The 72,089-nt window shown below is 41.2% G+C and overlaps 2 protein-coding genes across 4 annotated transcripts; one reads left to right on the top strand and one right to left on the bottom strand.

The window, feature by feature from the left end:
- Positions 1–25,870: 25,870 nt before the first annotated feature.
- THAP12 (THAP domain containing 12) lies at positions 25,871–50,196 on the bottom strand. 3 transcript variants are annotated; one of them, XM_054576292.1, is made up of 5 exons: positions 49,845–50,196; positions 38,586–38,706; positions 34,139–34,246; positions 30,215–30,251; positions 25,871–28,680 (listed from the first exon to the last, which is right to left on the bottom strand). In XM_054576292.1, exons 1-5 carry the CDS (start codon positions 49,931–49,933, stop codon positions 26,747–26,749), a joined length of 2,289 nt encoding a protein of 762 aa, XP_054432267.1. In that variant the 5' UTR covers positions 49,934–50,196; the 3' UTR covers positions 25,871–26,746. The 3 variants fall into 3 exon arrangements, with proteins under 3 accessions (XP_054432267.1, XP_054432269.1, XP_054432270.1); XM_054576294.1 differs by lacking the exons at positions 38,586–38,706; positions 49,845–50,196 and adding an exon at positions 36,252–36,331; XM_054576295.1 differs by lacking the exon at positions 30,215–30,251 and having other exon boundaries at positions 28,612–28,680; positions 49,845–50,194.
- A 637-nt stretch (positions 50,197–50,833) lies between these two features.
- Positions 50,834–52,138, top strand: GVQW3 (GVQW motif containing 3). Its single transcript, XM_054576296.1, has one exon. The coding sequence runs from the start codon at positions 50,944–50,946 to the stop codon at positions 51,574–51,576; it is 633 nt and encodes a 210-aa protein (XP_054432271.1). The 5' UTR covers positions 50,834–50,943; the 3' UTR covers positions 51,577–52,138.
- The last annotated feature ends 19,951 nt before the right edge of the window (positions 52,139–72,089 follow it).

Consider the following 72,089-nt stretch of genomic DNA (forward strand, 5'->3'; position numbering starts at 1 on the left):
TAGGAGAGGAAGGGACAGGAGGACCCCCTCCATCTGGCACACGGGAACTCTCCCTGAATTACTACTGCACCAGTGACTCAGGCAAGCCCCTCCCTCTCTAGGCCTTAGTTTCCCCTGAGATGCAATGGGCCAGAAGAGCCCCGGAGGCACTCCCTGCTCACACATCCTGTGGCTCTGTCAAGTACAGCAAGTGGCCTTCCTGAGTTCTGGAGGAGGGGGAGCAAAGCCAGCCTCACCCCATTCCTTCTTGGAGCCTTATCATCAGAGATAGGGCCCCAGCACCAAGGCCAAGCAGGACAGGAGGTCTTACCCACCTAGGTGAGGGGCAGGTAGTCCCGCCCCTGAGGCTGGATGCACAGAGCTGCAGCGCCACCTACTGACCACCTGGGAAGAGGCCGCCAGTCCCAGGAGCCTGGCTCTGACCCATCAAATCCCCGTGGATTGAAGCATACAGAGCAAGGGGTTGCTACTGGACCCTCTGCCCTGGTTTCCCCCTCCTCCGTGTCTCTCCAGGTGGCCTACTGAACACAGGAATGTTTCTGTGTCCATCTCTTGCTCTTCCCAGGCTCTGAGCTGCTTGAGAAACAGACCGTGTGTGACCCATTGCTTCCCAGCATAGGATCTGATGGTGTTTAACTACCAGTTATTAAGCCTCTACTATGTGCCATTGGACTAGATGCTTTCTCATGCTTTACCTCATTGCAGTGACTCAGTTTACTTGTGATGAACATAGGAGCCTTGATGACTTTGCTCTGGCTCTTCTTGTCAGCCACGATTCCCTGCCAGTAGCCTGCTGCATGGCCATGGGTGACTCACTTGATTTTCCTCTGGGCCTAGAGGAGAGTGTGATCAGCTGAGACCTACTCCAATCCTGTGGCTCTGCTCACACATCTCATTCTACTGTCCCCAATATGCCCACCTCCTGTTCCCTGATACCTGCTGCAGCTGCTCCATGCCAGGCCCTTGCCAGTCTTTTGCCTCTTAGATCTGCTTCTCTGGGCTTGTCTTCTAGGTGCCTCTGCCTCCTAAGGAAAGCCAGGCCCAATCCCACTGGACTCCAAGCCTCCCTGGAAGACAGGCCCCAGGTCTGGCCTCTGGAGGTCTGTAGGAAGGCGATACTCTTGCCCTCCGTTAGGGTGGCCCTAGGAGGAAGCCAGACTCGCAGGCTAAGGGGAGGAGGTTGTGGAGGCCTGGACATAGGCACTACTCCCCCACAGAGCTCAGGGCTTTCTGGGAGCTGCAGCATGCCACTGGGGACTGGGTGGCTGACCGGCTGCCCGGGGAGCTTCAAGGTCCTAGGCACGCTAGGAAGGGCCATTCTGCCTGCTCCCTGTTGTCCAAGTGGACAAAGGGGTCCTGATTTGCCTGAAGTCACATAGGGAGTCCACAGCAGGCCCATGCTTTCCAATCTCTGGCTTTAAACATCTCTGTTTCCCACTTTCTACTTCTATCCAAAAGCCTCCGAGAAGCTTCAGGAGACACTCTAGCTTCAGGAGTCAGCAGGCCCTTGTTTGATTTCCAGGCTGACCAAATCTAGTGGGGGGAAAAAGCTCACTCATTGAATACACATCATATGTCGCAGGAAAGGTTATTATCCCCATTGTACAGATGACAAAAGTGAGGCTCAGAGCAACGGGTGACTTTCCCAAGCCACAGAGCAAGTCTGTGGTAGAGCTGGGATTCTATATATGATCTTAACCACCATGCTGGGACCCTTGAAGACTGATGAACACAAATGAATTCTAGAACAGTACAAGGCAGCAAATAACCAAATATAGGCTTTGACAGCTAAGATCCATAAGGGAGCCAGGAAGGCTTGCTAGAGGTGGTAGGGTAGGGCACTGAGTGAAACTTGGATCCCAGCTGGATGGATAAGGAAGAAGGAGGATTTTCCAGGAGGGACACATTGTGGGAGGAAGCACCATCTTCCTTCCCCCTTGCTTCTACTTGGGAAAGGCTGGGCCATCCACCCACTGCCGGCTTTCTGACACCCACATCTGGTCTCCCACGGAGCCCTGCCCACTTCCCTCAGAACCAGTCCAGTGCATCCACTTTCCTCCATTCCCACTGGGGCTACCTTGGCCCAGGCACCATGACCTCTTTCCACAGACTCCTCACCCATGTCCCTGAAAACCCACTATTGCAACTTCAACACCCAGCCACAGTGCTTTTTCTTAAAAGCAAATACAGTCAAACCTCGGTTCTCCATCGTCTTAGGTCTTGAACAATTTGATTCTCCACCAAGTTGTTCATGGGGGAAAAAAAAAACTGTCAGTTGTCCAACAAAACTTCAGATCTCAATTCCTGACCCAAAAACCCTTTCACGCTTATACCTATGTGATCAGTCACATGTCTCTCAGGTGACAAAGAAGATTTGGTTTCCAAACAAATTGCTTCTCAAACAGTTTTCCGTAATGAATTAAGTTGGAGGACCCAGGTTCCACTGTAATCTGGCCACAGCAGGCCTCCTGTTTCGAGCACTGCAGTGCCTGCCTGAGTGGCGTACAAAGCCCTGCTTGGATTGGCCTTTGCTGTGCTCTCCAGCCCTATCTTGTGACACTTCACCTTGAACTCAGTACTTCAGTGACTCAATACTTCAGTGACACAATACTGGTAATTTCCCCAAATGCCACTTTCTTGGCCTTTGCATATTCTGTTCTCTCAGTCCTTCATCTTTCAGAGTTTAGCTTAAATATCTCCAGGAAGCCTTGCTTGATTCTTAGGCGAATGGGGAACCTCTGCAGATCCTTCTTCCCGCCACCTCTGCGCCCCAGTCCGTTTCCTTGGGCGGCCCGCGCCCCCTGCACCCGGAGCCCCTGGCTCCCGGGTCAGCTGCCTGGTCCAGGACAGCGCGTGCACCCTTCGTGCTGCACAGGGTGGGCGGAGGTGCAGACTCGCCTCCTGGTTTCCCTGTGTGCTGTTCCGCGCAGGGGAAGGTGGGTCAAGGCCCTAGACGTGCTCGGAAGTCTGTTTCCACCGCTTTGGGCCCACAGAATATTTGTAGGCTTCCGGGGCAGAGGGCCGGGGTGGCCAGGGAGGATGGACTCGGGGGTCGGCTGCCACGCGCACTCGGGGATGGAGCACGCGGGTCGGCTTGTGCGGAAAGCGGCCCAGGTCCTCCAACATCAGGGCTCGACCGCAGCACATTGGGAGGCAACCGCAGCCCGGAAGCGGACAGGCAACCTCCAGCGGTTTCCTTCCACTCGGGCGGGGCTGGACAGATGGAAACGGGAGGGAGCCTGGTGAGCAAGCAAGTGTGGAGCTCACAGGTGCTACACCTTTGCGTTTCTGCCCTCAGAAGCTCCCTGCACTTCGCTGGCAGGAAACTGAGGCCGTCCCAAGACCGAACCTAGAAGTGCAGCGCTGACTTCAGAGTCCCCGCTCTGCCCACGGTGCCATTTGACATCACTCAGGCCGGTGTGTCCAACCTTTTGGCGTCTCTGGGCCACAATGGAGGAAGAGTTGTCTTGGGCCACACAGTAAATACACAAACACTAAGGAAAACCAAAAAACCTCATACTGTTTTAAGTAAATTTATGATTTTGTGTTGGACCTCCTTCATAGCCATCCTGGGCCAGCATGCGGCCACAGGCCCCGGGTTGCAGACCCCTGCTAGACCCAGGGCAGCTCATTATTAGGCGAGCAAAAGAATCACAGGGAACAGTTAAAATGCAGATTACAAAGCCCTGTCTCCCAGAGATCAGGCAGGTCTAGGGGGCAACCCGATAATGGGCTTTTAAAAACAAGCAGGTAGAAAGGGGGAGGAATTCAGAAGTACAAATCGGTAATTACAAAATCGTCATGGGATTGTAAAGTACAGGACAGGAAATATTGTGATAACTATGTATCATGTCACATGGGTACTAGACTTACCAGGGCAATCATTTTGTAAATTTTGTAGATGTCTAATCACTATGCTGTACACCTAAAACTAATATAATATTTTATGTCACCTGTAATTGAAAAATAAAACAATTATTTAAAAATAAAAATTAGCCCTGGCTGGTGTGGCTACGGGCCTGTGAACCAAAGGGTCACCGGTTCGATTCCCAGTCAGGGCACATGCCTGGGTTGCAGGCCAGGTCCCGCCAGGAGGGCGAGCGAGAGGCAACCACACATTGCTGTTTCTCTCCTTCTCTTTCTACCTCCCTTCCCCTCTGTCTAAAAATAAATAAATAAAATATTTTTAAAATAATAAAATAAAATTAAAAAACAAAAATTAGGTGGAAAAAACAAGCAGCCAGGCCATACCACACATTGTGAAACAGTGGTGAAGAGATACTTTGGAATAGGAGGCCCTCCTCAGCTGATGTCCAGGATAAAGCAAACGTGGACAGTGGGGAAGCAGAGAGGCTAGACTTGGAGGGGATGGATTCGAATGCTGTAACCAACATTTACTTCTGGGTAAGCAAGAACTGGTGATTATCCTCTCTGTGCCTTGATTTTCTCTTGCCTACAAATGGGATAACACTCAGCCCACAGAGTCCTGTAATAGCAAAGAGATCTGTGTAACAGTCTTTTGCAAACTAAACTACCACCATCATCATTATTCGCTGTCACCACCAACCCTCTAGGCCAAGGGAGAAGCCAGGCTGAAGTGGTGATGAGCTCAGGTGCCGCCTCCTCCGGAAAGCCTGCCCTGATTCAGTCCCTCGGGATGAAGCCCTCCTTCCTCTGGACTGCACACCACTCAACTTCTTTATCCCTATTTGGTACTCCTTTCCTGTGCCTGGATCTGACTTAGGAGTACATGCTCCATTTTTTCACCAGAATGTGAGCTCCTCCCTTGGCACTCCTCAGAGTTAGTGAGAATGTCAGAAGGGCTGTGGAGACAGACCAGAGTTCAAGTCTCAGTTCTGTCAGTCATTGCTGTGGGATCGTGGTCTGTGGATCCACCTCTCTGAGCCTCTAGAGCTGTAAAGTGTAAAGGTTTAAACAGAATCATGCCTGTAAGGATCTGCCATGTCTATCACTCGGAAGGTCCAACTCAGATAAAACAGGATGCAAGTTTGGGAGACTGAGGAAGGCATCACAGAGGTGGCTTTTGACCTGGGCGTTTAGCATCAGGAAAGGCCTTGACAGGTAAAAAACGGATGAGAACGGACCCTGTCAGCTCTCTTCCACATTTTGGTTATACTCTCTGTTTATTTCTATAAATTGGCCGCAGAGAACTCCTGCTCTGAAATGTGTTCATTTAAAAAATTGAAATAGAATAAAGAGAGCAAATTGAACACACATTGTGGTCTTTCCTGAAACCAACTAAAACAACAGTAGAGGGATTTATCAAAATATTTGAAACCAGACGCAACAAAGAATGGTAACTGACTGAATACTAAACAGACAATTGAGTTGAAGAGCAGCCCAGTTTACACTGTGAAACCCCAAATGGTTCAGGAATTGGCTGTATCAAGTACTTCTAGAAATTGGGTGAGTGGAGAGACTTAAAAACAGGAAAATTGGTTGAAATTTTATTTAAGAAGCGATCAGACACCCAGACACCCATCTACCTGGTAGAATACTAAGGGTTTATTTTCAGGAGTTAGGAGAGGATCTGTATTCTGGGGGCACTCAGACAACAGGAATCAAGTGAATGCTCAGGTATTTAATATCGAGGCCTTTAGCCTTTTCTCTCCGTTCAGCTATCCTAACTGGCTGCCAGGACAGTACCCTCCAGGCAGGAGATTGGAGGAGCTTTTCTCTCAATGAGCTCAACAGAAAAGACATGGAATGGCCCAACCAGATCCATGTACTCATAGATTATCAAGTCTGTGTGTTAGTGTCCCATTCTTAAATATGAACAGACAGCAAAGGATGAGTAAACATTTGAGGAAAACCTCTAATAAGAAAGACATAGGTTAAAACAAACATCAGGGAAGAAACGGAACTTAGAAGATAGCGACTATGCAAAAAGAAGACTTACAAGAGAAAACTATCATTAATGACCTAAGAGATAAGGCATTGCATCCATGAGCAAGAATGGGATGGTACAAAAAAGAACTCTTGGCAATTAAAAATATGATAGCAGAAAATAAAAAACTCAAAAGAATGGTTGGAATATAAATTTCAGAAATAGAGCAAAAATGCTAAGAAATAGAAAACAGAAAAGACAAGATAATTAGAGGGCTAGTCAAAGGAACTTGACATCTCAATAACAGGAATTCTGGAAAGTGGGATTAGAGAAAATGTCTTAAGGCTGACATACTTGAGTTTCACACTGAAATGACCCATTGAGGACTGCACAATGGACGAAAGTAGATTGATACCATGACATCAACACTTCAGAACCCTAAGAACAAAGCCATCACAAAAGCTCCCAGGTAGAAGGGAAAAAAAGTGGGCTTCACAAAAAGGATTAAGAATCACAATGGTTTGGGATTTCTCAATAGTAAGATGGGAATGAGGAGACAATGGCAAAGTGCCTTTAAAATTCTGAGGGATATTATTTCCATTCCAGAATTCTATACCCGGCCAAAGAATTATCAAGGGTGAAGATAGAATAAAGACATATTTAATGATGTAAGGTCTCTTCGCATTCCTCCGGAAATGGCTGGAGGATGTGCTTCAGCAGAAATAAGTGAGTAAACCAAGAAAGAGGAGGGGATGGCACCTAAGGAAGAGAAGATGCCACAAAGGAAGGGCAGAGGAATCCCTGGGCCAATGGTTGTGCCGTAAAGCAACTAACTCTGATTGGAACAGGATCGGAGACTCTGGGAGAGATTCTTTCAGGAAGAGGAAATTAATAGACAATCCAATGCATTTAAACATATTAAAGAGGAGATTACATAACTGTAATTGTTACACAGGAGAGCAAAAGTAATCATAGAATGTTACATGGCTCACTTGTGAACAGCATTTGTATGGCCTAATAATGCAAAAAGCAAATGCTCTTCCAACCAAATTTTTGATGTAATCGAACTGGGAAGAATGGTGGGGGACACAAGGTGGATATGTGGGTGTGAAAAGAACAAGGGGGGAGAGAGAGAGAGGAAGAGAGATCTCAAATTAAAAAATCAAGAAGTTATAATATAAGCAAATAATTAAGAGTTGAAAGCAATTGCCTCTGTAGAGTTGTTGCGTGTGTGTGCTTTCCATTACAAGCCTTAAAAACTTTTTAAACTATGCATGTACAACCCTAGTTGTTGTTGTTGTTGTTGTTTAAATTAAGTAACAACAAGCCACTAAGCCAAGGCCAGTAGCAGCAGGAGGGCAGTCATTTTTAGCAGAAGGCTTAGCCTAACACTGACCAAATCTAAAACATTAGCAGGAAAGGCACATTCTGGGGAACTCTGGGGAGCTCAGCTAAATAAATGGAATGCAATTCATCTTCTGAGGGCAAATTAAAATGCCATGCCTTCCAGAAGGCTTCCATGATCTCTGCAACCTCATGTGACACTTCCCTGCCCCTCCCCTTTACCCTACTCTTCATTACTGTGATCACTGGGTAGCTCCAACTGTAGATATCTAACCTCATCTCTTCTACTGGGCTGTGAACTCAGCCACATGGCACTGGGGACCTGCTCCATGAGTATTTGCTGAATATATTAATGGTTACTACCTCGTGAGGGCTGGCCACATACTTACTGGACAGAAAGGATCTTCTTCCTTACAGTCACCCTCACCTCTGTTTTTGGTACAAAACAAGTCTTTGATAACTACACTGCCTTGGTGGAGTGGGTGTGGCCTCCTGGACTCCCCCCGCACCCCCAAGCCTACTGCGTGATTTTGAACAAATTTCTTAACGCTTCAGAAAGATGCCAGGATTTTCTCCTCTATCAATAAAGAGAATGATCTCCTGCGTCCAGGAGGCATGACCTGGAAATTGAGTGAGGGGAGAGGGGGTGACGGATGGTACATGAAAGAGCCCCCAAAGATTCGTAGGTGTCCAGGAGGGTGGGTGGGTGGGTGGGTGGAGGGAAGAGTACTGGCTAAAGAAAAGCAGCTGGAGAGAAGCCTGGATGGGAGGAACGATACATCCCCAGAATGTCTCGCCCAAAGCCACTTCGCACTTTCCCTTGGCCCTGACTGCCAGTGGCCAGTGGTGCTGAGCTGAGTCGGGCATCTCATTTGGGTGAACATTTGGCCATATTCCCCCTGTCCCCTGGGATTATTCCTGGTTCCTTCTGGTCGGTGCATTACCAAAGACACCAGTGCCAAAGGCTCCACAGAACGGCAGAGTGCTCACACTTACACAGGACATCAGCTCACCTGGCCCTGAAGGTACCCACATTTTAGATGTTGCCAATGGGTGAATTTTAAATAAAGAGGGAGGCAGACAAACAAAAAGTTGCCAGTTTTTTTTTTTTTTTATCCTCACCCAAGGACATGCTCATTGATTTTAGAGATGGGGACGGGAAGGAGAGAGAGAGAGAAACATGGATGCAAGAAAGAAACATCAATCAGTTGCACATGCCCCAGCCAGGGATCAAATCCACAACCCAGGCACGTGCCCTGACCAGGAATCGAACAGGTAATCTTTTGGTTTACAAGACAGTGCTCCAAACAACTGAACCACACCAGCAAGGGCAAAAATTGCTGACTTTCTATTTTGCTGGGGAAAGAAAAATAAAAAAAGGACCATTCCTTTAGCTGGTGTGGCTCAGTGGATTGGGTGCTGGCCTGTGAACCAAGGTGTGGCCAGTTTGGTTCCTGGCCGGGGCACATGTGTGGGTTGCAGACCAGGTTCCCAGATGGGGTGGTGTGAGAGACAACTAACTGAAGCTTCTTTCCCTCTCTATCTCCCTCCCTTCCCTCTCTCTCTAAAAAAAATGAACAAAATCTTTTTTTAAAAAAATAAAGGACAACCATGATGTTTTATTTCTTGACCTGGGTGGTCAGGTGTGTTCACTAAGTGGAAATGCATCAAGCTGGACACTTGTAAGCATGGCTATTCTGTCTACATGTTACACTCTGTAAGAAATTTACTCCAGGAACTGCCATGTATACGACCATTTCATCTTTAAGAAAGCCATTTTAATGTTATAAAATGGGAAAGGAATAATTTCAATAAAGGACAATCAATAATCAATAAACACTAACAACGTGGAAGGTGTGCGCTCTGGCTGGGATAAGAGATGAGACATCGTTCAGATGCTGACCAACTAAATGGCAAAGGGCCCTTCTCAGATGCATTTGTGGAAGACTGGAACCTCTACTGACTTATTTATGATAGACTGTATCAAAATAAATGTTAAAAAGGGGGGCATGGTGATTTTACAATAGCATACTTTATGTGTGCAATAGTACAATAAATAAATAAATAAATAATTCCAGGGGAGAAATCAAAGCTTTATTTCACAATATGACTTACACGGTGGTTTTGCCGGCGTAGGGATTCAGAGGTGAAATGGAGTTCTATATCCCGCCTATTCTTAAGCTTTGTCACAGTTGTTGAGGAAAAACCTGTTTCACTTGGTTATTTTGAGGAAAATGGGAGCCACTGAACTTGTAATGTTCCTCGAGACCTAAGAGAGGCTGAGGATGAAGAAGGAAGTCACCAGTCCCTGCTCTCGAAGGGGCAGGAGGCCAGGTGGTGGGACTCAGCCAGCAGGCATTCTAGTCACCTGGCACAGAGTAGTCAGATCTTTACCTGAAAGCGATGCTTCAGACCAAGGAGCCTTTTGTCAGAGACCCTGGCCAGTCAGTCCATCCACAAGCTTTGGGGAACCACTCCTCTGTCAGACTCCTGTATGTGAGAACTGAGGACCAGACGGAGGAGGTGATTTACCCAAAGTCACACAGCAGGTTAGTGAAAACTTGGGGCTAGAACCCGGATCTCTCCCCACCCACTCTGGCTCTGGGGCTCCTGGTGGCTGCCTCTTCGGAACCTGAAAGCTGCTCATAGGTCCTGCCACGCTACCAAAAGTCTTCAGGGCTCCTGCTCCAGTGTTGAGAGCTGGGCTGGTGCTGGGCTGCAGAGGATCAAGTTACCTGCCTGGAGAGGGTCCCCCTCAGGAGCCAGCCACTCTACAGCTTGGCAGGAGGACAACTTGGCAAGGCTGGGCTCATGGAAGATGCCAGAGCGTCTACAACAAGGGCTTCAGCCAATTTCACACCTCCTTCAGGGCTGCTGTCACCAAACCCAGGCTGACACCCTGGCTCTGGGCAGAGGACGGTGGGGGCAGGCGGGCGGGGGGTGGGGGGCGGGCGGCTGTTTGGAAGGCTCTGCCAGGCAGGGGAGGAAAGGGGTGGGGATTGGCCTCTGTGAGAGGCTTCTTTCCCACCTGAGGACTGTGCTCAGGCTGCCCTCCTCCCCGCTGCTCTCTCATCAAAAACGTGCCGAGGTTCCACAAGACTTCTTTGATTAATGACTCCCATAAAGAGGCTGCTTCAGGAACCCGTGACCTGGTCTGTAATTTGGGACTTTGTCACCTCACCTGTGGAATGGCCGGTTGTACGTGAGTATCTGTAAGGTTCGTGTCAGCACAGACACTGAGCCTGTCGGGCAGCTCTGTGGTGGCCGGGCTCCAGAGGAGGCTGTGGATTCTTGGCAGCCCAGGTGAGGAGAGGCCAAGGGACCCTGAATCTCTCTACCATGTGTCAGAGGGCCACAAAGCCGGGAGAAAATCCAGCAACCGTATGTTCCAGGCACCTGGAAGGTCTCAGCAAATATTTGTTGAATGGGTGAAAGACTATTAAGGTTCAGCTTAAGATTATTTTAAAGAAAGGTGCCAGTGCTTAGAAAGAAAATCAAAGACCGAGTCCAGCTGCTCTCATCTGACAGAAGAGGAAATAGGCTCCACAAAGGCCTTTTCTTGCTGAAGGTCACATGTGGAACGCACCTGGCCAGGCAGGCCGGGGCCGAGCCTTTGAGAGCTGCTCTTCTGATGGCTAAGAGGCCACTGGGAGGTCAGGGCTGAGCCCGCCAGGACCACCCTCTTACTCAGCCCTCAAATCTGTAGCTTCCAGGGACATTCCCAATCTTTAGCCTAGCACCCTGGACTTCTTGAAATGTCCTGTCATTCCTTGGGCTAGCTCCCTCCATCACACCCCAACCTCCCCTACCCTCTGCTGTAAGCCGTGTGACCCTGGGCAAGTTGTTCAGCTTTTCTGGGCTTACATTATTAAAGTGAGAGGAACGTTATTGACCCTCAAGTGTTGCTGTGAGGGTCATAAGCTGTAGCACAGAAAGTGCATGATAAGGTTAACACTTCTGAGACCTTTCCCCTACCCCAAACTGACTCCGCCAGACACATGTGAGACACGGGGCCATTTCCTGCACAAAGCAGAGTAGAGGCTAAGTGGAAATCAGATTTGTAGGCAGGGCTGACCTGAGTTAGAATTCTGGCCCTACCACTGACTCACGACGTGACCCTGGGCAAATTGCTTAGCCTTTCTAGAACTCCCTTTCCTCACCTGTAAAATGGAGATGATAATCCCTACCTTGCTGGGAGGGTTAAATGTGAAGCCTACAGACGCCCAGGGCTCGGCATGTGGTAGATGCTCGGTGAAAAGCAGCTTCCATGCATTTCCTTCTCCTCAAGGTGCCCACTGTGGCTCCCTGCTGGTCCTCAGGTGAGCACCCCCCCTTGGTGTCTGGTAAGTCGTCAGTTCAAGACTGTGGAATCCCACTCGGGTCTAACCGGGAGCACCAAAATAACGAGCAAAGAGGAGGCCCTGGGATGGGAAGCTGGGAGTGGGGGTGCTGGGCTGGGCTGGCGGCCAGCGGGCCTGGCCCTGAGCCCCAGGCAGCCACCTTTCTAAATCAGATCCTTCCCTCCAAGCAAGCAAGCAAGCAGGCCCTGGCGGAGCCTTGGCCAAGCACAGCGGAATCTTTGTGAGCTCTTGGCTCTCGGCACCACTCCCCTCATCCCTGCCATTGCCCGTGAGGAGCCCTGGGGCAGGGCTTCGGGCTGGGAAGCAGCTCCTAGGCTCGGGGCCCCCATTGCCTCCAGCCGTCGCTGGCAGCCTCAGCCTGACATTCAAGGCCCAAGGGTGTGGTCTCAGTTCCTCCTTCCAGTCTCTTCTCCTCCCAGCCCCCTCCTCTCCTCCCAGGTTGCCACCGGTCTTTACACACGTGGGCTTCTGTCCCTTTGATTCTGTGGAGAGGTGTGAAGGGGGCCAGTGCTGGGGAAGAGCTGGAGGAGGCCTTCACTCCAGGAGGGGTCAGCGCTATCTTCCCCTCCTCTCCTGCTGTTAGAGTGACACTTCACGGCCGCTCTGGCCAGCCCTACCCACTCAGCCCTCTAAGTCTCCGCCAGCCTGCCGGCTTCAACCAGAGAGTCACGTTCTTTCTCCACTTAAAGAGATGAAATCCCTGCCTTGGGAAGGCCCTAGTACAGTAGATTTCTGTGTACTCAGGGGCTAGAGGAGACTCCTTGGACTCTGTCCTTGCCCTGCCAGCCCCAGATGCGTCTGTGCCAGGTGCCTCATGGCCACCCAGGGCAGCTTGGGCTCCAGGGGCCAGAACTCTGGAACCTCCATCCCTCTGAGGTCTCGATTTATACGAGTCACTGCTCAGAACCCTTCCCCTGCAGCCCGGACCCCTGGGTTGTCCCACCTCATTCCTCAAGTCCAGCGGAGCAGGTGGCCCTATGACATTCTCATTGAGCACTGTCCCCCTCGCCCATCGCTGCTACCCTGGCAAAGTCTCTGCCTCTCTTATTTACCGCTGGATTCCCAGTGCCTGCCCAGGGCCTGGTAAGGGCTCTGAAAACAAAAACTGGCCTGTGTCCCCCTACCCTACCCTCTTTTCGGTCAGCACCTGAACCCACCTTCACTTCACTGAGAAGTGAACATTTCCCCATGAAAATAAAAAACAATACACGAAGTCAGACAAATGACAAGTGGAGGCAACATTTATATCCAAGATAGACAAAATGCGAATTCCTTTAATATTTTATAAAGCAATAAAATACCTTTGTTCATATTCTTTATCCAATTGGAAAAAAAGTGAAATTTACAAAAAAGAGAAAAACATTTTTATACCTGTAAAAAGATACTTAACCTCACTCAAAGCAGAAGAAAGATCAACTAAAATAACAGTGAAATGTACTTTTTTGAGCGATACCCCTCAGAATGGCTTAGATCAAATGGGACAATACTGATGAGAGAGCTACTTACACATGTTTGCAATAATGGGTAAGTGTTTTCTTTGCAGCATTGTTTAGAGCTATAAGGGTCCAGCAAGTAACTATTTTCAGCTTGACGACCATATGAGCTCAGTACTACAAAAACAGGTAGTGACTGGATTTATTAGCCAGCAGGCCACAGTTTGCCAGCCTCTGATTTAGATGAACAAGACAAGAAACCATCTCAATTCCCATCACTAGAGGAACGGCTGAACACATTGGACATGTCCCCAGGATGGAATACGCATGCTCAATAGATGTGCTTATCAGTTACATCCATCTGCATTTTGAAAAGAAAGCACACACACACGTCCCGTGGAGCCCAGAATTCCCTGGGAGGATACAGGAGAGCTCAGATGACTGTGTGTGGAAGGAGGAAAGGGGTCTGAGGGAGCCGAGCGTGGGAGGACTTGACAAAGCTTACCCCCATTGCCCGGTTTGAAATGTATTCATACCGTAAGCCCATGCTAACTTAAAAAATATTAATCCCTAGTCCCCCAAATAAAGATGCTCTCTGAAACAAAAGAATTTGCGGTGAAATAAGTTTGGTCCTTGCAGGGTTAAGCAAAGTTAAAGTGCCTTTGTTGCCAGAGTTGGGAACTTTAATGTGCTGCTGTGCCTCATGAATCCCAAGGAAGACACTGCGCGTGGTGCTTCCCAAGCTTATTGAGGGACCGTGTTCCCACAGAGCCCCTCAAAGGTCTTGTATTCTGGAATTGCCACCTCTAGGAACAAGTGCAAATGCCTTCACCCTCACTATTCTCCACACATGCACAGGCGCGCACACACACACACATTGCAGCGTTTCCTGGGGTGCATTCCTCAGCTCACTGATTTTGTGAGATGTTCCATGGTCAAATATTCTTGGGAGACACCGTTCTGCCAAAGTGGATGACAAATCATTGCTCACACTTCTCCCAGATTTTACAGCTTCTCTGCCTTTGCTCACACCATTCCTTCCGTCTGGCCTGGTCTTTGTTTTAACCCATTTCTGCCTGCCCAAGTTCTAGCTCATCTGTCAAGGCTTGGACTCATGCTCTCCGCACCATGATGAAGTCTTCTTAGATCCTGGCAAAATTCCAGAGATGCCCGGCAAGAGTCCCCAGACACTTGCTGAAAGAAAGAAGAAATTCCTGAGTGCAATAGAGGAATGACTGAGGGAAGGAAGAGGAAGGACTAGAGGGATAGTGGGGTGGAGGATCAGATTAATGGGGGCGGTCATGACCGGGTTAGTGAGTGGGCGATGCGGTAGCTTGTACACCTGTGTCCACCATTCTACTCATCATGGGTGGCATTGGGAGAACTTCAACTCCACCCACAGGGTCCCAGAGCAGCTTGATGGCCCACTCTAGGGCAGTCTGAGGGACAGAGCGGTCCCTCTCTCCTAAACCTCTTCCTTGGGCTCTCATCCCTGCCCAAAGCCCCAACCCCCAACGTGACATCTTCTGAATGTGGATCTGGAGGTGTCCTGCCACATTGTCCTTTAGGCCGCTCCCACAGGCACTCCAGGGGAAATAGGCTCCCCCTGAACTGTTTTAACTGAAGAACCTGTGGGGGTCTGCAGAAACTGGGCTGTCCTCCCTCCCAAACGGGCACTGCAGCAAACTGGACACCCTAACGCGGCCCCTCTAAGGGGTCATATGAGGATGGACCTGCACAGGGATCCAAAATGAAAACAGGCCAATAGATCTGTTTACCCTTACAAGCAATTTCCTCTGGAACCTTCAGCAAATTGCCTAACCTCTTTAAATGTCATTTCCCCTAACTGTATAATGGATATGTCTATCTTTATGGTTACTTAATAGCATTAAGTTAAATAAAGTACCTGTAGATGATGTACTTAATAGCATTTTCTTAATCCTTTTCCCCAGTGCCGATTCTGAGCTGCTAGACAGGCGATCCCTTAGTTTTCTATTGTGTGGTGTCAGGACACAGGATGAAGGATAAATTGTGATGGATGGGAAAAGGCAGCTGTGGCCCAGACGATGCCAAATACAGGTATGCAAATTTCAAAAGCAGCCTCACCCCCAGGGAAGGCTTCCCTGAGTCTTCAAAGGCTTTTTTCTTTTTAACTTTATTTTTATTTTTTTAAATAGATTTTAGAAGGAGGGGAAGAGGGAGAAAGGAAGAAATTAATCACCTGCCTTCAGTCTGCACCCATCCAGGGACTGAAACTGCAACCTAGGCATGTGCCCTGACCAACTGAGCCAAACCCCCGGGGGACAAAGGTTGCTTTTATCAGTGTGTATTAACTGGCCGGTTTTCTTGTCAGTACCCCCTCTCACTCCCCTACCCCCCGCCTCCCACAGATATGGACCTGCCTCACATCAGGCGCTGGAGATGGTCTAGCTGGGTGTCCCCAACCCCACCTCAGGCCTTAGCGGAGCAGACTCACCAGATGGAATAGTCAGAAAGGCTCGTCTCTGCAGCTGTCATTGAAGGTTCCTTAAAACAGTTTCACTTGCTGCCAAGAGGGTGCTGAGCCCTTGGCAAGAGTGAGCAGGCACTGGGAGCCCAGACATGGAAAGAGGATGAAGTGGTGAGAGGCAGGGGTAGACAGAGCCGGAGGAGGGACAAGCTACTTTGTGATTTGCCCTTCGGCACTCACTCATTAAACCCAATGGACTAACTGCCTAGTGTTTGCCGAGCTCTGCACATTCTGTCTGGCAGTACTGCAATGTGCTGGTCAAGTGATGTGGATCTGGCCCTGTGCATTCTTGGGCAAGTTACTTAACATCTCTAGCCTCAGTGGTCTTATCAACAATATGGACACAATACTCAAAAGTTTCACAAGGTTCTGAGAATTACATGAGCTTATTTATGTAAATTGCTTGACACAATCCTTCTAGTTAACTGTTTCCTAACATACCTGTTAAAGATAATAATCATCCTCACTCAGTCCCGTGCAGTTAAAGCTAGGGCTCCAGCAGGCCTTGCAGTTCTGGCCAGCGATTCACTTTTTCTACCTGAGAGCAAAGCAAACTGGGGCCAGAGAAGACAGAGGTAGAGCAGGACACTCTCTTTCCTTCTAGGCTATTGTTTTTCCCTGAGGTTAGAGCCTGCAGAGCGGGCGTGTATGCTGATTCGCCAAGTGCTCCTCTGGGGGAAGTGGTATGTGGAGCTGGGGCGCATTTTGCACATAACAGTGTAATAAAGGCAACTTCCTGGCCTCACAGCTGAGGATGTACTTAAGGCGAAATCCACTGCTGGGCCTGCGACGTGCTGCTCTGAGCACCGCCTCTCTCTCTGGCTGTCCCTTCGGCTGAGTTATAGCCTGGCCCGGGAGAGTTTATTGCTTCACCCCAGAACATTCTCTTACTAGAGTCTGAGGTAATCATAATGATACAAGTGTGTGTGTAAGATTTTCTACTGTTTTCTTGATCTTATTTGATCACATGGAGATTTTTAACACATGGAGAAACTGAGGCATGAGGAGTTAAGTGATTTATCTGAGTTCCTGGTACAGGTCATCAGTTATTTTGAGGAAGTCTAGTGCTTAGTCAATTACTTAAAACCTGACACTTAACCGGATGCCTCCTGCGAGTCAGTCTCCACTGGAAATGCTCTGCCTGCATTAAGTTCTAGTAATCCTCACAGCCACCCTATGCAGCGGAAACTTTATTATTCCATCTCAGATGACAGAGGTTAAGTAATTGATCCAAGGATACACAGCTAGGGTTCGAAACCAGAGACCTGGGCTCTGCAATCAATGCTCTCAATTTCTATGTCAGAGCTTCTTACTTTCACGTTATAAACATCTGGGACCAGGAAAACCTTTGTTCCCGGGGCTGCCCCATACATTGCTGTAGCTTCCCCTCTCACCTACTCCAGCCGCAAAGTTGTAGCCAAAAAGGCCTCCAAACATTGCCAAATGTCACGTGTGGGTTAAAGTTGCCCCAGGTTGAGCCCTGGCCCCTGTCGCTCAGTTGGTTGGGCATCTTCTGGCAAACCAAAAGGTCAGGGGTTTGATTCCTGGTCAGGGCACATGCCTGGGTTATGGTTTCCACCTGGGTTGTGGCGTATATGAGAGTCAACCAATTGATGCTTCTCTCTCACATCAATGTTTCTCTCCCTTTCTCCCCACCTTCCCCTCTCTCTAAAAGCAATGAAAGAATGTCCTTGGGTGAAGATTAAAAAAAAAAAAAAAAAAAAAGTTGCCCCTGGTTGAGAACCACTGCTCTATGTTATATGATCCTAAAACGGCAATACATATAGTGTTCTAAAAACCTACAGCAACCCCTAATTTTAGACAAAATAAATTCTGTAGATCTCTTTCCAAAATGAATCAACATTCAGATTCAAACAACCTTAACTGCTCATCTTCTGTGCCTAAGCAATTCATAGACCATTTAAAAATTGAATTGATGCTTAGGGAAATCGAGTGACTTGCCCAGAATAACAAAGCTAGTATGTGGCAGAACAGGAACGGGAACATCAGTCTCAAGGTCCACATGATGAACTTCTTTTTTTTGGTAGTATTCATTCTGAAGTGACATATGTATTTTCCCGATTCTAAGATACACTTTTGCCCCACAAGTTAATGATTTTGAAACTGAGATGCAACTTAAAGCAATTATATGCTGACAGTAGAAATACTTTTTTATTCCCCTAAAAGCCGCTATTTGATTACTAATTGAGGGCCAGAACTCTGAATGTGGGAGATGCTCATGGAGCCAGATGGGCAGGGCAGAGAGCACTAGCCCTCCCCATTCTGGGAGGATGCCTGGTCCTCTGCCCCAGCCAACCACCCAAGCCACATCCTTGCCCAGTGCAGACCCCTACCCACACTTCCTGACCCAGCTCGTACCATGCTTCTCTAAGAAGCCTTTCCAGGTCCTCTGGCACGAAGCTCATCCTTTTCTAATTTCATCTGGGAGCTTTTCCCTATCAGAGCATTTCAGTGACATGATAACATAACCAACTAAACACTTTCTCCACAGTTGTGGGAGATAGTAGCATCCTTGCTTTACAGATGAGAAGACTGAGGCCCAGAGAGAGGCAATAACTTGCCTAACCTCTTTCTCAAGAAGAGAGAAGTGAGTCTCCAGGTTCTTTACCTCAGCACTTCACGCTGGCTCTGGGGTAGTTAACCACATCCATAACCTTGGAGAAAGTGGCATTCCAAGCTGTGGTGAGGTGTGCCCACGCCTGCACAAGGGGCACTGTGACATCTGAGCTCAGAGAGCTGACACGGTTCACCCAAGGCCCCCCAGCTCCCAAGTGGCAGCGCTCTGAGTGGGTCTCCTCACACCAGACCTCTGCTCTTTCCCTGCTCCCTGCTGCTGGTGTGCCCAACCCTGCACCTTCTCTCTGACGCTCCCAGGTCCTGCCAGGCCTGCCTCCACTGTCCCCAGCAGGAAAGGGACAGCAGCCTCTTCCAGACCTCCCCAAGAGAAAGAGCACCCACGACCCTGCCCTCATTGATGTCCCAGGAGTTGTGGTCTGGCCCCTCCAGGATAGCCCACCAATGTTTTAAGTCTTCTGGAGGTGGACTCAAACCCCTCACCTAGCACACGGCACACACAGGCCCCTGCCCCAAGCGCCAGACTCTGAAGCACAGAGCCACAGAGCTGCGGGAATGGGGAGTTCCAGTGGTGCTACATCTTGGCAAGTCAGTGGGGGACGACACCACCGCTCTCACAGCTTGTTACAAAGACTGCAATGACGTAACGTCTGTGAAGACCCTTGGTGCTGTGGCGAGGGTGAGGCTGGCTGTGCGGCGCAGTGCAACGACATGGGCTCTGGCAAGTAATTTCTCAGCAACTCAGTTATCTCATGGAAATAATGTATCAGCCTCCTCCAAATGAGTCTTAAATGAGATTATACTCATAATCACACCATGCCTGGCATTCAGGAGGCACTCAGTAAGTATTAAATTCCAAGTATAAGCACCACTGTATGAAGCCTAACAGAAATCAGTACCTTATTCTATTATTTAAGCACCCTGATAAATCTCACGCTACGGGGAGGGACTTCCACCTCAATGAGCACTGAGATCACTACTGATTTAAAGCACCAGCAGTCACCTTGGTGTTCAGTCATCTATCCTCCAGGAAGACCGCAAAGCTGGAAAAGGAACTGCAGTCCAGGGGAAATGCCACTGTGTAACGGAGGTGCACATAGACTATAAAGTGCGCATCCCTGTCTCCACGCGGTTTCAGGTCTGCTCCCCTTCTCTATAAAAAGGCTGGAGCTGAGACACAAGCAGTTTCTAAAGAGGGCAATGAAAATTATATGGGTTGTGGTTTGAGAAAGGAAGAGAAGAAGGAAAAAAAAACAAGACAGAAATTACTTGACTTGGAAAGGAAGAGGTAAAACGGTGATAAAAAGGAGGGTATTACATGGCAGGGGACGGTGGTGAGTCACATGCCAAGGTCGTTACTGTGGCAGGACCTGGGGGGACCAAAGAGACGTCTCAAGACTTGGAATACTTTGGAAGAAAGACTCTACAAATCACAGATGTTATTAGTTATAATTAACAGTGACCAATGTGGGTTTTGCTTTTTAGTTCAACCATGTTCTCATTTTCTAAATACACCCAGAAACTCCAGCAGGACTTTGCCATACACGTCACTTATGAAGAATTCTGCTCCTGTGGCCAGTTCACTCAGGGAAGAGGTCAAGGCTCAACGTCTCTTGGAGTGTCCCCCCAACCAGAGGTGATGGCCAACTGCTGAGCAGGAATCTCGAGGGTTTTCATGGGATGGCCCCTGAATACCTTTCCATCCTTGTCTCCAGTTGCCTTCCCCTCCTCTCAGTCCGCCACTCTCAATTTCCCATTATCCTGGAACGCATCGTATGTCCATTTGTTCAACAAAGATGGAGCACCTACGACATGCCAGGCACTGTTAAAGGCAGTGGCGCACGACCTCAGAGAATATGCCCAGGTCCCAGCCCTTGCAAGCTTGGATCCTAGTGCAGGAAGACAAGTCACTTCTAGTAAAGATAGTAAATGGCTAGTTTTGAAAGGGTGGTCAGAGAAGCTTCTCTGCGGATATAATTAAGCAAAGATCTCAGTGATACAAAAAAGTGAGCTAGAAACTACCTGGATTAACAGCTTTCAAGGCACAGCAAGCGTAAAGGTCTTGAACAATGTTCTACGGATGAGCTTGCTGAGGGGAAGAAACTAAATGACCACAGCGACTGGTCAGAGTGACGAAGACTCATTAGCAGATGCGGCAGAGATTGGCATGGACCAGATCCCAAAGGGCCTTCAGAATCATGGTTGGAACTTGGATTCTGGTCTAGTACCACTGGAGGGGTGAGAAGAGGAGGTGCGTGATTACTCTGCCTATTTGTTGGAAAATACACTTGGAGGGAAAGATAAAGTGAGAGATGGCAGCGGTTTGAACTGGGTGGTAACAGAGGCGGTGAAAAGTCACTGGGGCAAGAGACGGGGGCGCACTGGGGAAAGACAGTTGAGCTGGGCTTGAAGAATTAGCAACCTAACCACTTGCCACTAGGGTCAGTGGCTTATCTTTGGAGCCAAAACACATGGGATAATACCTGGCATGATGTGTTAAGTGGAATGGGAAAAAGTAATAAATATTCTGGAAGAAAAATGTTTTCATGCAACTAATCTTGAATTTTTATTTCAGAATGTTATTTAATCCTTTCCAAGATGGGAAGAATACATACACTATAGAAAATTTGGACAACAGAAATGCCGAAGGAAAACTGCTCATTTCTCATACTCCCACCACTTAAGAGACAAATATTTGTATTTTGGCCTACTTCCTCCCAGTTTCCTCATATACATTATTTAAAATGTGGAATTTCCACTCCAAGGAGCAGCCGGGTCTACCAGAATCAATTGGTCAGGAATTTGAATCCCACTCTACCACTGAATGGCCTTGGACAAATTACTTTTGGATCTTTAAAATGAGGATAGCCACGCCTACTGCATCAGGTAATTGTGAGCCTAAATAAAATGATTTATACAAAGTACCTAATGTGACACTCGGTACATAGTAAGCGCTCAATATACTGTAGCTGCTACTAATAAAAGGAAGTCTAAATCCCACAAGATGCAATTATATGGAAAGCTTTCAACATCTCATTTTTTAGGAAAACGGGTTTGCAAATCCACAATCTAACCACACGTACTCTTCCAAAGAAAAATAATCATACCAAGACTAGGAATTCACCAACTAAGATGCAAGCAATACCAAATATTTTTAAAACCAAAATGTTACGGTAACTCAAAACAGAAATGTGCCAAGAACTAACCCCAGACCCTGGCCTGTTTAATAAATCTCTCTCCTATAAAGCTGACATACTTATGGGATTACCGTTTACATTAATAAGTTTTAAGGGTGCACACTGCTCACTTGCCAAGAAATGATTCTTTCAGGCTTTCCATCTTCAGCTCCATCTGTGAGGTTCGACACAGCACTATCGGGACACTTCTGCTCTCCCTGGCCTCTGCCACCACTGAGTGGTGTGGTCCCAAGCAAGCTGTCCTGTCTAGCCCTTTCAAATGAGGACTTCCCAGTATGACTCTACTGCTCTAAAACTCTGATACCGTGCAGATTTTAGTTTAATATATGTAATACTGGTTTGGAAAAGAAGTACTACATTGAATGTTGTAATAACCATCTGGTGTTTTGCGGGGGGGGGGGGGAATGAATCACATTATATGCATATATTTCTAATACTAAGTCACATTTTCATTGAAAAGTGAGTTACTTTAAAACATGGCATCATGAAATCTGTACATCATTTTTAAAGGTGTCAATTTCTCAGCAGCTTCAAAACTACCCCCCTAGACTTCTCATTGGCAGTTAGTGGACTATTGTTCATTAGTTAAATGAGGTAATAAATGTGAATACAAATACTGTTTTATAGGTTTCTGCAAAGGCTCTTGCCTACCTTTTAACTTCCTATATTCAACACTGACCATTGCAGCTAGACTGGGAGACAAGTCAGAACCACACAGGTTGTCACAGGGCTTACTTTTAGTGCAAGAGCCTGGCAAACCCTGGGAGTCCAAGACCACTTGACTCAGATTTCAGGGACAGGGTAGCCCCTAGAGAATGTGGCGTGAGGTCTGAAGGTGTAAGGGAATGAAAGCCTCTCTCACTTAGCAACTCTCGGTGCAGCTAGGGCATCACCTCCTTGAGTCAGGTAGGGCCCTCTCTTCCATGCTTCCTTCACACCTTGGGCTTCCTCTAGCTATAAATCCTGGGTGGTCTGTTGCTCTGGCATAGCCAGAGAGCCTCCTTCCACTATCAAAATACTCTGATTGAGATGGTCAATCAAGTGATTACATCGTTAGCCCTGCTCCTGGCAGACCCCGCTGCATGTCTGCCTCCCCGTGACTCAGTTCCCTGAGGTATGGGCTCAGTGTTACCTTTGCATTCCCCACATGGGCTTCATCTCACTCATCTTTGTATCTGTGACACCACCTCATGCCTGAGGCTAAATTTCAGTTAAGCACCAGAGGTGTTCAATGCAGTATTTGAAAACAGAATGAAAAGCAAATATGAAACAAGGAACTAGACTTGCAAACCTTTATATGACGTTAGAATCATGGTTCCACCCTTCACTGGCTATGTGACCTAATTCTTAGGTGAGTACATGAAAAAGTGGAGATCATAGTATGTTTTTCATAGTGTGGAGAAGTTTAAATGAGAGCACACTGTTAGCAGCAGCAGCTCCGCAGTGATGACCATTCCTGCTGCTCCAACTCTGCTTTGCTGAAAGGAAATTAAACAAACACCTAACAAGTATCCAGTAGGGACTCAATAAGTGCGTACTACATGAATGCTTGGGCTCATGCCAGATGCTGGCTGCAGACCAGATTCTTGGATTACAGATGCATTAATCAAAATTACAATTTAGAAGTCAAGGTTTGACTCCTCTAAGTCCAGTTTTAGTAACTATTTTTTAAAAACCCATCTTGTATTCTTAAGTAAAAAACACAGAACACCATAGCACTATCTGGTAGCATCCTAGATGTGTTAAGTAACAGCATTTAAACCTCATTATAACTATGTCCTCTTTTAAAAGTTACTCTTCTATAAGCATGCCAACTTAGATATTTGGGTCCATCTCTTCTCTTTTTGAACTGTCAGCTTCTTAAGTTTTATATGATTAATGTATATAGAGAAAATTAGAAAGGCTTCAGATTGAGTCAACGGTAGTTTTCTTGATCCCGCAATTACAATATCCTCTTTGCAGTATATCCTTGTTGAACATTTGGAATGAATTAAGACTTTAAACTTCCAGATGTTTAAACTACTACTGTAAATTCAAACTCATTAAAGAGGGCAGATTTACTACCTCTATTTAGTTTTGAAGTCTGTTGTTCACCCTGTCTAAATAATTTATGAAACCAAATACAGTGGCAGGTATTCTATTTATATAGTATTCATGGTGAGAAATACGGGGCATTTCAAAAGGTCTAGAAATTAACTGCCATTTTAGCGAACCTGTACATCACCTTTATTGTTTCTAAGCTAGTAATTGTTTCCTGAAACTGATCTACTAGAGATTTTTATGCTAATCTGTACTAAAAATTACTTTGCTTTTTTTGGCCACAAAAAGCTGGCTACAGAGGAGCATTTGATTACAGCAAGACAGCTGTACCTACTCTCATGAAATAAATGGACCTGGATATACAGTCCTTTGTGGTGGTGTCTTGGCAGCCAAACAAAGGTGGCAGCATTTCTACACCCCGTTTGTAAAGTCTCAGAAGTTTCAGGCTTCAGTTTTATTTTTTTCAAGGAAGCCACGTGGACTATAATGAGTACATTTTAGAGATGCTGTGCTGAAAGCTGGCAATGGATAAAGCAAGAACATAAAAGGAACCTATCTCTTTTACAAACTTAAGAATGAAGTGGCTTTCACAATCAATTTTAAGATTGAAGGACTGAGGTACCTGGCTCTCATACTTATTAGCTATATAATTTGGAGCAATTCATTTACCTCTGTGAGTTTGATTTCTCAACTGAAAAATGGCAATACTTGCCCAAGTTTTTCTGGGAATTTGAATGCTATATTCAAAGCACTTTGTAAGCTCTCAAACATAACTATTAATAAACACTGCAAGTACAATTTTCCTATTTTACAAATTTCTCACTTTAAAGAGCACTTAAAAAGTGGCTGCCCCTCAGATGAAACAGAAAACAGATCCAAATTTTACTGCAGAGGAACTGCCTCAAGAAGGAGTCTCTTCTCAATCTACTACTTACCTTACATGGTTATTGTTCAAAAAAATTACATAAAATTATTAATAAAGCATTTGTTTTCATTGATTTTACAAGTAACAAATTGTTAGGCTTTAACTGTGTAACTTTGTTTTCCCCAAAATGAGTGGATTTGTCAAAATCAAACTCTTTCAATTAGATACACTAAATCTTGAATATGCTTCCTAGTATACTTTGCTATTTAGATGATACGGAATTTTTTAAAAACTGCAGGTGGCTTTTATGGACACTTATATGTAAAAGGTATTTTTCTTTTCCTTTCTTTTTGCGAAAATGACAGTCTCCATTTCATCTGTGGGGAGACTATCATTGGCTCAATCTACCTTCAAAGATCAGAATTTGTGAATATGCCTCTTAACAAATTAGGGTTTTTAAGCTTTTAATTTAAAAAACATACAGGGATTATAAAAACAAATGATGAGCACCTTAAAATGTGCTTGTTAACCAATGCTTGTGTGAATGTTTTGGATACATTATTATGGTAGACTGAAAATGGGGCCAAATTTTGCAGCTCATCCCATCAAGATGAGGAAGTCTATTTCTTCACACTTTAAATCTGGACCAGCCTTGTGACTTGCTTTGACCAAAAGAATGTGGTGAAAACAATGTTCTGTCAGTTCTTGAGCAGAGGCTTTGACACTTCTGCCTTTGCCTTCTTGGTACAGAGACCGCCGTGCCATAGGCCCAAGATAAAGGACCACGTGGAGAGGGCCAGATGTTCCCACTAGCCCCCAGCCAATCTGCTGGCTGAACGGAGAGCCTGGATGAACCACTGAACCAAACCACTGAACTGTGAGAAATGATAAACTGTTTCTTAACACCATTAAGTTTTGGAATGCTGTTAAGCAGTGACAGGTAACTAATGATAAATTATCTGATCCTCATAGCACAACCCCAAGTGTGGTTTTATAGTTTAGGAAACATACCCAGGTTAAATAATCTGCCAAAGTCATACCATTCTTTTAAGTGTCATAAGAACTGATGGCAGGTATTAAAAGGCCAGCTGTGTCTCCTCCACTGTCATCCTGAACCTGATCAGTTTTTTCTGCCAATGACAGAGATACCTCTTAGAGCTCTGGCTCTAAGATAAACTCTGACATCTTCTTCATAACCTGCACTGGTAATGTGTCCTGATTGGACATATCTGCCAGGCTTGTCAACGACAAGTAAATGCACTGGTAACTATCATTCAGACCTAGCACTACACAAATACACCCCATTCTGTTACATGAAACTCAGTTATCCCAACATAAAATAATTCAGTGACATCTCTGCCATTATATTCACTAATTTACATTTTACCCAGCAACATTTACACAAACCCTGACAATCTGTATCGGGGGCCATACCGCATATATACAATATTTAAAAAATGAGTTAGATAAACCTTACATTTAATAATTTCTTAAAATGTCTTTATATACCCCAAGTAGTAAGCCATAAACCAAAAAACAAATTAAAAACTTATCTATTGTGAAAGTAGTAAATATTTTTGAAACAGGAATTTACCAGAAGAATCTATTTTGTCCCAACCAAAAATTAAATACAAGAACTTTAAACAAAATTCACATTTTATTTACGTTGAAATAAACTATACAAAATTGATTTTCTTCACCAAAAATAACAGCAAAATTTTCTCTATTATTCCTAGATAACCACAAAACACATTTTTGTAGGTTTTCCAGGTTTTGCTTATAAATCAAGACAAGGCAGTAGATAATAGTCATGGAAACAGAATAAAACAGACAAATCAGTTGTCAGTCTCCATGGCCTCCGATCCTGTCTTGACCATAAAACAGAAGTGTTCGACATGTATCTGCTAAAAAGCTTATGAAGACAAAGGCTCAACAAAGGAATGTAAACAGCAACAACGAGATGTGGAACAACAAGGCTCTTCCATTCAATCTTTAACTGTCACTTGTTTCTCTTAAGATCACTGAATAAAGATAAAATCTACACTGAAATCCTTGTTTGGAAAGCTCACGTTTCTTTCACTGTCTGGTAATTCCCTTAACTGTCCATTACAGATTTTTAATAGCATATTTAAAACTCTTGCTATTTAGTTAGTTGTGAGCTTCACTTTAAGATTTTTATAAAATGTACTCCTTCCTCCCACACTTCCTCAAAATTTATTTCTTCAAAGAACTGGTAACTCAATACCCAACAACTGGATCCACAGTGATAATAAATGTTATGTCTAAATGACTTAACAAAAACAATTCCAAGTGCCATTAGCATTGATCACGCAGAAGTGTCACATGGCACTTTCAATGCTATCTTCTAGAAGAACAGTTAGTTCTCCAAAGCATTAAAGTTCAAACAGGGGCCACTTAAATAGGCTAATGTACTCAAGATATTCAGTGATTAAGTAGCCTATATACACCTTATAGCTTTTCTATAAGATGTTTCAAATCTCTTACAGATTTTTTTCAATATCAAATATAAGAGAAAACCTATTTTAATAGTCTCTCAGGTATTTTTGATGGTTTCTGAATTATCTGTAGGAAGCTCTGACTTAGTTGTATAGAGTTTGATGTATGTGTCCACCATTAAATCCAAATCATGTTTTATATCAAAATTTATGTTAAGCAAAGCTAAGTTACTGGACCTTTGGTCTGTCAAAGTGTTCCTCAGGTATGCTTTGAGACGCTTTCGCCCATTTTCATAGCGTTCATTCTCAACCTTCATCACAGGAAGAATACACAGGACCTTGAGCAATGCATAAACGTTAGGAAAAAACTTGATGTCTGGCAGGTGGAGGGCTTCATAAATGGTGGATGGAAGTTCTATATCTTTTCCTCTGTGTTTCCACTTGATTCTCCAACAATGCAGCTCAGCTGAGAGTGTATCAGGATTGGGTAAGTCGCTTCTGTACATGTCAGCATGGTGCTCCTCTGACGTATTGAATTTGAGCTGTCCCATGACAGAGGGTACCAGAGATAAGCATTTAAGAGCTTTGAGATGCTGTTCTGAGAATATATCTTTCAGTTCCTGAATAATGTGTTCCACTGTTGGAACACTTAGAGCTTCTTTATAGTAACTCTCAGAGGTCAGCTGAGATTCCAGGTTCCCTTGATGAGCTCTGCGGAATTTCCCAGGGAGCCTCATCTGAATATCAAGCTTGGTTGCCAAATTGGTGGCTTCTTCAAACCAAAATTCATGATAAACTTCAATATTTTCCATCACTTCATTTAGCGAATGCAGCACTGCAGTCAAGCTACTGGCTGCAAAGAAGACATCAGAAGTTTGCCCCTGGAGATTTTTCCCAAACGCTCTTGTAAAAGATAGAACATTTTTAAGAACAACAATAGTAACGATGAAATCAAAATCTGTTACTGCACTACAGAGTACAAATGCTCGACCTGCTATACAGTTATTCCATCTAATATTTGTGTCATTATTTATGCCATCTAAACATAAAACAAGTGCTTGTAGGAGGTCTACTAAAATTTCAAAAGCATCATGCCTGCCTGTCCACTGAGAATGACAAATTTCCTTTAGTTCTTTACCCCTTTCCTCATTGTTCTGAAAGAGGACAGAAATTACATTGTCAAGCTCTAAAAGCAGTTGTGGTGATCGATGGAAAAAAGAACAAACTTCCTCAATTGTTCCTAATGCAACAGACACTCCCATAACAGGTACCGATTTTGCCAACCACATATTTAAGGCACAGGAAGAGCAGAGTGTATAGACAGCTTGGGGATACTTCTCTAAAAGTCTAGAAGCAACAACTTTCATTTTGGAAGAAAATCCACTGGACACAATGTAAGCCTGGCCACGACAATACTCCATGTTTAATCCCCACTTCTCAGTTATCGTAGTGTGAAATTTCATAGCCAAAATTTCGGCATCAGCTTCGTAAGGAAGGAAGCCCACAAATTCCTCTCTCAGGTTATGAGCTTCATCAACAAACCTCACCAATACAGGCAGGTGCTCCTCCCCGGCTATGTCCACTACGTCATCAGTGATAATTGAAAAGAAGTGAGAGTCTCTCACTTCCCTGAGGGTTTCTTCCCGAATGCAGCTCTCACAGATTTCTAACATCTGTTTCTGCTGTGTTTTTGAACAGAACAATGTGTTGACTGCTGTCGTCTCAAAGCGCTTCCTCAAAACCTCTTCACCAGAATTTATCCGGCACTCCAGCAGTGCTTGAAAATTATCCGGAGTAAAGAGACCTTCTGGGACTTCATCAGCTTCATGTCCATCCAGAGGTATGTTTTGTTTTCCCATAAGAATCAAAATTTCAAATAAAGATTTTAAATATTCTTTGTTTTCCTTCTCTTCAAGGGTTAGAGGTAAAATATCTTCATCCTGTTCTTCAGCCCCTTCTTCTACACTGGGATTCTGAGCATTGCTGTTGTTTATTTCTTTATGTTTTTGTTCCTGTTCAGAAGTTTCCTCAACTGGAAAACAAAGAATTAATTTTATAAACAGGCTTATGAGGAACTATACAGACAAAAAAAAAATTCATTCTTGATTGATTAAATATTTAAAATCTACAAACTAATTTTTTCAAATTCACAGAGCACCTCTTAGACCAGAGACTACAACAGAGATCAAAATAAGACACACTCTGGTAGGGGAGGCAAACACTGTGAACAGCAGAGATTATAATCCTACATATAAATGCTGCTGTAACAGAGGAACAATTTCCTATAAACTTAACAACAAGGCACATCACATATAGAGTAATAAGACAGTCTATGCCCTCAGAAAAAGAAAGAGGAAGGGAATCAATATTTATGAGGTACTATGGTGACATTCTCTATGTATCCCATTACTCCCTCTACAGGCAGATGGTATCAACCCTATTTCACAAATGAGAGTAAATAACTGCACAAGGTCACAGACGCAGTTGGAAAGATGGATGTGGAATTTAAATTCAAGCTTGTCTGGCTCCAAGGCCCATGCTAATGCTGTTTCTATAAAACCATTAAGCTATACTTTTATATGGGAGATGACACACCTGTAAAAAACAATATCAAGTATATTCATGCAATATAATATCAATTATATTCTTTCATTTTTGAAAAATCTTAGCCTAATCTCTTCTATTTGGATGGGAAACCTAAGGTCCTGCGGTTAAAGTGTCCTTCCCACAGTCATACACACAACCCTGCAAGTCCTGGCCCCAAGGTCCCACTCTGGGTTCATTCCTAACTATCATGGGTTACGAGAAGCTCCAACAACAAAATGAATGTAGTTCCTCAAATCTGGCACCCTGTTTCACGCCACTCTATTTTTGCACAGGACACCCTTCCGTGCTCTTTGCCTGAGTCCATGTCTCCTCATCTCTAAAGCGGGAAAATAACAGCATTTACTTCAGGGCTATTTTGAGAATTAAGTGAATTGATATAAGTAAGGGAATTAAAATAATGAGTTGGTACACAGTAAGCACCCAATAAAGTTATGTTAAAAATAATAGGAAGAGAAAGAGGTATAGGAGGAAGAGTAACAGTAATAACTGGTAAAAACAAAAACAACTTCTAGCCCTCATCCTTTAGTGACACAGCTCAGGCATCAGTACCAGCAGAAAGGTTGTTAGACTCCTACCCTCTGTAAGGCTAAGTATCCCCACAGCATTTATTCCTTAAACAATCACCAAGAACTATTACGCACTACACATTGGATGGACAGAGATTCTGTTTCTGTCCTTACTGCTGCTTTCCTTCCCTACACTGGGACACTGTGAGCCTGCCACTCCTACCACACTGAGAGCATCTACTGGGCAAAGTGTATGGCATAGTGGCACTCAATAAAGACAAACTGAACTAAGGTTTTTGTTGCATAGGTAATTCCAAACCCCAGGACAATGCCTACTATATTCTTGCATCTTTCTCACAGCAGATTTTGGACATAAAACATATTTACTTGTCTTTACCAGGTCAAGGCCTTTTTAAAAGGCATTCAGAAATTGAGTCATTAACTAGCACTTACTTTTTTTCTGTTTCAGTGTCCTGATTTCATCTTCACTCTAAATGACAAGTAAAAGGAAAAAAAAACCATCTTTAAGAAAACTAAACTCTAGTATATCATGTAGACTCACATGTAAAAAGCAAAACTGGAGTCAAATTTAATTCTTTCAAAAGCATATTTTTTATGAGAAATACATTCTTAAAACAGATAAATGATCAGAAAACCAGAACAATTTGCTCAATGACCCCAAATTTATAATAAAATAATAGAGAAAAAAAGAATACATCATTTAACTTTATACCTAAATCATCTCAAGTTTGGGTTGTAAGTGTTTACTGGCTAACAAAAGGCTTTTATGAAAGTATGCCACAGCACTTGAGATCAAATCATAGGGGACAAATCATGCACTCCCCTCCCCCTGCTGCCCCATTCTAACCCAGGGGGATGACATATAAGAGGGAATTGCTGGATTACAGAACCTAACACAAGAGCTACGAGAAATCCCTGGGAAGCAGAAAGTGACACAGTGCCAGTATGGAAAAGAAATTAATGCACACAGCATAGACGGCCAAGCACATTAGGGTTGGAGTGAGGAAAAACTTTCTAGTTATGTCCTTTTCTCTCCCTCTAACCCATTACAATGATTAGATCACAACCCACCCCATTACTATTCCAGGGTAGAAAAGCAGCACTACCAGTGATAGCTGGAAACAGTAGGGTACCTGCTGGGCACCATGGGACATGATACTGCTAGGAAGAAACATCACCAGGCTAGCCAACACAAAACTCTCTCTCCTTATCCTACGGGTGGCAGAGTTAGAAGGATGGCAGATCTGGAACAGTGTGTCCACTATAAGGTGTGCCCACTGTAAGGTATTAGATGTTCCCAGGAGGGGCAGAGGACAGAAAAACAGTAGCTACAGGAAGGGAAGCGTTGAGCTCCTCACCCTGGTTCACATTACTAAGAAGAAAACTGACTGAGAGGACTGTAGTGTAGTGTCAGCATTCATCTATGAGAGGTCCCAGAAAAACAAACAGAGGTAAAGAAATGCAGCAAGAAGTAAAAACTTGAGGACTTCTCAGAACTTAAAAATGTTTAAGTTTGAATAAGAAAAAAACCCTCACATCTAGATGTATTTTAACAAAACTTAAAATTTTAAATATTAAAAAAAGAAAATATTACAGGTTCTGAGGGAGAGAAGGCAGATCACCTAAAAATGAACAACCAGGTTGGTAACAGATTTCAATAGCAATAATAAATGCAAAAAAAACCCTAGAAAGAATCAACATCACATATACTATGTATACCCTCTATGTATCACCTAATCACATTTTAAATAAAAAATACAAAATGGTTTTTAAAAATAAACCCATGTCTGAAAACTAAAAACAAGAATTATCCTATGTTAAAGAAATACAGGAAATTACAAAATAACTCATAATTAGCAGACCAATGAAAGCACTACATGTCTAAAATTGTGAGATACAGCAAAAAGATACTTGGAGAGACATTTATAACTTTGATGTACACAAATATGACCTAAACATTCAAGAAGCTAGAAAAGAGCCAAAAAGTAAATCCCTCAATTCAAGAAGAAACTAGCCCTGGCTGGTGTGGCTCAGTGGATTGAACACCAACCTGCAAACCAAGGGGTCACTGGTTCGATTCCCAGTTAGGGCACATGCCTAGGTTGCAGGCCAGGTCCCCAGTGGGGAGGCGTGTGGGAGGCAACCACATATTGATGTTGCTCTCCCTCTACTTTCCCCTTTCTCCTCCCTGCCTAAAAATAAATAATTTTTTTTTTAAGAAAACAGAAGAAACCAATAAAATAGCTCACAAGTACTGCAATTACTTTTATAACATAACTAACCACTATTTCTTTGAAAAGACTATTACAATAATTTTACACAAGCATTCCACATCCTAAAGTTCATACACTTTTGGAAACATAAGAAACAGATAGAAGAAAGAGAAAACCGGTAAATAAATTGAAATGGCAATCAAAATATTTCCTCACCCACATAAGTCTTCTGATTATACCACATTCAATCTAACTTTCAAAAGCAGACAGTATCTACCTTACATAAGTTTTTCTAGAAAAATTAAGAGATTTTTTTAAAAAGAAAACTATTCAACTCATGAATCTAACAGAACCTTGATACCATAGCTAGATAAAAGGAGTACATAAAAGATATTATATGCCAACACTTCATGGGAATGTAAAGATGGTTCAACTTTAGAAAACCCATTGTTATTCACGACATTAAAAAATGAAAAAAAAAAGTAAACTTTTCTACTCAATCGATGCAGTGAAAGCATTTAATAAGTTCAACAAGTAATGACAAAAGCTGAACATGAAGGGAATGAAGGAATTTTCTTAGCTTGACAAAAACTATCTTAACAATACCACAGCAAACAGACTTCATGGAACAAGGCAAGTGTACCACCTGTGAAATTCCTGGGACTATTCAATACAGTAGTAGGGATCTTAACTAAACAATAAAACAGGCAATGGAAAAATTAAAAATAGTGACAACTGGAACAAGAGGCAAATTTATACTTATTTGTAGATTGCCCTTTTTGTAGATGATACAATTGAGTACATAGAAAACCTGGAGAGTATTAGGATTAATAAAAGGAGGGTCTTCAAAATTGATGGAAATAATCTCATACAGGATACATAATCTATACGAACAAAAACCATAATGTATTTAGAAAATAATCTAAGCAACAATGCATATGTTTTCTTTTAAAGTGCTGTAACAAAATCCCTGAAATTTTTTCATGTTTGTCTGCATTCCTAGAAGTATTTTAATAGTCTTTTCAAAGAACTAGTATGTATTTAGTTTTGTCAATGATTACTGTTACTTGACAGCCATTTTATTATTTTTTTAATCCTATTTATGACTGGGACTACAATTTTGAGAGAGTTAAGAAATAGCCCTATTTGCAAGTAACACAGGTGATAAAAGTTACAGCTGTAAAATCAGTGTGGTATAGCTGCTAATAAACAGATATTACAACAGGGCAAAACAGAGCTCCCAGAAACAGCCCTGCATATATGTAAACTTGTATATGACAGAGATTAAATGTTATACTAGTGGAAGAAAGGATGGATTAATAGACCATGTTGGGAAAACTGGTTCTTTCTATAAAAAGAAAATTAAAATTAGATCTCTATTAGACACTATACATAATACCCTAAATGGATTAAAGAGCTAAATATGAAAGGTAAACACAGAAGAAAATTACATAAATGTTATCTGAAAAAAAGCACACAAAAGGTAGATTGAAATGATATATATTAAAAGACACTAGCATGGATACCAACAGGGAGGGGAGCAATGTAATAGTAGAAGGAAAATTAAACAAAATAAGGGCCTTGGTGGTGGTAATGATGTTGGCCTAAGATCAACAAAAAGCAAGTAGGTTTCAATCAGAATTAAAGGATATCGAAGGAATATAAAAACATGCATAAATGATGCCACATACAGAGATTTAAAAGCTTTTTCTAAACCATGTCAGTACTTAATAGGTAAAACTATCCATGTCTTAATTCTTATACTTCTGTTTCTGTATCCATTTGTACTGAATTCTGGAAATATACCTCAGTTCCACTTTCCTTACTATAAAAGAAAAGTTACTGTTTTGGGTTGTTTTTTTTTTCTTTCCAGGAAGGGAATGAGCTAGTGAGAGGGCCATAATTAACAGCATGCTTTGGCCCAAGTCAATAAGTATCAACTGGCTCAGTTTGAGAGATTTTCCAATTTAAATACTAAAACAAGCTAATCATTTTACATTCTGGCTATTTCACCATAGCATTCATTTCCTGTCCTAGTACCTTTGAAATAGAGAGTAACCTGGTTCAGTTTTAACATGAATACACCCATATTTGATTTCATAGTATAATGGGGAGTGGGAAAGCTGAAAGCACATTGACATACCAATTCTTTTATTCGTTTTCTGTGTCTGCTATGTGGATTGTTCAAGTGACTGGTAAGATCAAATATTGTTGGTATTGCATTATCTCGAAGAACTGTCCTATAAGGACTCTGAAAAAGAAAAATGTGTTAATTCAGAGCTAGTCCTTAAGAATGCCTTACACATAAGTACAATTCTATGTTAATGATTTCCCCAGTACTCCTTCACCCACTTCTAACATGTAGAGACAGACTTGGAGAATTGAAGGTGCCAATCCAGATCAGCTTATTATTTATAACTTTTTGTATTTGCTCTTTTGGCAATCTTACTATTATAAATTAAAAAACTGAACTAATGAGAGGCATAAAAAATAAACTGTATTTTCATTCTGTATACATATTCCTAATTCAGATTCCCAGTACTTTTATCTATTCTGCCGTTCCATGAGCCCACCAAATCTACAGCAGGCACAAAAGTTTCTCAAATAATCAACCTATCCTCTTGCACGTTTTACAATAATTCTTCCCTCCTTTACCTGCTGTTCAGTCCACTTTTGCTACTATTTTTGAGAAGCATCAAGGCACAATGAAATAATATTGGACTGGGATCCATGAGACACAGAAACTAGTCCAAACTCTATCAGTGAATCACTGTAAGACCCTGGTCAAATAATTTCCCTTTTGGACCTCAGTTTCTCTTCTAAATAAAATTCAAGTATTAAACTAAATCAGCAATTTTTAGTCTTTTTCTTTCCATGATATACATACACTAATTACTAAAATTTTGCAGCACACCAAAAAATATATTACTTTTTTTTGCTGATCTGACAAAAAAAAGTAGGTATAATTTTAATTCATTCACACCAAATGGCTATTGTTGTGTTGGCTGTCATTTTTTTATTTTAGAATCTAAGGGAAAAGAGGTCAGTGCCCCTGACTAAATAGTTAGGTATTGCATGTTTTAAAATTTTTTGTGGCATACTGGTTCAACATCACTGAAGTAGACCTACATTTCCTAATGTTCATAATGCTTGCCATTTCATTATGCCATCTGTACTTTTACATGATCTACTCACTTTATTAGTTAACATTGTCTTAAGCAATAAAAACTACAAAATAATGGTTTGATGGGCTGGCTGTATTTTTAACACATATTACAAAACTTGTAAAATAAAAATTGATTCATGTGCCACCTGAAATCACTCATACCACAAGTGATATACATAACCACACTTTTGCAAACACTGAACTAGATATTCTAAATCCCCTTCTAATGCCAATGTTCTTATCATTGAAGGATGATTATATGCTCTATCCTAATTCCTATTAACCCAATCCAACCTGGCTAAAAGCTAGATGAATACTTAGATATTGACAGTTTCCACCGCCAGCCCAGAGTAAGTCAGGTTTATTAAGAGGTAGAGTAGCAAGCCCCAGCCAGGTGGCTCAGTAGTTTGGAGCATTGTCCCATACACCAAAAGGCCGCTGGTTCAATCCCTGAGTTAATAAACATATCCTCAGGTGAGGATTAAAAAAAAAAAAAAAGAATAACAGATACTACATCCCCACCTCCCAGCCCCACCCAGCTAGTCCAAATAAAGCAGTGCCATTAATCTCTTCCCAAATTTGCACGGATAAAGACAAAACACTTCATTTTTTAAAGCTTTCTTGGGAGCAGTGATTGTTTCAAAGCTGACAATTAAAGCCTGGTAAAAATATACGCCAAAAAAATAGCAACTTCTATATTTTTTCACTCAGGGAAGGAAGGTTAGGAAGATATGAAGGAAAAATACAGTTTATCCTTGAACAACACTGGACTGAACTGCGCAGTTACACTTACATGTGGATTTTTTTCAATAAATACTGTAAGTGTATTTTCTCTTCCTTATGGTTTTCTTTATAACATTTTTTCTCTAGTTTACTTTATTGTAAGAATACAGTATATAATACATATAACCCACAAATGTGTTAACTGACTGTTTATGTTATCAGGATTCTGGTCAACAGTAGGCTGCTAGTAGTTAAGTTTTTGGAGAGTCAAAGTTATTCACAGATTTTCAACTGCATGGGGTGTCAGCACCTTTAACCTCTGTGTTGTTCAAGGGTCAACTCTATATAACTAAAGGAAACACACTACCTTAGGTTTTATCCAAAGAGCTGTTAAACACATCTGGGAAGAATTTCTATTCAGATTCAGTATTTTCTAGTTCAATCCAATGCCTCATAGAAAACACAAAAGAAGAAAATCTATTTCTTAATGACACCCAGCTTCTAATGCGGGGCCAATTACCCTGACCCTAGCAGGGAGTTTGAATCAGGGATTGATTCAGGACACAATCATTGAAAGGAGCAAAAACTATACAATACCCACAAAGTGTCCCAACTTTCCCATTTAGCAATCATCTCAGAAAAGCAAACATACACACATACACAGTCAATTCTTGGTATCCTACCAGTTATTAAATAATGAGGGGAAGGATAAAACATTCTAATAAGTTTTTAAAATTCAAATCAATTTTCTATCAAAAATATTACAGACCAGAAAACAATATACGAATGAAAAACATGCAACTTTCATTAATATTTATTTATAAGTATGCATGCCAAAAAGGGCTACATTCAATTCATTTGCATGATAATTTTAACTCAGTATCCAGATTTAATCTTTAACTGCTGAATTAAGGTTTGAGCATAAAGCAGTGACCTTACATACTCCAGCATTAAGGATAAGCTGTGGCTTTGAACTAGCCATCAATGTTTACTGATGAGATTAAATTTAAATGCCAAATTAATGGAGTCAATACTCTTAAACATTTGGATACAGATATCAGGTAAACCAGCTTTTAACAGCATTATCTTCTACATGAGTAGAAAAAAAATTTCCTCACATTTGCATTAATTTATTCAAGATTGAAGAATCATGTGGAAATTTAAAATGCAAAAATAGCTCCTCATTCTAGTCTATGCTCTGAGGAAACAAGAATATGAGAGTGAACTATATTTTAAATTTCTCATATTAATCTTGTTGGAATTACATAATTAAGAAACCATATTTATTACTAAAATAAAAATATAAAAATGTATATGGCTTGTGTATTTAAAATAATAATTTTGGATATTTTTACGTATTGTCAAAACAAAGAAGAAGTTTGCCTTTTAATATACAAAACCTCTTATTCTGGTTGGTCATTATTACCCTCTTAACAAAGTAAGGCAAAAGTATCCCTCAAATATTTGTGATTAAACTGTTGAACCGGAATTGGCTCACCTCCCAATGACTTCACAAGTATCTGCTTCAATTAATATTGAGAAATAAAATAACCCAATCATTCTTTAGTTTTCTGATGCCTCTGCAAAATGTATCTGAAAAAAATATCAAAATAAATTGCTGCATAACAATATACAGTGTACCTTCAAATCAAGTTTATGTCTATCCTAATATCTTGGGTGATATCGCAGTTATACCTAAACAATCCTGTTTGACAAAACTGTCTTCCTAAATAGTTTTTAGTGTTTTAAATCTGCTCCAGTTCAAATCTGCCCTATGTGTGCCTTTTATGAATCCTGCAATAACAAAAATAAAGATGGTTAAAAACTGAGACGTTAGGAATTACAGTATTTAATTTCATTGGAAACTGGGGCCCAAGAGGGGAAGAGACTTGGCCAAATTCACACAGTTAACAGTAGAGAGATTGTTAGTAGTAAGAGACATCCAGTTCTTGATATGAAATTTCAAATTATTGATGGAAATTTTTTTTACATTACTTATATGATCAGCAAATCCTGTTGCATCTAGCACATGAAAATTAAGGGCTGGTTCTAACCATTACATACAAAAACAAAAACATGAAAACAAAGAGCTCCATTCCTCAATGAAGACTTCACTCATAAAAAAGCTCTAGAGAAGCTGCTCCCAAATAAAAATACCAACTTTACCTTAAATAAATATACTTTTATAATAGTGTAAAATTTTCTGAAGGCTACACAGGTTTAAAAGTGGCCATCCCTGTCCTGGCTGGTGTGGCTCAGTGGCTTAAGTGCCAGCCTGTGAACTGAAGGGTCACTGGTTCAATTCCTGGTCAGGGCACATGCCTGGGTTTCAGGCCAGGTCCCCTGCTGGGGGCATGCAGGAGGCAAGTGATTGTTGTTTCTTTCCCTCTCCTTCTCCCTCCCTCCCCTTCTCTCTGAAAATAAATAAATGAAATCTTAAAAAAAAAAAAAAAAAAGTTGCTATCTCTGGTGAGTAGGAATGGGGTATCAGAACCAGGGGTATAAAAAAACAACAACCAAAAAACAAAAATCCCATCAGGTTTTAAAGAACAAAATAGATACTATTCAGCTCCAATTTTGCCTTCAATTAAAAAAAAGGGCCAGGGTATAAGGATACCCTCTGACATTATTCACAGAGAAAGATTTCCACTTCCAGATAGTGAGTGAGAAAACAAAAAACCCAAGCCCTCCTATTACTTACAGTTCTACAGATCATAGAGGTCTCAAAGTGCTTGGCACATAATCGATAATGTTTATTTAGTTGATCAGGTGTTTTATCTTCTAAGTCTGCTCTCCTACAATTTTCCACCCACTTCTGGCATCTATAAATAAAACCAAAATACAATTATGGAATATGAGCTCAACATTTAAACTTCAGCATTTGGTTTCAAAGCAAATACATACTATGGACCATGGATTCCTGCTCCCCTCAACCCACAGAACACAATTTATTATGTTGATTATTAACAAAATGAGAGCTAGAAGAAACTTTAGATATCATTTAGTACATTTAATTACAGGTAAAATTAAGAAGTAACTTGCTCAGTCATGTACAAAATCAGCAGCAAAATTAGAACTTAAATCTGAGTCTTTCAACTCCCAAGACTCCAAGCATCAGAGAAGACTCAATCACCAGCAATACAAGTAAAAAGTTGTACAACCATGAGGCCAATGACCTAACATTCCCCTCAGGATTTCTTAACTTAAAGAAGCATATAAAGCAACACTGTCATTGTAGGAAATTAGTAAGTAGATGTTCTATAAATAACTAGAGTTCCTCATGGAAGCAAGTCAGTCTTATGATTTATTAGACACACATGATTTATTATTTACAATGATATGTACAGACTAGTTTTCAAGCTTCATGAATGCAGATTGGTGTCTACACAATCTAGTTATGTCCTCTTGGTGTTTAAATATCTGCAGAAAAACAAATAATGAGCATTATTATGAGCCAGACACTGTTCTAAGTCCTTTCCAAAGGAGTACTAGTATTATCCCCTTTGTGCAGATGAAGAAATGAAAGCACAAAATTCTTAAGTTATTTGCTAAAGGCTTTAACTAGATCTTTCTCTCATTCCTCAAGTTTCTAATAATAAAATTCTGTCATGAATAAGTGCCACAAATTTGAAAACATTTATCTTGTAATTATTTATGTTTTGTCTCAACATTGCACTTCACCCCTCCATAGTCTCTCTAACACTAATTCCCCCCATTCCCAATACGTAACATAAAACCATGTTGAAATGCTGGTTATCTAACCCAAACTAAAATCATAACTACATTGTAGAGCATTTCATTCAGCCAAGAAGCATTACTGCATACAGTAATGATGCCTAAGATGTCTGCATTTTAATCATATAGTTACACAGTTGTGCAATATGACATAAGTATTTCCTACTTCAACACCCAAATACTTGGTATAAAAACTGTCTCACACTAAGGTAACTTCCATACTCATACAGTTAAGTTTGTTTTTTCTTAAATCTCTGAAGATCTTCCACACAGGACTCTATTGTATATATTATCTCTGAACTAAGTTGAAACAGTTTTCTGATACCAGGAGCTATCAAATTCTCTACATTTATGTTTTCCATATCAAATACCTAGAAATAAATCTAGTGCAAGACCTCTAACATAAAACAAAAATTTAAATAACTTAAATAAATAGAGAGATATACAAGTTCACAGGGTGGTACACTGAATTCTAAAGATATCAATTCTCCCCAAACTAATTTACTATTCAATACAATCACAATCCCAACAAGTTCTTTTGTGTGTGCATATGTGTGTGAGAGAAAGAGAGAGATGACTAGATGACTCTAAAATTTTTTATATAGAAATTCCAGGGAAGGATTGAGGGTGGGAGATGGGGGTGGGTGGGGCAGGGAAAAGTGGTGGCAGGAAAATGGAGACAAATGTATTTGAACAATAAAAAAAAAATTTTTTTTAAAGAAATTCAAAGAACCAAAACAATCTCGTAAGAAAAAAAAAGTTGAAAGACTTCTACTACCAGATATTAAGATGTATTATAAAGCTTATTAATAAGACAGTGTGGTATTGGCATAGGATAAAACAATGGAACAAACTGCAGAGCTATGGACACTTAAGGTAAAGGTATCATTGCATAGCAATAAAGACAATTTTTTAATAGTGCTCAGTCAACTGGATATCAATATGAAAAAAAGAATCTTGACTCCTATTTATTTATTTTTTAATTCTCATCCAAGGACATTTTTCATTGCTTTTAGAGAGGGAGTAAGGGAAGTGAGAAACATCAATGTGAGAGAGAAACACTGACTGGCTGCCTCACCTCCTTACGTACTTGTACCAGGGATCGAACCTGCAACCTTTCGGTTACAGGACGATGTCCCAACCGATGGATCTATGCTGGCCAGGGCTCTTGACCCATATTTTTACACCATATATACAAAAATAAATTCCAAATGAACTGTAGATACAAACATGAAAAGTAAAACAACAAAGCTTCTAAAAGACAACTTTGGAATAGACAAAGATCTCTTAAAGGTGACAGAAAGCACACAAGCTCAAGAAGAAAAGATGAATTAATTAGGCTACTTTAAAATTAGTAACTTTTATTTATTAAAAGAAGACATTTAAGAATGAAATGGTAACCCATAAAATGGAAGAAGGCGCCTGAAATACACATATCCAACAATGAATTCATATCCAAAATATATATGAACTACAAAAAAACCAGACATCCAAATGTAAAAATGAGCAGGCAATTTGCTGTTATTCAGATGGTCAATACACATTAAAATATGCTCATAAAAAAATTAAAGGAAAAAAAACTCAATCTCATTAGTCATTAGGGAAATATTAATGAAAACCATAACAAAATATTACTACATACTTCGAAGAATGACTGCAATGTAAAAGAGATAATACCAAATGTTGATCAGAGGTAGGATAACACAGTAGAAGGAATCAACTGTGGTTGACTATATGGAATAATATTTGGCAATGGGAATGAGTGAACTTAGCTGATCTCACAAACACAATGATGAGCAAAACAAGCCAGGCATGCACACTATGTGATTCTTTTTATATTAAATTCAAGAATAGGCAAAACTCATCTATGGTGATTGTGCAGAAAGAGCGTTAACAGAGCAGGCCTGAGACTGCTATCCTTAGAAAGGCTTGTTTGGCTGGTGTCTGGGAACTTGTCTAGTAAATAGTTTCCTATACTGACATAAAACTTGCCCTAGCTGCTAAGGTGGCTCATTGTGCCTAAACTGTGCAAACAATACAATTTATACAGAACATCTGCCTTCCTTCTAGGAGTCTGGAATTTTAGTATCTGCTAGGCAGAGAGTGTCTATGTGATAATTCCAATAAAACGTTCAGGTACTAGGTCTCTTAACGGACTTCTCCAGGCAAAAACACGGCACACTTGTTGCTGCATTTTCATTGCTGAGGAAAGTGGGCTCTGTGTGACACCCCCGTCCACAGGAAGGAGAGAACATTAAGCAGCCTACATATGGATGCCTCCGTACTCCACCTATGTTCTTTCTCCCCTTATGATTTGATGTATGATCTTATTACATTGCTGTAATAAATCTTAGCTGTAAGTCTGTCCAGTCAATCTTTGAATATGGGGGTGGCCTTGGAGATTCCCAACACAGTGATAAAATAGTGGGTACATTGGGAAGGGGTAACAAGTAGGAGTGGACACAGAGAAGACTTCTGAGGTGCTGGTAATATTCCATACCTCAATCATTACCTGGATATGTTCATTCTGTACAAATTCATCAAGTTCTAGACTACCATTTTTGCACAGTGTATGTAACAATAAAAGAGCTTCCCCTCACTCTTTCTTCTCCTCAATAACCAACTAATCTAATGTGTGTGAAGTCTGACAACGAAGCCAGACCACTGGGGAGGTAAGAGTTTGGGATTTAATAATATTCTTTATTTTTTTAATCCAGGAAATAGTTTCATGGGCATGTTACTCTGAAAATCGAACAAGTCATACACTTGCAATTTGTGACCTTCTGTTTATATGTTTTATATTAATAAAGTCATAAAAATTATATATGACCAGTGTCTTTTTTACATACAAGGTCTCTCCAGGAAAAGTCCAGCTGTTGTTAATATAATGAGAATGGTTTGCATGACACCAATGTCACCTAGCAGCCAAGGAGAGTGGACTGGAATGCACATCTGTAAACAATAACAAGTTCACTGTACTAGTCAGTGGAGGCAGTAGATGCCATTGAGTGTGCATGTGTACTGTGTGGCTGTCGCATTCATAATGACTGAGTTGAGCAACCAATCTACATCAAATTTTGCATTAAGCTTGAGCATTCCTCCGTGGAAACTATACAAATAATTCGGAAGGCCACAGCTATCAGCAAATGGTGATCAGCAGCTTCATCATGACAATGTGCCCACTGATGCATCATGTTATATTCAAGTTTTTTGGCGAAACATCAAATTACTCAGGTGACTCGGCCCTCCTACAGCCCAGATTTGGCCCCGTCACTTTTGGCTTTTCCGAAAACTAAAATCACCTTTGAAAGGGAAGAGACTTCAGACCCTCAGTGAGATACAGGAAAATACGATGGGGCAGCTGATGGCAACTGGGAGAACTGTGTGCGATCCCAAGGTGCCTATTTTGAAGGGGACTGAGGATTCATTGTCCTATGTATAATGTTCCTTGTATCTTCTTCAATGAAGATCTCTGTTTTTCATAATTCATGGGTGGATACTTTCTGGACAGACCTCATATATATTTATGTACATGTATACATACTTACATGCTTACATAAATATATACATACTTATATATTTATCTCTCAATTGTTCTTGTTACCAATGTTACCTTTTTCCTAGCTCTTCCTTTCACTGTTCTGTGCCCTGTACTCCAGATTCTGCAGCCTTTCCCTTTGGCAGAATAGAATGACTTCCCAAATACCTTTTGTCCTCCTCTAACCCCTTCGCCTTGCTGCAGAGTAAATGTATTAAAAACCTAATTTGAGAGTATACTTCCCTGCTTATGATCCTTTGTGGCTTCTCATTACTCCTCGGATAAAAAACCAACTCCTCCTAAGTCTTAGAAGACCCTGCACAATCTGGACTTCTTAACCACCATTCTACCTTCGTATCACACACCATCTTTCCCCTCTCTCTGCCCTCCTCACAGGCCTTACTTCATTCTCATGAATGCACTGTGATCATTTCCACTCTAAGGCTGTTCCCCACGCTCTTTATTTAGCCTAGTATCTTCTTCTTGTTGCTTTTTCACTTCTTTTGCACAAGAAAGCCTATGCAAAGATCAGTCTTCAGATCTTAGCTCAAATGTCATTTCTTGAAGGAAACTTCTGATTCAGGTGGGGGGGGGGTGTGTGTGTGTGTGTACACGCATGCGGGTAAGTAAGCCTCCCCCCCTCTGTATGTGGTCTCTCAACATCCTATATTCATCCTACCAGTTTATTACCATCAGTATAAACATGTCCTAGTACCTCCCTTCTTAAAAACTTCCTGAACTCATCCTCTACATAGCAAAACTAGTTAGAGTGCATTTTCACTGTATCTGCTGTCTTACCTCACAGTCTTGACTCAAGGAGGCTTCAGTTTTATCCCTTTTCCACTGAAACTGCTCATTAATGACTTCCATCCTGCCACATCCAATGGTCACTTTCTTTCCTCCTCTTAATCAAACTTCAGTACTATTCAACCAACATTGACCAGTCCTTTTTAAGTTTTGTTGTTAATTTTTTCTTTCAATGGTCTCATACTCACATGCAACACTTCTAAAAACATATTCCAAGGACCATTAAAAAAAAAAAAGGTTTAATGGTCAAAAAAGTTTGGGTAATATTACATAATTATCCTACTCTTGTAGTTTTAGGAAATCTTGTGGGACTTTTGAACAAATTAGCTAACCATTCTGGTCCTGCTTTGGTTACTGAAAAGCAAGGATTACCTCAAAATTTATTGCAAGTGTTGTATGTTTAGAGGATTAAAAGAGATGATATAAAAGTACTGTAAAATCCTATTTTATACAAGTAAATCTCAAACTTCATTGTCTTAGGACCCTTTTACATTCTTAAATTACTGAGGACCTGAAGAGCATTTTTGTTTATGTGGGTTTTATCTATCAATGCTTATAATTACAGAAATTAAAACTAAGAAAAACTTTTAACATTTACCTTTTTTTTTATTTTTTAAATTAACTTATTTTTAGACAGAGGGGAAGGAAGGGAGAAAGAGAGGGAGAGAAACATCAATGTGTTGTTGCCTCTCGTGTGCCCCTCCTGGGGACCTGACCTGCAACCAAGGCATGTGCCCTGACTGGGAATCAAACCAGCGAACCTTTGGTTCACAGGCTGGCGCTCAGTCCACTGAGCCACACCAGCCAGGGGGTTTTTGCTGTTTGTTTTTTTTTAATATTTACTAATTCTAAAAATAGTAATACCATTACATGTCAACACAGATAACATTCTAATAAAAAATAACTACATTCTCCAAAACAAACAAAAAACACTTAATGAAAATGTTTAGTTAGTTTAGTGAAAAGAATGGCAGTTTTCCATCTTTCCAAAACTCTTTTAATGTCTAGTTCAAAAGAAGATTACTAGATTCTCACATCTGCTTTTAAATCTGTTGCCATATGTTGTTTTGTTAAAATATCGTAAGATAATCGCAACTTAAAAGGTTATTAACATTTTCTTCCTTTTCTACAAAATTGTGGATGTTCTTTGATACTATACCAAAACTCCACCAAAAATCTTTCTTAGAGATTAGTTGCAAGTGAAAACAGACCAATGAGCTTTTTCACACTCTAGTGCTTACATTGAAGTCCACTGGTCTACCTTGCACTTTGAATAGAGCTTTTATCCACTTATGTCTTTGTAAAATCATTGATTGGTCAATTTGAAAAATATTAGTTCAGTGAGTTATGCAGATCATCTAAATGGTAACACATTTCATTAGTCAGTATATTTAAAAAGTCACAGCTATCAATATCACCACTAATATAATTTTTTTTAAAAAGTCTGTATTAGCTGTCAAATTCAAAGTGGTGCACTATGTTAATTTTTTGCTAATTTTTGCTTGAATGCTCATTGTCAGTTGTTTTCCTTGAGCGGCATGCTTAATTTCTGAGAAAATATCAGCCAAATACTTGAATCTGAATAGTAATACTTAGAAAATTTTAGAGAACAATATACAACTTATAAGAGCAATAATGTTGTTATACGGTATATAGCCCTGAAATACTTCACTGTATACTTTTGAGAGAATGAGCATGAAAAAGTCAAATAATGTCAGGATGTTATTATAAAAATAGGTTTTACCTTGTAGGTTCTTTGAAAGGGTCTTGGGAACCCTCACGAGTGCAGGGAAAACCACTGTTTTACATTTAACAAGGTAGAGTACGTCAACTCTGAATTATCTTTAATTAAATTGGTAAAAGAATCTTGGAAGACATCACTACTGGGGTGAATTAGTACTAACTGCCTGAGGAGGCAGAAGAGGGGCTTCAACTGCCCAACTCGCTCTAACAGGAACATTTCATTAGGTCTACTTGAACCGTCTCACCTGGTCTGGGGATGTGCCACTGTGAACAGTCCCCAGGTCCCTGCCAACGCCTGACATTAGTCAAGCCATTTTGGAGCAATCAAAATTTGGAGTCTTTCTTTCTTTTTTTTCCTTTAGTTTTAGGTAATCTATGACCTCCCTGCCACTGCCCTAAGTTAGTTGATTCTATTATTTTATATTAAAAGAAAAGCACATTAATGCCACTTTTTTTAAACCAATAAAAGCTATTATGATATGGTATAGTAGTGTGTCCTTTACTGATTATACTCCTGAATTTTAAATCACTTCTAAACTGCTGTTCCTAAAAGTATACTTGGAATTTATAAGTATGATGAATAGGAAATGCACTATTTAAAAGATTAAATATATTTATCTTTATTGTTAAAAAAGTTAACTTTTGAAGGATAGGTTAGCATCTCATTTTACCCCTACAACTCACTTACAGAAAAAAATTAGTTATAACTAATAATTCTAAAATACTGTTATTAATTTAGTAAACATCTCTGGACACTACTTCTTTATTATAATTAACTCTAGGCATGGGAAAAAGAAATTCTGTCAAATACAGTAGAATTTGAAGTCCTACAGCATGAGGAGATTTGGTTTGGATAAAAAGTTAAGACTTTGAAGACATTACGTTAAGTAAAATAAGCAAGACATAAGAGAATAATTATTATATCATTCCACTTATATGAAATACATAGAACAAATTCATGAAGACTGAAAGTAGATCAGAAGGATGGGGGGAGTTACTGTTTACTGGTTATAGAACTTTTGCTTGGCGTAATAAAAAAGCTTTGGAAATATAGAGAGGCAATGGTTGAATAGCAATGTGAATGTAATCAATGCTCCTGACTCACATACTTAAAATAGTTAAAATGGCAAATTTTATGTCATATGTTTTACCAAAAATTTTTAAAAATTAATAATGCAATATACTGAAAACCACTGATTTGTTCCTTTTTAATGGGTGAACTGTTTGGTATGTGAATTATATCTCAATAGAAGTGGGTTTTTTTTTTAAGGTTTTAAAAGTTTGTAATTTGGTCTTGAAATACTCAAAAGACTTGTTACATGAAAAGGGCATAAACTTGCTTAGGGTGACTCTGGGGACAAAACTAAGACTTCCAAAACATAAATTATAGGGAGGAATATATTTCCACTCAAAACAAGGAAGAAACAGCAGCTAAAGCTGTCCATAATCCTCAAATGTCCCCTCACAAAGCAGAAAACCATCGCCGGTGGATTTTTTTTTTTTTTTTTTTTTAAGCAAAGGCCCACCTGTCAGGGATGCACAGGGTCCCTAAAGGGTTCATAAGTAATATGACCATGGAATGCAAAAGTGCGTGTCTATGTTTTTTCTCAAGAGTCCTTATGTTGATTTTCAAAGTGGACAATGACCCAAAAAAAGGTTAACAAGCAACTGCTACTGAGGAAATTCCAGCACTTTAAAGGATATTGCAATAGATCTAATCACTTTCAAATCTGAGACTGTAAGCCCCTCCAAGCCATACTCCCAGCTAAGGAATGTAATAAAAGAGCATTCAACTAACTACTCATGGACACAAATGACCTGTGGTCCAGACTGAGTAGCAGAGCCCTCATTAGGCAAGTGAAATATTCTCCCCACAATGCCCTTGGGCTAAAATTTAGGTAAAGTGAAGATAATGCTTACTGTAATAAGGTCCAGTCAGATTAAGATGCTCCTCGTCTCTACTCTCACAGAACCAAAAGCTATTCCTTATTCTCTTGACTTAGTCCCTCTCCATCTCCCTGAACTTTAAACATTAGAAACACCCCAGGTCACAGCCCTCAGACTTACTCTGCTTTATGTACCTGATATCACGGCTTTAAATACCCTCCATAAACTGAGAACACCCATATTTACAACTTTCAGTTTGGAAGTCGCTAAATCCCAAACTTGTGTATCTTTTTATGTGGTTTTGGCTCTTAAATATTTAGGTCACTGATGTAAATATGGGCCATTTTGAGTTATTTCTGGATGTGGTATGAAAAAAGACATCTATTCTTAAACAAGTCTATCACATCTCTTAAACTTCACATATCTCAAACTAAACCTTTAATATTCCTCTCTCAGGCCTAACAACTCAATTGGTTAGAGCATCATCCAGACATGTCAAAGTTGTGGGTTCAATTCCTGGTCAGGACACATACAAGAACTGACCATATGGAACAAAAAACTGAAGAAATATATATATTCCTCCACCAAACCTGCTCCTCCCAAGCTCATATTAAAAATCTTCAAGTCATTCTTGATTTCTTTTCTTCTCTTACAACCTAAATCTAAATCATTAACGAATCCTGCTGAATTCACCTTCAAAACACAGCTCAAATGCAAAACTTACTACCTCCTCTACTAACCTGAATTACTGCAACTGCCTTTCACAGATCTTCTTGCTCTCACCTCTGTCTCCCTACAATCTAACAAGCAGCGAGTGACCCTTTTTAAAGTTATGTCTCTACTCTAAACCCTTTGATTACTTCCTATCTCACTCAGAATAAATACCCAAAGTGCTTTCCATGGCATACAATGTCCTACACAATTTGCACCCCCCACTCCCAACACACACCTTTCTGGTCTCATCTTTTCCCTCTCCTTCCTTAAACCAGCTCTAACAGTCCATGGACTTCTGGCTGTACCTCTAACAAGCATGCTCTGCCTCTCTTTGCATTCATTGCTCCACAGACTGAAAATCTCTTCCCCTAGATATCTTCACGGCTAGCCCCCTTACCTACCGCTGGCCTTTGCTCAAATTCACATTCTAAGGCCTTCTCTAATTGCCCTATTTAAAACAGAAATTATGCCTCCCCTGCTACTTCTAATTCTATCCCACAACATGTGCCTTTTTATCACAGTCCTGTATTTATCACCATCTGACACACTGCATATTCGTCAATTTTCCCCCACTACACTGTAAAGTCGATGAGAGCAGGGACTCTGTGAATTGTTCATCTGTACACTCCCAGTGCTCTGAACAATTCCCAGCACGTAGTAGGCCCTCAATAAATATCTGTGGAACTAATAAATAGCATGTTACATTACAATCGCCTGCTTAGATTTGTCTCTTTAATGGACTGTGAACTTTCTGCAGACAGCAACACTCATTCACTTGTGAATTTCCAGCACCTAACACACATGGTAAGTGTACTGATCTCAAATGACTAAATCAACGAGAGGCCAAGGGAAACCCTCGGCTTTTCAAACACGGCCCCTATAGTACCACTCTCGGCCCCTATAGCACCACTCTCTCGAAGAGCGTCTAAGTTACTTTAAAGACGGTTTCAGTACCAATTTTCATGCCTTCACGTGTACTTCCCCCACCTCCTACCTCACCCCGCTCCGTTATCCCCACAATAACCAAGCAGATGATGAGTAACAGCCTGAGCCAGAATCTGTACCAGGAGCAAGTCCGAAGGAGAGAGCAGTTGTGACTCGAGATCAAAGAAGGTGGACAGACTCCGAAAAGAAACAGGGTCCCGGAGGTAGTGGCAAGGAGAGGAAAAGGCCCCGGCAGCCACACACACAGACTCCAAATCCCTCTTTGACAGTTGAGAAAACTAAAGCTCAGAGAAGAAAGCGACTTACCCGAAGTCACAGAGCAAGCTAACCAGGACGAGAACCCACTTGTCCCTTCTGCGCGCCGCCCTAGCTGCCTCTCATTTCGGGTGGTGTCCTGGGCGCCGAACCCCTGCCTGTGCACGTGCTGCGAGGTCCCCGGGTGCCCACATATCCACTGCTCCCGGCCCGTTCCCCGCCTGGGTGCGAGGCTGGTGTCACAGACTGTGCCCCCCACCCACACACACCCCTCAGCCCGGGACCCGCGCACCGCGGAGGTGGGCCCAGGCAGCCAGCTCCGCGCCCGCCGCTTACCGGGCTGGATCCCGCGGGAACCTGAAGAAGGCCAGGTCCGACTGCGTGCTCTTCCGCGTGCAGTTGGGGGCCGCGCAGAAATTCGGCATCGTCGCCCGCCCGCAGGCCGGCCCAGCGCTCCCCTCCCCGCCTCCTCAGGGCAGCCCGCCCGCCCGTCGGGGCCGGGGAGGGGAGCCAGGCCGGCCGGCCGGCTCGGCAGGGCCGGCGCGCCGGGGGGAGGGGCGGGCGGGCTAGAAGCCGCGAGGGGCAGGAGGGGCGCCGCGGTCCGAGGCCGAGCTGGGGAAGCGGCTCCACAGTGCTGTGAGCGGCCGGGAGGATTTACCGCCGCCGCCGCCGCTGGTGCACCTCCCGCCCGCCCGGGACGCTGCCGCCTCCTTCCCACAATGCACCCTGGCGCCCGGGGGTGCCCTCTCTTCCCTTAGCCTTCCTCCTCCGCCCCTTCCTTTCCGCCGACTTCTCCGCAGGCGGGCACGCGCAGGGAAACGCGCCTGCCGGGGTGTGGCGAGTTGGAGGCGGGGGCTGACGCGGGCTGCCACAGTGCGCCTGCGCAGCTACTCCGAGAGGGGAGGGAGTTGCGTAGGCGGGCGTGTCTCTAGGACTCCGGAGTTGGTGAACACAGGGCCGCTCCGGTAGGTTTGGCGTTCGCGGGATTCTGCAGATCTGGGGCGAGCTTGCACGTTACATCACTGGTGTATCTCTCCTTGCTTGCTTAAGATACCACCACTTAGGCCCCCGTTGCAGAAATCGCCATAGACTTTTAAGCGCCGCGGAATCGGGACGACTTTGGTTACTAATTTGTACACTCCCCGGCAGATCTGTGTGCAGTGAAGTTGGACGCAGAAGTGGGTTGTAGGAGATTTCATTGCCCTCAGCTTTGCGGCTGCTCTTTAGCCCCATTAGCGTCTCAAAACGGGCTTCCGCAGCCTCAACTGAAAGCTAAGGGCCGAAAACTCAGAATAGCAATTACTCTTTCCTGGTGAGGCTCCAGAGGATCAAGAATAGCGAGCGATCTGATTCCACCTGCAGCTGTATAGAGATTGGTCCCCCTGTCGTCTCCTTACAATCGTAACCTGTTAACGTTCCTGTCTTAAGTGACAAAATGAGCGACCGCTATCTAGAACAAAGGATTAGTATAAAATTTTGCGTGAAATTGAACAAGTCTGCAAGTGAGACCCACCATCTTTTAAAAGAAGCGTACGGGAATGAAGTCATGTCTAGGGCCAGAGTTTTTGACTGGCACAAAAGGTTTAAAGAAGGGCGGGAAGATGTTCGAGATGATGCCCGAAGTGGCCGTCCAGTTACCCACCGGACAGATGAAAATATCCAGAAGGTCAAGGACTTGGTTTGTTCAAACAGGCAGTTAACAGTGAGGATGATGGCTGAAGAGTTAAATTTAGATAAAGAAACTGTTAGACTCATTCTGAAAGAAAACTTGAACATGAGAAAAGTTTCTGCCAAAGTTATATCCGCTATTTTGAAGGATGACCCTATACCTCGAAAACTGGACTTTTGTTCTGATCTCTCCAAAGAAACTAGGAAAAATAGCTTGTATGAGAAGAAAAAAGTAACAGGTTCTGAAACATGGAGTCATCTTCAGTGTGAAGCTGGTGGGGAAATGCATCTGCCTGTATCCCATCTCAGAATCCACTGCCCCGCCAGCCAGCTTCTGCAGGCCTCATCTTCAACAAGCCTCCCCACCAGGGCAGCTCAGGATTGGTTCACACCTTGGTGAAAGGACTGTGAGGGAGCTGAACCTGAGTTAGAAAGCTGCCTCACTGTTAGGCACCTTCATTTGCTGCTGGTGTATTGTCAGTCATCTCTATCATCCCTCTCTGCACATCATGGCTCTACTAGTTGCTCTGCTGGACTGCTTGGCCATATCTTCCTTGCTGTTCTCCACAACTTTGAAGAACCTCTGGCTGTTGACTTCTGGTTCTTGCTTGTTCTTTATTTCTTTTGCTTGACAAGTTTGGATCTCTTCACTGCCCAGACCTTAAATTGTTGTGGCTGTCCTGTTCCTATGTTCTCAACATTCTGCCTCAGGGGATCATACCAGTGAGAGGTGGGAACAGGACCTCCTGGAGTCTGTATCTCTGTGCCCAGGGAGGCATACTCTTCTGGGAGGACCCCAAGAGAAGGCCTCCAGTTCCAGCCTGCTTCACAGTCAGGGCCAGAGGTATGGTACAGAAGGCAGTGGCATGCTAACATAGTGAGCAATGCTAAAGGTCCGTCCAGCCCAAATGATTCAGTGAGAGCCCCTCAGAACTTGGGCTGGCCAACTCATACTCAGCTCACAGACCTAAACCTCACAGAAGAGCTGGGTTTGTTTCATTCTAGAGCTGCGCTTTGGACCCCCCTCCCCACACTCATTTGTGTATCTTCTCTGCTAGAAGAGGATCTGAACCTTGAAAATATAAACCGAGGGACTCAGGCCCAGGCTGTGCTCTGTGGGGAGGAAGACCAGGTGACACCAGACCCTGCATTAAGGGAGCAGCTGCCTGTGTGCTGATTCCCACGTAGCAGCCTGATTTAGTAACTATCACCAACATTGTCCAGTGCTTTTTGAGCACCTGCAGTTTTTAGAATACTGCTGGGCATTGACAGTGCAAAGTTGTGAAACAAAATCACCAAGGGCTGGGTGGACTTCATGGATGAGGTGGTTCATGAGCTGAATTCATTAGGAAAGAAGGGACAAGGGGCTAGGAAACTAGAGAAAACTCCCCAGGCAGGTGGAACAGCATGAGGCTTTGAACCTGCATCAGTAAGAAAATGATGGCATTTTTGGCTGGAATAGCAAAGTCCGAAGAGGAAAATAATGATGTTGCAGAGGATGCACAATTTGGGATCCTTTGCTTTCTCTCCTCTGCCCCCAAGTCTATGCCAGTTGTTTATAAATTGTGGACAGGTTTATAATAATTTACTTATTTGATTATCTAAATTTCATATCAACCCCCCCCCCCCAAAAAAAGCAGTCTATATAAGTTCAAACTCCTTTATGTCTTCCTGCCTCTCTGCCAGGATTTGTGGAATGGAACTTTCCCCAAGTGGGTTCCAAGTAATACCACATAGACTGGAAACATCTCAGAATGACTGACTGGCAAAGGAGCAGGGAGGGAGTTGGTTATTAACAGCATTTCACAGGATTTGCCAAGGTCTGTGTTTTACCCAAGGATTTTTACACATAACAGCTCCTATTATTTCACTAGTAAGTTAGGAAACAATATTGGTTGATAGTAGAGGCCTAACACTGATTTATTCAACAGTTATTATTAGTTCTGTTCTTTCACTGTATCCCATCAAAAAAATTTGCAAGTTCCCCACTAATCCCTGCCAGTTTTGAGGCCCACGGAAACCTAGGCCTTATCACACAAATAAAAGATACTGTGCAAGAAAACTCAAACCAAGCAACAGCTAATAGACTTCTACCTACTTAGCAATTTCTAGACAGTCCATTTCAGGACCATTACCTCTTCCTACATGAGATGAAACCCTGGGTCCCCACAAGCATTCCCTATTGCACTCTGTAGCAAAAGCCCCTGTGCTTGTCTATTGCAACTCTGACCTCTTTTTTTTTAAAAAAATTTTTTAATTGAATTTATTGGGGTGACATTGGTTAATGGACCTCATATTAATCCTTGGTCAAACCCAGTGGTAACTGTTGCAGAATTATGTGCTCCTGGGCCAGGGCCAGGATCCCTTAACAGTACCTGCAGGCATTACCTTTAACCTATGATAGCACAGAGGTCCTGAGAGAACTTATTTCTGGACTTCTGTATTGTGCACAGGGCTGGAATGACCTTTCCAAAGGTATTGGACTAAGACCATGCTGGAGTATAGGGTACCAAGAGTAGCGTTGGCCTATACAGGGTTTGGACACTGCATTTGGAAGCAGATAATCAGGACTGTGAATAATGAAAGGGACTTAATTTATTATCTTAGATTCTGTGAGTAGAAGTCAGGTCAAATGACTACTTGAACCCAATGCAAGGTTTCCCAGAAAATATTCAATGAGATGATAGCCTTGATGTACATCAGATTTTGAGGAAGTAAAATTACTGTCCAAACACTCAACCAAACCACTCATGGCTGCTCAAAATCACTAAACTCCAGGCTAGAGCATGATCTGGGAATGTCCCCAGGTGGGAGAGTTCATATTTAACAGTACTTCTTAGGTGCCTACCACCAAATCTCTTATTGCTGACATGATTTTTGCTCTGTCCTGCACCTTGCCACCTGGGGCTCCTGAAGAGATGGTCTCAGAGATCTACCCACCATCATACCCCAGGCTCTCGTCCTTGGCTTTTCTCAAACATTGCTCGGTTTATTCTCCACCAGTTTACCCTTGCTCTTCTGCTTCCCTGGTTCTGGACCACACCTCCCTCCAGTAGCTGCTTTTGGTCACTTTGGTGTGATGATCTTGAATTGCCCTTTTGGTCATGGCTTTTCACTTAACTCGCAACTAACTCCACTCTCCTCTGATTTATGGCTCCTTCCAGCTCCTACGTCAGCCTATAGCCCTCAGTAAGGAAATTGTCTATTCCTGCCCTGGCGCCCAGTCACCTTTCTATCCGTAAGAAGTTGGGTGGGCCACATGGTGGGGGGGTAGGGTTCTTGTTTTTGTTTTTGATAAGGGGTATACAAAGAAAGAGGAAAAACTCCTTTTCTCACCCTTACCCACCAGGGATTCCATAGCCCAGCAGCCACCAGTGTTATCAGTTTCTTAGGGAGGCAATTTGGCTACCTCATGAAAGTTTCTCAGATATATAACATCCAAATCACTTTCTCCCAGCAATTATATTTTCCCTGGCAAGAGAAGTTTCACCTAACGGTAGAAGATAAAGCCTAGCTCTCTGTAGAATGTCAGGAGGAGAGCCGGCCTTTTGTGAGCCTTGACCATAATTCTCTAGTTTAAAACAATGAGGTAATGAATCTGTAAGCTTTGATCATGGTTCTCCAGTTTAAAACAATCAGTTGAGGATCAGGAGATTAGCCTCATCCCATTCTGGTTCAGAAGCCACATGCAGTGTTAACGCCACAGCGTGAAGTCCTGGAGGAACAGACACCTTCCAGGACATCATCCCATCCTTGATTTCATTTCATTTTTCCTCCACCCATTACCCAACCCTACCTTCCTCTACCTGTCCCACTGTAAATACTCAGAAAATAGAAAGAATAAAATGTTCACCAATCTTTGATTTTGAAAAACGTGGATAGTTCTTCAGTCTTATAAATTCTGCTCGGCTTTGAATCCTCATGGAAATGTGATGGTTGGGAAGAATGTGTACCTGGGACCTGCCTTCCAGAGCCCTCCTTTCAGATCTACTTCTTAGTCAGAATTCACACTTGCCATTGGAAATGTCTGGATAAATCTGGATGTTAAATGATTTGAGGACATCTAGTAAAGAAATGTGGTACTCTTGGGGAACCATCTCACTGTATCACAGTGACAACTGTTCAGCCCGTTTGCAAACATAATTGCCAGCAAGTCTCACTAGTCTTGGGATTGCATCTCACCAGGGTCCCATGTGGCTCAATTAGCAAGAGCTTCCTTTGCTGTTGGAACTATATATGGAACCCTGTGTTCTTCTGCTTTTTAGTTGAGACAGACCTCTCAGATCTTACAGGCTTTACATCCTATCCATGGCAAACCTTGCGTATTTATCTTCTCTACTTTCTGCTTTATTAGGTCCTTGCAAATACTGTCCCAAATGCATTACCCTTCTCCTAGTATTGATATTCAGAAACCAAAAAAAACTGTAGTGGGAAACTTCAGTGTTCCCAAACAGCCACTTGGGTCTAGTGAATGGGTCATAAAGGAAATATCTTAGGATTTGTGGGCCACGCAGTCTCTGTTGCAACTACTCAACATTTTATTGCAAAAGCAGACAGCCAATAAGGAAACAGATAAGTGTGGCTATGTCCTTAAAAAAAATTATGGATACTGGAATTTGAATTTCATATAATTTTTATGTGTCACTAAATATTATTTTGATTTTTTTCAACCATTTAAAAAGCTTTAAAAAATCATTTTTACATTCCTTAGATTGCACTGAAGAAAAACAGATGATGGGCCAGATTTGGCCCATGGACCATAATTTGCTGATTCTTGGTCTAGTGTATATAAAGTGTATATATAAAATGACAGGTAATTGATTCTTTTCCATCAATAACCTTGTTAATGCTAAATTGATCTGTTGATGTCTGACAATTTACTATATAGAAATTGTGGAATATTAAAGGGAATCTTTATGGTGCCAGGAGCATGAACTAGAGCTGAATGATTGAGTATTTTACTTGACCCCATCCTGGTTCACGAAATTAATTCTCTACTCTTTTTGACTCAAAATGATATTACACAAACTACTGCCTATATATGCACTGTAATATCTCAAAAACAATTTTGTCAGTATTAACAACCAACGATAATAGAATGAACTGAAGTTGGGTCCAAAATAGCCTCGACCTCGGGCAGCATTTGAGTAAGTTTATCACTTTTGGAAGTGACTACTATGGAAGTGACAAAACTGACTGAATTATATTTTTTGCATGCTTGTAAAAATTTATACACACACACACACACACACACACACACACACACACTTGGAATTGGTGCCAAGGTATGTCCTTTTAGATGTGTGTACTTGTTTTCTTCCCTAAAGAGGACTGTGTCGTGTCACCTTCACTTAAACTGATTTTCCAAGGTTGAAATAGACTGTCGGGATTGAACAGACCTTTACAAGGGTAACCCAGCTAGTCATGGTTCCCTTGAATACAGCAGTGACTGAATCCTACAGTTGCTGAAAAACTGCATCTGAAAGAAGATTCTGTGTTAATTCAACAAATTTTTATTGAGTGGCTGTATGTGCCAGGCACTGTCCTGTGTGCAGGGGTACAGCAATGTACAAAATGGACACAGTCCTTAGATCTGGGAGTCTGAAATCTAATTATATTACTCTATTTCTGCAAAACTAGTTCCATGAGCTCACACTAACTCATTGTTAATTGCATACCTGAAATAGGAATGACCTTTGCTACAGGCCTCTGTATGTTCCACTTAAATTTTATTATCCTTTAGACAGATCTATGTTGATAGAAAAACACGCTGGCAATGTTGGAAGTGTAAATTGGCAACAGCTCTCTGAAATGTAATTTGGCAGTATCTATCAGGAGCTTTAAAAATGTTTATATCTTCTGATCCTCTAATTCCAATTCTGGGAATCTGTCCTAAAGAAATAGTCTAAAATGTGGGTGGAATTTATGCTTAACAATCCAGAAGTCCAACAGTAGAAAATTGGTTGAATAAATTATAGTATGACTCTACAATAGACTATAACGCCATCATTATAATTAACGTTTATGAAGAATTAACTCTGCAACGCAAAATGTCTATAATGTTAAAAGAATGATATAAAAAATTACGTATATAAATCCAAAATTGTTTTTAAAATGACTAGGGCTGTTGGAGTATGAGTATTTTCTAAATGTCCCATTTCTTATCTTTTAAAAATAGATCTGAAGTATTATTACTTTTATTATCAGAATAAAACAATAGCACCAAAAGTTGGCAATGGAGAGAGTGAGGCCAAAGCACCAGTCTGGTCCATGAACAATTAATTGGCTTCGTCGACACATGTGTGATAACTATGTTGGTAGCAGGAGTGGGGCAGAAGAGAAAGGGCCTGCCCCAGAGGAGAAGTGGATGTGACCGGAATCCCTACAGAAAACCAGAGTGGTATGAGAAGACAATACCAGCGGCACGCTCCTGTTATGTGGTCCTAGAGAGGCAAAGGAGCATGGAGGGGTCATGTATATTCTGACAAATGGAGAAGGATATGAAATACTCTCCTGGATGGAATGAACCTTGTTTGGATTTTGTTCTTCCATTCTCTCATACAAATGAATCTTCTCAAGATGGATTTTGTTACAGCTAACTCACTGAAGAATCCTTGAGCCTTCCATATATTTCTTTAGGACAAGAATGGCTTTTAATGTGCCAAGTCTACCTCTTCCCATACTAGGACGCTCAAGCAACATGGATGCACACCTGAATATTTGACATTTCACACTGAAAATACCACCCGCACATATTGTTATAACTTATAAAACTCTAAGGTTTGCAAATGCTTTTTTGTTGGTGTCCAGAACTACTGTGCTTTTTATGTCTGAAGAGTTATCATGTTATGGGACTTTAAAGTGAGAAATGATATAGATAATGCCTATCCATAGATGAAATTGTTATCACGCTGGGAAAATGTGTCCTTCATTGTTGCTTTAGCAAAATGTCATTAAAATGCCAAATATATCTCCTTGGTGAAATTACAGACTTTCAAATGAATACAGAAGGTGAATACAGAAGGTAACTAGAGGTTATATAGGCATATAGATTATGGATTTGTCAAGCTGAAAGAGTTCTTCTACATTTAAGTCTAAGTCTAATTAAGTCCTTTGGTTATAGAAAGAACAAAAGCCTGAGACTTGGGTTTTAGTTCCACTTCTTAACAATGCATGTGACTTTGGGCAGTTCATTTGTACCCTGGGGACACTTTTGCTTACTCATCCCTAAAAGGAAAATAGTAACACCTGTCTCATGGAGTTGTTCAATTTGTTTATTCAACAATTATTTTTTGAGTGCTTATATGTATCTAACATTGTTCTAGACACTGTGGATGTAGTCATAAACAAGACAAAAAAAGTTCCTCATGAATGTACATTGAAGTGGGGGAGACAGACAAAAAATAAGATAAATTAGTCAAAATATGGTATATTAAAGTCTAGTGACTACTAGATGTGAGGCTTATATTAAATAATGTATATGAGGGGCCCAGCACAAGACCTGGTATGTAGCAAGTACTCAATAGATAGTAATTTCCTTTACTTTTTTTGGTCTTCCTAACAGCTCCTGAATTATTCTACAAGGTGGTAGTAAATTGGCAAAAAGCCTGACGCATTGCCTTCTATCTCTTGCCAGTTAATAAGGCCTAAACCTGTTTTTGCTTAAGAAGACAAAGGAATTCTTACAGTGTGTTTTGTACTTCCTGTATGGCAGATTAATCAAGGTGGCGCCTAAACACGGTTGGTGAATGGCCTTTTCCGAAGCCAGTTGGCAGGGGCCGTTGCCTGAGGCTAGGTTGCAGGTGTTAGGTCTACAAAGACAAATGCAAAGTGTCGTTGCTGTTTAAGCAAAACAGAATAGGAGACTGTAATTGCTGTTTCTCTTAAAGAAAAGATGTGTGCCCTATGTCCTGTTCCAAACATTGGAGAACTGGGCAAAGTTTATATTATTTATGAGAGACCAGGGCATTGACAAAAAGCCAGGAAAAGGAGAGTTTAATGCTTGTGGTATGTTTATATTACGGCCCATTGTAGAAAATTTGGAAAGTTCAGAAATATTTAAAGCAGCTGCCAAAAGTTCACCCCTAAGGTTCAGGTATTTCACCAGTCCGATCTCTCTGCCTCAGCTTCCTCCTTCAGAAGCAGCCAGTGAACAGTTGTTCACTGAATTCCTTCTTTGCCCCTGGCCCTGTACTAGGCTCACAGGGTACAGCCCTTGCCCTTGGCGGTACCCAGTCTTGTGGGATAGGAACAGGACCAGAGGTGGAAAGATCACCAAGAATGGGCTCCTACCTTTAACTGTCAATTTTTCCCAGGGGACATCTCTCAAGAACAACTTTTGTAAAGAATTTGAGATGAAAAATTGGAACGATCACACTTAGGGTGATTGTGGGTAATGAAGGTGCAAAACACACAGAACAATGGTAACGGGCCTGCTGGCTGTACCAGCCGAGCTCCCCTTGCAGAAGAGGACCATGATCTCTGTCCACAAGGATTCAGTGTGCAGTTTTACCTCCCAGAAGAAACCGGACATTAGGCTGTGGGCCCGTACCCCTGTACCTTGCTTTAAGAAACTAATAAGTGAAAATTCAGAATTACAACCCAGATTAGATGAGGAAATTGGCCCAGGGAGGTTGAGTGACTTTTCTTGAATCACACATTCAGTTGGCAGAGCGAGGATAATAATGAAGGACCTTGAATTTCACTCAGTCCAGTGAGGTTTTTCCGTTACTCCATTGGTAATAATTTCCTCTACTAAAATGTACATTCTTAAGATAGCTTTAAAATAGCAGTCACCACTACATTTGATAAATATGATTTATCAACAGTTGATTTACATGCAATTTTTAGGGAACATATTTATGGCATAGAAGGTGCTACAAAGGTTTTTCCAAGTTTCCATGAGGTGTCCCGGCTCCCTCTGACCCCTGGTCCTTCTTCCAGAGGCGTGTATTCATAAGTAAATGTTGGCATTCTGTCGTTCATTTTTTCCAGATGTTCTTCCCAAGTAGTGTGTTATGTTTTGTGTTTTTAATATTTCTCATATACATTTTTAAAATCTGGGCACATAAATCCTAATAAAGTTCTCAACTATCTCCTGTATGCTGTCTAAAATTTCCGGGTGTGTTTATATTTATAACACAGTGTCTGAAGGCATGAACACTATCACATCATTAGGGCTTATATTCCTAAACCCTAGACTTGTGTTTCAAGATGTTCTGAAAATTCCTTACACCTCACTTGTAAATGCCACTTTACTGTGCCATGACATTTCCATAGTAACATATACTTCAAACAGGAAAACAGAGGAAGCCCAAGGAAAAGGGAAGTGAGTTTCAAATGCAAAAAATAAAAAGTATATATATATATAAATAGTAGAATACATAAGGGGGGAGGTGTCAATTCTAGTTTGATGTCCCCTGAGAACAAAATGTCCTGCAGGCCCACCTTAAGGACCAGCAATATCTACCTCCCACCAAGTGGCCCAATCTTAGAGTCACACTTTCTTTGAGTCACATCCCATCAGGTCTATGCCATTCCCCTAACATTTCTTAGTGTCACCTATTGCAACCAGACAGGGGTGGGTGGTCATCCACTTGTCACCTCATTGTCCTGAAGTCCATCTGCTACACTGCTGAACACATGCTATTTGTTTTGGGCTTTGCTGAAAGCCAGAAGCTTTTTGACATCAGCTCTTTGAGCTGGTTCAGGTCACACCTTCTGCCTGAAATCTTCCTGCGGCCATCCACCAGGCAAACTCCTACTCATCACTCAAGACTCAGCCTTACCATTGCTGTTCTCCACCCCCAGCCCCTCCAAAAATCAGCCACCACAGTGTACAGTGCACATTCAAGGAAACTATAACATTTAACTGAACTTGTTTTTAGAATGTTTTTCCTCCTTTTCCCAACCCATAGACCCCTGAAAAGCCAAGACCGTATCTGCTAAATCTCCATATTCTGTGCATCCAGAATAAACTTGTCAGGTGCTGCTTAATACATATTTGATAGATGAATGAAAGAATAGACTTATATAGTAAATGCTTTTACTTATTGCAGTAAAATTCACCATTATAGCCATTTTAAAGCATACATTTCCATGTACTTACTACATTCACAGTGTTATTCAACCATCACCACTATCTAGTTCCAGAACATTTCTTCATTCCAAAAAGAAACATTGTGTCCATTAAGCAGTCACTCCCCAGTCTCTTTCTACCCCCAGACCCTGGACACTGCAAGTCAACTTCCTGTCTCTATGGATTTGCCTATTATGAAAATTTCATGTAAATAGAATCATGCAATATGTGGCCTTTTTTTTCTGGTTTCTTACTTAGCATAACATTTTCAAGATTCATCCATATTATAGCAGGTATGTTCATTCCTTTTTATGGCTAAATGATATTCCATTGTATCGATATACTGCATTTTGTTTATTCACTCCTCCATTGATGAACATTTGTCTTTCCTTATTTTGACTATTGTAAATAGTGCTGCTATGAACATGTATGTATAAGTTTTGCCTGAACCCTTGTTTCTTATTCTTTCATATATATATATACCTACAAGTGGAATTGCTAGATCCTATAGTAATTCTGTTTAACTTGAGGAACCGCATAGCTGATTGCAGAGTGATTGCACAATTTACATTTCCTCCAGCAATGTATGAAGTGAGGGGTCCAACTTCTGTAGATTCTTGCCAACACTTATTTTCCCTTTAAATTTTTTTTAAAGGTTACATCCATCCTGCTGAGTATTAAGTGCTATATCATTGTGGCTTTGATTTGCATTTCCCTATTGACTAACGATGTTGGACATCTTTATATCTTTTCATGTGGTTTTTGGCCATGTGCATATCTTCTTTGGAAAAATGTCTATTCAAGTCCTCTGCCCATTTTTATTTGGGTTGTTTGTCTCTTTGTTACTGAGTGGTGAGAGTTCTTTATATATTCTGGATACTAGACCCTTATCAGATATATTATGTGCAAATATTTTCTGCCATTCTGTGGATTGTCTTTTCACTTTCTTGATAGTGTCCTTTGATGCACACAAGTTTTACATTTTGATGAAGTCCAATTTATTTTTGGGTGCTTGTGCTAAGAAACGATTGCCAAACCCAAAGTCATGAAGATTTATCCCTATGTTTTCTTCCAAGGGTTTTATAGTATTAACTGTTATATTTAGGTCTTTGATCCATTTTAAGTTTGTTTTTATATATGGTGTGAAGTGTCCCACTTCTTTGTTTGCTTTTATTTATTTATTTTTGCATGTGGCCATCCAGTTGTCCCTCCACCATTTATTTAAAAGACTATTCTTTCCCCATTGTCACATATGCTTCTCTTTAACATTAAAAAAAAGGGTTTTATTTATTTTTAGAGACAAGGGAAAGGAGGGAGAAAAAGAGGGAGAGATACATCGATGTGTGAGAGAAACATCAATTGGTTGCCTCTCACATGCCACAACCAGGGACTGGCTCACAATCCAGGCATGTGCCTTTACCAGGATCAAACTGGCAACTTTTCACTTTGCAGGATGACACACAACCAAGTGAGCCACACTGGTCAGGGTGTCACATGTGCTTTTGAAATATATTTTTAAATTATAGGTTGACAATTCTTTTATTTCTTTTTGTACATTAAATATTTTGCTCAACCATCTTCTGTCTTATATTTTTTCTGATTAAAAGTCTGCTAAAATTTCTATCTTTGCTCCTCCGTATGTGCTGTTTCCTCTCTTGGTGCCCTTAAGATTTTTTCTTTATCACTGACTTTAGCAATTTGATTGTAAATGCCCTGGTATAGTTTTCTTCATGTTTCTTGTGCTTGGGGTTCATTGACCTTCTTGGATTGGAAGGCCTAAAGTTTTCATCAAATTTGAGAAACTTATGGCCATCATTTCTCCAAGTATTGTTTTTGATCCCTTCTTCCTTTAAGACTCCAATTACACTGGTATATTAGGCCACTTGAAGTTGTCTTACAGCTCATTAGGCTATGTCCAATTTTTTCTTTTCCCCTCTCCTTGTGTCTTTTTGTATATTTTCTATTGTTGTGACTCTAAATTCACTAATATTTTCCTCTGAAATGTCTAATCTATTTTTATCTCATTTTGTTGTTTTTATTTTTTGTCTCCAATATTGTAATTCCCATCTCTAGAAGCTCAATTTGGTCTTTTAAATAGGTTTTTATTTTTTGAATAATTTTTTTTTAATTTTTTTTCTTTATTTTTTGAGAGGGGGAAGGAAGGGGCAAAGAGAGGGAGAAAAACATTGATGTGCAAGAGGAACATTGATTGGTTGCCTCTCATATGTGCTACAACCAGACACTAGGCCCACAAACCAGGCATGTGCCCTGACCAGGAATCAAACCTGTGACCTTTCACTCTACAGGATGACACTCAACCACCTGAGACATACCAGTCAGATAAAATAATTTTAGATCTACAAAAATTTGCAAAGGTAGTATGAAGCACTCCCATTTGCTCCTCATCTAGTTTCAGTTTCCCCTAATGTTATCATATTACATTACTATGGTATACTTATAAAAACCAAGATACCGCCCTGGCTGTCATGTCTCAGTGGATTCAGTGCCCGCCTGAGAACCAAAAGGTCACCAGTTCAATTCCCTGCCAAGGGCACATGCCTGAGTTGTGGGCCAGGTCCCCAGTAGGGTATGTGCGAAAGGCAACCACACATTAATGTTGCCCTCTCTGTCTCCCTACCCTCCCCTCTCTAAAAAATAAATAAAATTTTTTTTAATGAAAAAAAAACTAAGATACTGACATTTTGGTATGTTACTATTATCCGAACACCACACTTTTTTTCAGATTTCAACAATTTTTCCATGAATGGCTTTTTTTTTTTTTTTAGTTCCAGGAACTAATTAAGGACATCACATTTCATTTCGTTGTTATGTCTCTTTTGTCTCTTCTGACCCATGATAATTTCTTAGTCTTTTTCTTATTTTCCATGACCTTAAAAGTTTTGATGAGTGCTGGTCATGTGTTTTATACAATACCCCTTAATTTTGGGTTTGTTTGATGTTCCTCTCATGATTATTAGACTGGAGTTATGGGTTTTGGAAAAGGATAGCATAGAGGGGAATGTCCTTCTTATTACATCAAATTAGAGGGCACATGATATCATTGGTGATGTAAACTTTAATCACTTGGTTAAGGTAGTTTTGCTAGATTTTCCTACTGTGAAGCTATTATTTTTCCCTTTCTATATTGTTCTTTGGAAACAAGTCATTAAGTTTAGCCCATTCTCAGGGGGAACGGAGTGATTAAGTTCTATCTCCTGGAGAGGGGGAAGTATCTCTATATATTATTTGGAATTTTTCTGTATGGAAGAGCTATTTTTCCCTTATTTATTTATTTATTTAATCATTTAATAGCAACTTGGACACATGTATACTTATTTTTTATTTTAGGTTATAATACAATACTGTGTTACTTATTTTGTTGCTAACGCCATTTTGCATTTGACCATTAAATGCTCTTTGTGGTTGGCTTCTGTATCTCTTTGACTTGCTTCCTCCCATCTTTTTTTTTTCTAAGCATTTGCTTACTTTCTAGAACTACAACATGGTCTCATATCATCTTGTATTTTCCCTGTTCCTTATCTGAAAGCAACCATTTCTCTAAAGAACTATGGTTCCTTTGATTGGAAAATGGTATTTAGAAACCAAGATATGGACATTGAGTATGTTTGCTGTTTCTGGGATTTTGGGTCTTTTTTATATTCTGTTTATTTACTTAACAAGCTCAGTCTTTTCTCTAGCATCTCGACCACATGAAAAAACAGTTGTAACTGCTTAAACGTCCTTATCTATCTATTATACCTATCTTCATTTGTTTCAGTTGACTGATTTTTCTTCTCATGTGGATCCTTCTGTATGGACTCTTTAGCTTTTTGGAAATAGTTTTTGGCTATTACTTTTAGCTTTGTTAAATGGGACCAGAGCAACATTAGCCTAGGGCTTATTTTGCCCCTGTATTAGGGCAAAGCTCACCTGATGCCTTGTGAAATATGCCTTGTCACTTTGAATGTTGGGAATAGAAAATAGGCCTATGTGATCTCCAAGGATTGCTCCTTCTAGTCCTTTTAGATGGCTCTCTCCCTGGCCTCATATAATTTCCTCATATGCATGCTGAAGACTCAAGGGGAATCCTCAGCAGGTAGCCAGAGGTTTCTTTTTGTGCAGCGCTCATCTCTTTGATATTCTTATGAACTCTTGCAGCCTTGACCTCCCCAGATTCTTAACTCCATCTCCTCAACTCAGGAAAATTATTGGGTTCTGCCTGGGTTTACTCCCTCAGCCCTACACCTAGAAACTCTCTCCAGGAGGTAAGCAGGGACAAATAGGGCTTACTTCATTTGTTTTCTGTCTCTCAGGGGTCACTGTCCTTAGTTGCCTGATATTCAATGTCCTAAAAACTGGGTTTCACATATTATGTCCAGATTTTTAGTTGCTTCAGTGGGAAAGTAAATCCAGACCCTATTAATACATCTTGGCCAGAAGCAACAGCATAGGCATAAGAAATTAATAAAGCCAGAGCCTATGATTAGCACACAGGCATGCATGTCATAAGATTTAGAGGTAATATCTTATAGAGATTAAGAGTAGGGATTGTGGAACCAGACTGCCTGGGTTCAAATTCTGGCCCCCTATATTACTAGTTCTGTATCCTGCGCCAGTTGTATAACTTTTCTGGGCCTCAATTTCCTCACCGTAAAATTGGGGTCATAAAGGTCCTGTCTCATTAGAATGAGATGGGGGTTAAATAGATTAATACATGAAAAGCACTTCAAACAGTGCTTGCTTCAGAGCAAACATTTAATAAATATTAGTTATTATTATTCTACATACTTGTTTAAGTGGCCAGTAAATTTGGCTGTGAGTTTTCTAGTGACCCTCACAAAGTGAAAAGATCAGCACATGATATATTGTCCATAAAATATATACAAACTGGTTGTGCAGGAGAGGTACAGATTTCAGAATGTCACCCCTGCAACATTCCTCATAAAGAGGATACTGTATGTTCCTGAAATAATATACCAGCCAGAGAGAATTTCCCAGGGTTTCGTCTTTGCCATCCCTGCAGATGGCCAATGGCTTCACACCAGAGCTCAATTCAGTACAAGTGATTCCACTGTGACTGAAATATTGCGGTACTTTTGGTCTGGCTTAATCCAAAAACAAAACTTATAACATCAAAATGAAACTACAGAACCACATGCCTTTTGAGTAATTCTCTATAATATAAGAGGGTCAATTAGAAGACAATTACAGTGGTTCAGGCAAGAGGCAACTAAAACCTGACCCAAAGAGCTAGCTATAGGATGAAAGAGTGTTGGCATGGAATCCACCCACCACACTGTGAGAAGCCACAAGGCTTTGCAACTGACTCAGTGCACAGCAACAGGGAGGAAGAACTTTCAAGGCCTAGGAACATAAGTATGGAAACATGGAAAGAACAAAAAAAGTTGATTGTTGTGTTTGTATTGTTCAAATCTTCTATAGCCTTACAAATATTTTGTCAATCTATCAACTACTGAGGAAGATGTATTAAACTCTCCGACTATGACATGAAAGGCCATCTGGCCAAATCCCCACATTTTACAGATGAGTTTATGTTTGCTATGCCTTTGCTCAGAGATCGAAAATGACGTATGTATGACCTTTGCTTTGCATCACCATGTCCATGTGTTGGAGGGTAATTCATGTCCTTTTTGTGCTAGGTCTCCTTTAATGAAACACAATTTTGAATTGGGATGGTCATCTAGTTTTTTATACCCAAAACGAATTTTGCATTTGTTATTTAGCAGTGTTTCAAATACAACAAAAGGAAGCAAGGGAGAAGGGTAGGGTAGGGGCATTTGCCTCAGCCTTTCGATTCTTTGCTCTGCCAGGGAAGCCTGCGCCTGAGAAGGCAGTGAGACCCCAGACACTCCACAGGTTGCCTCTCCTTCCTTCTGGACAAACGCTCTTGGGAAGGTAAAACCAGTATGTAAATATAATGTATAGAATTCTAGTCAACATATTTTAAATTTTAGCTTTCTTAATATTTAAGTATTAACCAAAAAAGAACATTAAATTTTGTTTATTCCTACTTTAAAAAAAATCTCCCACTGTGTAAATTTGTCCATTTTTCCTTATAATTTTGTCTTACATATTTGGAGGCATTGCTTCCAGTTGGTACAAAGATGTTCTGGATCATAGTATCTTCCTGATGACTGCCCCTTTTATCATTCAAGTATATGACTTTTTCTAATAATGCTTTTTGCTTTAAAATCTATTATTACTGTATTATTTTGTTTATAATTTGCCTAGTATGTTTTCTCCCATCCTTTTTACATTTCTATATCATTATCTTATGAATTTATTCTTGTAATTGACATACAGCTGGATTTTTAAAAATTCAACCTGAGCATCTTTGTCTTTTCTTAGGCATGTTAGTACTTCTTATTATGATGATATATTTGGCCTATTTTTTCCCAGTGTTTTGTTTTCTCTATATGCCATGTGTTTTCTTTTCCTGCCATGTTTTGATCTGGTTGTTTTCTTTACTCCCTTTTTATTCTCACTTGTGCTTTGAAAATTATACGTTTAATTCTATTGGTTTAGTGGGTGTTCTTACATTATTAATGTGCATACTTGACTTACCATTGTCAATAACCATCTCTAGTCATTGTGAAGATTTCAGGAGCCTTAGAATTCTTTAATTCTGATCTCTGCCCCCTTCTATCTTTAAAGAAATTTGGTTTTTAGTATTTTAGTTCCTGCCTATTTTTAACCACTAACCCTTTCATTAGATGTTTTAACAGACAATATCTATTTAGATTTACAAAACTGTATACCAATTTATTTGCCTACCTTTCTTTTTATTAAAATATAATTCATATACAATTGAATTCACCCTTTTAGAGTGTACAATTAAGTCATTTTGGATAGATTCACAAATTATGCAATGATAACCACTAATTTTAGAACATTTTTATCATCCAGAAAGAAATCCCATACCCATTACCTCTCCATTCCCTTCTACACTCTGCCCCTGGCAACCACTAATCTATTTCCTGTCTCTATGGATTTGCCTATTTTGGACATTTCATTTAAATGAAATCTTACAATATATGGTCTTTTGTGTCTGTCTGGCTTCTTTTACTTAGCATAATGTTTATAAGTTTCATCCATGTTAGAGCAGGTATCAGTATTTCATTCCTTTTTATGTCTGAAAAATTACTCCATTGTATGGATGTAGAAATTTATTTATCTATTTTTTAGTTGATAGGCATTTGAGTTGTGTCTGCCTTTTAGCTATCATGCATAATGCTGTTACGAACATTCATTACAAGTGTTTTTGGTGGACATACATTTTCAATTCTCTTGGATATGTACCTGAATGAAAACCAATTTCTTGTATTCAGCGGTGTGTTGATAAGTGTTTAACAAACAGGTCTCGTGTGGTAGGGGGTAGTAGAGACCTGATTTGCAGCATGTGTTGGTCTTGGGGGAATAAATAGTGAGGTTACCAAGGTGACATCGCCAAATGCAGAGATGGGAGGAGATGCATAGTGGCACACCATTGTGCAGTAGTTCTACGATATAGATACAAAAGATATGAATAACCTCAAGGGCATCCATAATAGCAAAATTATAGTAAAATAATTAACAGGTAATGCATGGTGAGCGTTTTTTACTTTTATTTTTTAAAGAATTCATTTAATTGTCAGTTTATATAATTCAGTTTCTTATAATGACCATGTTTAACAATCAGTTCATAAAATCCCCAGAATTTTAATAGTCAGCTCTCTGGATTGATGTGAGCTGGCTATTTATCAGTATATTTTCAGCAAGAGTTTATATGAAATAAAATAATTTTCTTTGCTTTTCCAAAAAGGTCTGAAAATTTAGCTCTCACTCATAAATTTAATTGTGTATAGAATTCTGGTTTGAGATTTATTTTCTTTCTGCACTGTGAAGATGTTATTCTCCTGCCTTTTGGCTTCCACTGTTGCTGATAAGAAGGCTGCTGTGAATGAGGTTATCATCTCTTTTGGTAACCTGCTCCTTTTCACTGGAAGATTTTGTATTTTTCTCTTGACTTATGGTTTTGCAGTTTCATTGGGCATGACTAATTATGAAATTGTTTATTGACCATCGTGGTATATTTCTTCAATTCCAGAAAATTATCAACCTTTGTGACAGTTGATTCTAGACATCAACTTGACTGGGCCTCAGGGTGTCCAGATATTTGGTCAAATGTTAACCTGTATGTGTCTGTGAAGATGTTTTTGGATGAGATTAACATTTGAATCATAGACAGAGTTTAGCATGTTGCCCTCCATAATGTGGGTGGGACTTCATCTAATCGGACCTAAATGGAACAAAAATGTTGGCCCCCTCAGGAATAAGAAGGAACTCCTCCTACCTGGCTGTTTGAACTGGCTATCAGTCTTTCCCTGCCTTCAGACTCAAACTGAAACATCAGTTCCTCTCGGGTGTTGAGCCTGCTGGCTTTCAGACTGCAGACTTATACTATTGGCTCTCCTGGTTCTTGGGCCTTTAGCCTCAGACTGGAAGTACACCATTGGGGTTCCTGGATCTTCAGCTTGCCAACTATAAGTCTTGTGACATGTCAGCTTCTGTAATTGTGTGAGCCAATTCTTTATAATCAATAAATATATATGTGTATGTGTATACATATATACATTCATATATATGGTATAGATATTAGATTTTTTTTTCACACACGTGTGTTGGCTCTATGTCTCTGGAGAACCCTTACTAATAAACCTATAATATTTTTAAAAATGATTTCTCACCATTTCCCCTACTAAATCTTTCTGGAACTCCTATTAAACATATGCTTGACTTTCTCATTTTATCCTTCATATCTTTTTTAAAATTTAATCTCTATTGTATTTTTTTTCCATTACCATTCGGTCTACTTATACCCCCCTCCCCCCAGCAATCACCACATTGTTGTCCATGTCCATGAGTCCTTTTTCCTTTTTTGCTCAATCCCTCCTCCTTCATATCTCTTAAGCACTTGTTAAGATTTCTTTCTTTCTTTCTGTTTCTTTACTCCATTTTGATTGATTTCTTCCAGTGTCTCTTCTAATTCCCTCTTCAGCTAGATCTAATATGTAGTTTAACTCACCCTTTGAATTTTTAATTTCAGAGACTACGATTTCATTTCTGGAAGTTCTATACGATTCTTTTAAAAATCTCCCAGTTTTTTTCCCCTCATACTGTTCTGTCCTTTTACTATGGCTTTCATTACTTTCTTATCATTCTAATTTAATCATCCTAATTAATAGTCTCTTTTAGATATTTCTATTTTTACCCTTCTTCTCTCTAGCTGGTTGTGTTTGTTGACCCTTCACCTAGGTAATTTCTTTCCTCATGTGATTTGTTACTTTTTGCAAGCATCTTTATCAGGGATTGCTTTTTCTAGTAGATTCTGCAAGCCATGGATTGTTAGGTATCCCTACAGAGCAATTTCAAATTTGTTTCAGCTCTAACCTAAGAATTTTAATAGGTCTTACTTCAGCCCTAACCTAAGAATTTTAATGGTCTGGACCAATTTTTATGTTAAGTTATCTCAGTAGGTGCCTACATATACAGGTAGAGAACATTTAAACCTTCATATGCATTTGGCAGGGACTGAGGTTTCTATTTCTCATGAGTGCCATTTTTTTCCCCACCCAAGGCCTTCAGACATCAAGCTTCCTTCAACTTTTCTAACACTGGGGTATAGATTTTCCAGTCTCCTTTTCACAGGAGGGAGCAGAGCTTTCAATGTCAGGGCTTTATGCAGGGGGCTCGGCTCAAGCTTCCTCACCTGGCTGGGACTTAAGCCCCATGTCCTACTCCTTAGTGTCTGGTGGAACCTGGCCTGCAGCTCTCAGGATCTATAGCTAATGTGAATTCCCTGTGTGCTGCTAAGGCACATCACCTGTACACTGTTTTTCATTTCTTTTTCATTTCTGACATCTGGAGATTTTTCTTTATAGTTTTCAAATTTGGCAATAAAAATATAACATTTCTGGTATAGTTCATCCAGCATCTCTATGTGTCTCTAGCAGGGGGTAGAATGGGAGACTCCTCTACAGTAGGATAATTGCTCATATTTCTAGAAGTTGACAGATTAGAAATAATAATTTTGTGAGAAAGACATTTATCGCCTCCATTTTATAGATAAGAAAACTGAAGCTCAGAATGGTTGTCTAAATTGCCAAAGCCATAAAAATTTTAAATGGGGAAATGGGTTTTGTGTTCAGTCTGTTTTGTCTACAAAATCCCTTTAAGATATATAGGTATCTTAAAGGTAGCTCATACCTCTGGGTCCCCTCCATTTTTAGCCTTCATGGACAATTCACCCATGGCATTTTGCTAAAGTAAATACTCCGGAAAATACTCCTCCTACTATTAGGTAAGGCTGTTTGGAGATAAGGGGCGGGGGTAGAAAGTAAACAGTGGAAGCCTGAACCTCAGAGTTGCTGGTTGGAGAGTTTGGCTGGGAGCATGTGGAAGCCGCTAGGCATTTCCGCCACCGTCCAGAAGCATCCCCAACTTGTGCAGTGGGCAGTGAAGGGGACATACCAAGTGTCCTGCACATTATTTTTGGCTTGCCTCTGCAAGGAGGAGGAAGCCCAGGCTATGGCAGGTTTTACCCGTAAACTCTTTGGGGTTTAGAGATGTCTCTGTAGAGACTGGCATGTGTGTGTGGTTATGTGTTCTCCACGTTTCCTAACAATCCTGTGAAATAGGATGCTCTACAAATATGGCCTAATACACAACTGCTGATAGGTAGAGCCAGGCCTCAGACCCAGTTCTTTCCATTGCTATGCATGCCCTGCCCTCCCCTTTAACTGGTCCTCTTGGGTCTTGATCTTAGAATCACTGCG

Source organism: Pteronotus mesoamericanus, unplaced genomic scaffold (genome assembly GCF_021234165.1).
Source record: "Pteronotus mesoamericanus isolate MK-2021 breed Mesoamerican mustached bat unplaced genomic scaffold, CSHL_Meso_final contig_33, whole genome shotgun sequence".
Taxonomy (NCBI): Eukaryota; Metazoa; Chordata; class Mammalia; order Chiroptera; family Mormoopidae; genus Pteronotus; species Pteronotus mesoamericanus.

Coding starts and splice junctions, on each gene's coding strand:
- THAP12 (XM_054576292.1), bottom strand. CDS start 49,933: ATGCCGAATTTCTGCGCGGCCCCCAACTGCACGCGGAAGAGCACGCAG. Junction 34,247..38,585: donor CCTCTATGATCTGTAGAACT/GTAAGTAATAGG, acceptor TTTCTTTTTCAG/AGTCCTTATAGGACAGTTCT. Junction 30,252..34,138: donor GAAAACGAATAAAAGAATTG/GTATGTCAATGT, acceptor CTTGTCATTTAG/AGTGAAGATGAAATCAGGAC.
- GVQW3 (XM_054576296.1), top strand. CDS start 50,944: ATGAGCGACCGCTATCTAGAACAAAGGATTAGTATAAAATTTTGCGTG.